At 52.3% G+C, this 70,323-nt stretch overlaps 1 protein-coding gene and 1 long non-coding RNA gene across 3 annotated transcripts; one reads left to right on the top strand and one right to left on the bottom strand.

Moving 5' to 3' along the window:
• Positions 1-33,727: 33,727 nt before the first annotated feature.
• LOC123349008 lies at positions 33,728-46,303 on the bottom strand. Of its 2 annotated transcripts, XR_006573304.1 has the most exons (5): positions 46,204-46,303; positions 41,355-41,626; positions 39,909-40,030; positions 39,329-39,446; positions 33,728-33,912 (listed from the first exon to the last, which is right to left on the bottom strand). It is a non-coding gene; the product is annotated as an uncharacterized LOC123349008 (long non-coding RNA). The 2 variants fall into 2 exon arrangements; XR_006573305.1 differs by lacking the exon at positions 39,909-40,030.
• A 4,200-nt stretch (positions 46,304-50,503) lies between these two features.
• LOC123349599 (C-factor-like) lies at positions 50,504-61,245 on the top strand. The gene is made up of 6 exons (XM_044987793.1): positions 50,504-50,755; positions 52,112-52,163; positions 52,848-53,035; positions 58,961-59,119; positions 59,847-59,966; positions 61,028-61,245. The coding sequence occupies exons 1-6, from the start codon at positions 50,609-50,611 to the stop codon at positions 61,139-61,141; spliced, it is 780 nt and encodes a 259-aa protein (XP_044843728.1). The 5' UTR covers positions 50,504-50,608; the 3' UTR covers positions 61,142-61,245.
• Positions 61,246-70,323: the final 9,078 nt, after the last annotated feature.

The raw sequence follows: 70,323 nt of genomic DNA, 5'->3' as shown, positions 1-70,323 counted from the left end.
TCGCTTTTACTGAGAAAGAAAAGGGGGAGGGGGGATGCTCTCCAGGTTTACAGGTTAGACTCTGTGTATTGTTCCATCTTGGTTACAGAGACAGTTACTTTCTTTTTATTCTTTAATAAATTCTTTTCTATTAAGGACTTGGTTGACCTTTCCTTGGGTGGATTCTCAGGGAAAGGGGAAGGGGAGGCATTCCTCTGTAGTTAGATCCCGGTAGCTCTCCTAGGAAAAGGGAGGGGGGAGGAAGCAGGGGGAATGGTTTATTTCTCCTGGGTGTAAGAACTCCATGGATTTGGAGCTCTTGGGATCCCCAAGGATTTTGGGGAAGGACTGTGTCCCAATCCACGTACCTGATTGGGTGGTGGCAGCTTTTACTAGATCTAAACTAGGATTTTAGTTTAGAAGAAGAATTCATGCAGGTCCCCATATTGGAACCCAACAGCTCTAAGTGGGGGTGAGACCTATGATAGGGCCCTCTTAGGGGCAGGGCCCGATTCAGGGGAATTGATTGAATTGGCCTAAAGCCGGCCCTGCCTGCTGATGAGCCAGGTAAGGGCCCCGACCGAGGGCAGGTCGCCGACTGCACTGGGGTTTGAGACAATCCCCTTCCCTTTGGTTCTGGTTATGGGATCAATGAGCCAATCCGGGCAGGGCCCCGGGGTGGGGGCAGGGCCCATCCCAGCTGAGAAATGGGCCCGGAGTCCCAGATCCACAAGCGGCCTAGGTGTTGTGACGCTCCCGAGAGAGCCAGGGGAAGAGCGATGCGATGCACAGACCCAGGCACGTTACCACAAGAACGGCCACAGTGGCCCCCCCTAGGAGCCTGTCTCACTCAGGGGCCCAGGGAACTTTTCCAGCAGAAATTCAGGCTCCCACGGGATGAGGTGGCAGCTGAGCAGTGGTTTGATGGGTTGCAGTCTTGGCAAAATCTGGAATTAGGGGGCCTAAAACCAGAGTTTGGAGACCTAAATCCCTTTGTGGATTTTCCTCCAGCCTGCCCCTGGCATGGCTACAAACCAGTAGAGTCCAGCTCCCATAGCAGATTCCGTCCCCTTAAAGCAAAGGGTGGTGATATGTGTATGTATCCTTTCTCTGTGACAAATAGTCCCCAATGGAATCGTTAGCGAGCATGATGGAAAGGGGGCTTTGCGGGGCAAGGGCCCTTCCTGTGCAAACTGCATCTATTGCTGGTTAGCTTCAGTCTCAGGTTCCTCGGCCTCTCTGGTCCCTTCTCCCTCTACCTTTTCCTTCCCAGCAGCAGCCCAGCCTTCCTTAGGTGTTATTCACAGGACAGGCTAACTTTGCTGTGAAGTGAGTGCAGTGTGTGCTGAGCTGCAGCTGTGCGAGGGCACCAGCTGCTTTCTCTATCGCTCCCCAGCAGTGGCGGCTGACTGGGCCTGGGGATGGCCAGGGCGAGCCGAGAACCTGTCTCAGCTGCAGGGGCAGCTCTCGGGACTCACTCTGAATCTCTGCTCCCGGCCCCTTGGGAGCTCGTCCTCATAGGCAGCAGGTTTGTATAATTTTTGGTGGTGCCCAAAATGGTGGTCCCCACCCCCTGCTCCCGCCCTCTAAGCTGATATAAAATGAAGCTACAAAGCATCGGCACCACAAGATTACAAGGGTCAATTAAAAGTGGAAAGTCAGAAGCAGCACTTGCCTACTTCAATATACAGTATTATATTTTGTTGCACCTGTTGTGACAAAGTGGGAATGTTCTTAATGTTTTCTCTGAATACTGTGTGGGTGCCTCAGTTTCCCCTGCAAGGTGCCAACTGAAGGTGTTGGGGACAAAGAGATCAGGTGGCCTCCTTGTCCGGAAGAGACACAAAGGCCAGATGAGGGAGTGTCAGTTTGGAGCTGGCTGGGGAAATGGGGAGAGGCCTAGAACTTGGGTCTAGGCTCCCCACCCTCCAAGATGGACCTGACTGAGGGGTTCTGTTTTCTGTACCTACAAGCTCTGTTTTAGACTGTGATCCTTTCGTCTAATAAACCTTCTGTTTTACTGTCTGGCTGAGAGTCACATCTGACTGCGAAGTTGGGGCGCAGGGACCTCTGGTTGCCCCAGGGCCTGCCTGGGCAGACTTGCTGCGGAAAGTGCACAGTGTGGAAGGGCAAGCTGAATGCTCCGAGGTCAGACCCAGGAAGGTGTAAGCTTCTTGCCCTGCAGACAGTCTGCTCAGAGAGAGGAGGCTCCCCCAGAGTCCTGACTGGCTTTGTATGGAGTTGTTCCAAAGCATCCCAGCATCCCCTTCCACACCATGCGCTTCCTGGAAGTCTGCACAGGCACTGACACTCCCTCCTCTGGCCTTTGTCTCTTTTCCAGGAATTAGGAGGCCACCTGATCTCTTTGTTCTCCAACACCTTCAGTTGGCAGCTTGCAGGAGAGTGGCCCAGGCCATCAGTTGCCCGGAGACAGGGTTTCGGCCATTCTCTGTGCAGATGGCATCACACTGGCCCTCTAGGGCTCTACAACAATTACACCCCCTTATCCCACCATCTAGATCCTTGAGAAATGCATAGGGGAAACTGAGGCACCCACACAGTATTCAGAGAAGAACATTCCCACTTTGTAACACCTGTATACGACTAGTTATATACTTTAAAGGGGTGTAAAATAATCAAGTATTGTGCTAAACACAATGATACTCCAAACTGACCACCAAATTTAAGTTGCACGTTTTTCCCCTCAGGTGAGGGCTCTGGGGTGGGGCTGGGGATGAGGGGTTCACAGTGCAGGAGGGTGCTCAGGGCTGGGGTGCTGGGGGCACAGGCTCTGGGGTGGGGCAGGGCTGGGGATAAGGAACTTGGGATGCAGACAGGCTGCCCCAGGGCTATGGCCAGACAGTACTCCCCCCCACACCCTGTTACCAGCAGCAACATGCTCCAGGGGAGGGACCCCTCCTCTCCCCCCCCAGCAGCACACTCACTCTGCACCACAGTCACTGCACATGCTCCTAGGCAGGGGTGAGCTGCAGACGGTTCGCAACGGTTCGCGCAAACCGTTTGCTAAAATTAGATGCCGGACAGCGAACCGCTTGCTAAAGTTCTCTGTCCGGCGTCTAATTTTAGCAAACAGTTCGCGCGAACAGTTGCAAATTCTGCCTCCACCTCCTGCCATGAAGCTCCTCCTTGCTTCTCCTCCCCCACGGCTTCCCACGAATCAGCTGTTCGCGCGGGAAGCCTGGGAGGGCTGAGAAGCAAGCAGGCTTCCCCAGCCCAGGAAGATGACCCTAAGGTAGGAAACGGGGGCGTGTGCCCCGGCCGGTCCCTGGCCGCGGCCCGTCCCCGCCTCCCCGGCCGCGACCCTGCCCGGCCCGTGTCCCCGACTCCCCCCAAACCCCTCCCCGGCCGCCTGGCTCCGGCCGCACCCCCCCCCCGCCCTGCCGTGCCCCCACTTACCGTCCCCGGGTCCCCGCCCGACCCTCCCTGGCCGCGTCCCCCCCCCCCCCACGTTCCCGGGCGCGACCCTGCCCGGCCCCCCCCCGCCCCGGGCCCCCGCCCGACCCTCCCTGGCCGCGTCCTCCCCCCCCCCCGCGTTCCCGGCCCCGCATTCGCAGCCCTGCCCGGCCCCCCCCCCCCGCCCCGGGTCCCCGCCCGACCCTCACCGGCCTCCCTGGCTGCGTTCCCCCCCGCGCGTTCCCGGCCGCGGCCCTGCCCGGCCCCCCCCGGCCCCGGGTCCCCGCCCGACCCTCCCTGGCCGCGTCCCCCCCCGCGTTCCCGGCCCCGCGTTCCCGGCCCTGGCCCCCCCCCCCCCGTCCCCAGGTTCCTGCCCGACCCTCACCGGCTGCGGCACGGCCCCGCGTCCCCGACCCCCCCCCCCACCCCTCCCCGGCCGCCCGGCTCCGGCCGCACCCCCCCCCGCCCTGCCGTGCCCCCACCTACCGGGATGCTCGGCTCTGGACACGGCCCCCCACCTCCAGCCCGGCCTGGCCCCGTGGCTCCAGCCGCCCCTGCTGTTTTGCCAGGGGGCCGGGCTCCGGCAGCGCGGGTCAGGGCGTGGCGGCGGCCCCGGCTGCCCGGCTCCAGCTCTGGCCGCAGCCCTCCCTGGCTCCACCCGGCCAGCCACCTGGCTCCGGCCGCTGGGCTCCCGCCGCATCCTCCGGCCGCGCGACTCCTGTCCTGGCCCAGCCACGTCCAGGCAGCGCGGTAAGGGGGCAGGGAGGGGGTGTTGGAGAGAGGGTAGGGGAGTTTGGGGGTGGGGGGGTCAGAGGGAAGAGAACAGGGGGATTGAATGGGGGCAAGGGTCCCGGGGAGCAGTCAGGAAAGAGCAGGGTTGGATGAGGTGGTGGGGGCACTCAGGGACAGAGAGAAGGGGTAGTTGTATGGGGTAGGGGTTCTGGGGGGCCATTGAGAATGAGAGGAGGGGTTGGGTGGGGCGGCAAGGGGCAGTCAGGGGACAGGGAAGGGGGGGATGGGTCAGGGGTGAGGGTGAGGGTGTCAAGGAACATGAGGGGTTGGATGGGGCACGACCCCCACCCCCTCGGAGGGGGGGGGGAAGGAGGGAACCCGTTGTTAAAATTTTGGAGGGAGGAGGGAACCCGTTGTTAAAAATTTGGCAGCTCATCACTGCTCCTAGGGACTCTCTCAGGTCCAGAAAGCCCACTCGCCTCCCCTGTGGTGGGTACCGGGTGTCACGGAGTCCCCGGGCGATGCTCTGGAACTGCTCCCCGCAAAGCCAGGCAGGACTCTGGGGAGCCTCCTCTCCCTTGGAGCAGACTGTCTGCAGGGCAGGCAGCTCACACGGCTTCACCTCCTGGGTCTCTCCCTGGAGCATTCAGCATCCTCTGCCCCTCTGTGCCCTTCCCACAGCGAGCCCGCCCCAGCGGGGTCCTGGGGAAGCCAGAGGGTCCTGCACCCCCACTTTGCAGTCAGACGTGACTCTCAGCCAGCCAGTAAAACAGAGGTTTATTTGATGACAGGAACATGGTCTAAAACAGAGCTTGTAAATTCTGGGGGCAGTGAGCCAGACCCCCCATGTCTGCACTTAACTCCTCGTCCCCAGCCAGCTCCAGACTCCCAAACCTGCTCCAGCCCCCCCCCGCTCAGTACCTTTCCCGGGCCAGGAGGTCACCTGATCCCTTTGTCTCCAACACCTTCAGTTGGCACCTTTGCAGAGGAGGGACCCAGGCCATCAGTTGCTAGGAGACAGTGTCAGGCATTTAGGTGCACTGGCCCTTTGCTCTGTAGCAATCACACACCCTGATCCACCCTGATCCGCCCCTGCTCGTCCTCTGTTCCTTGGGCGAGAGGCAGGGGAAGAAAGGAAGCCGTGTCCGGAGCACAGGGCAGTGTGAGGCAGGGACGCCTGGGCTGTCAGGCTGGAGAGGCCCAGCTGACGGGGCTGTTAGAGCCAGTGTAGCAGGCAGGGTTTGTGTAGCCGGAGTGGCAGCTGGCCTAGCCGGCCCTTGGCTGGAACAGGGTGAGAGGAGACTCGGCAATGGCGCTCCCCTGGCACTGACTCTCCTTGGCTGTCATAAGGGGCAGGGACGGCTTAAGGCCTATTCCACCAATTCCCCTGAATCGGGCCCCGCGCCCAGTGAGAATCCCTTCCCTGGCTAGAGGCGCCTTTTTAATTTTTACTCACCCGGCAGTGCTTTGGGTCTTCAGCGGCACTTCAGCGGCAGGTCCTTCACTCGCTCTGGGTCTTCGGCAGCACTTCGGCAGTGGGTCCTTCAGTGCCGCTGAAGACCTGGAGCGAGTGAAGGACCCGTCGCTGAAGTGCCACCAAAGACTCAGAGCATCGCCCGGTGAGTACAAGCCCCATGTATTTTTTTACATGCATGGGGTTTTTTTTTTGGTCATCTGTGCCAGGGCCCCGACGAAACTGTTTAAATTGGGCCCTGCACTTCCTAAAGCCGGCCCTGATAAGGGGTGTAGAGTGGGGTTCTCAGACTTTTGTACTGGTGACCCCTTTCACATAGCAAGCCAATGAGTGCGACCCCCCTTATACATTGAAAACACTTTTTAATATATTTAATACCATTATGAATGCTGGAGGCAAAGCAGGGTTTGTTGTGGAGGGTGAGAGCTTGCGACCCCCCCCAGGTAATACCCTTGTGACCCCCTGAGGGGCCCCAACCCCCGTTTGAGATCCCCCGGTGTAGAGGTATGAGAGCTGGGGCGGGAGGGTGTCACATTTGGGTCCATGGGGCAGAATGGCCAAGACTGGCTGCTCTGAGGTCCTTGTGCTCCATTCCCTTCCCTTCCAAATCAAACCATTTAACACAAGTTCAGCTTCTCACTTATGGCCTTTTCCCCAGCCCAGGGTCTGCTGCAGGGACCTGGCTACCCTACAGGATTCCTGTCCACAGCTCATGTGCCTGGGCCTCCAGTTGACCCTCTGTGCTCTCTTCTCCTTCCCAGCCTGCTCCCAGCAGCACTGCACTGAGCCTGAGTCACACATGAACCGGTTGCTTTCCCCTGCCGGAGCCCTGCCTGGCCTGGCCTGACAGCCACAGGCTGCGCCGCGAATCATAGAATATGACCTCAGGAGGTCATCTAGTCCAACCCCCTGCTCAAATCAGGAGCAACCCCAACTAAATTATCCCAGCCAGGGCTTTGTCAAGCCTGACCTTAAACACCTCTAAGGAAGGAGATTCCACCACCTCCCTAGGTAACCCATTCCAGTGCTTCACCACCCTCCTAATGAAAAAGTTTTTCCTCATATCCAACCTAAACCTCCCCCACTGCAACTTGAGACCATTACTTCTTGTTCTGTCATCTTCTACCACTGAGAACAGTCTAGATCCATCCGCTTTGGAACCCCCTTTCAGGTAGTTGAAAGCAGCTATCAAATCCCACCTCACTCTTCTCTTCTGCAGACTAAACAATCCCAGTTCCCTCAGCCTCTCCTCATAAATCATGTGCTCCAGCCCCCTGATCATTTTCATTGCCCTCTGCTGGACTCTTTCCAATTTTTCCACATCCTTCTTGTAGTGTGGGGCCCAAAACTGGACACAGTACTCCAGATAAGGGATCTCTGCCCCACAGCTGCAGCTGATCAGCCAGCAATGGGGCTGGGCCCAGTTCCCCTTAGAAGGTTCCCTTCTCCTAAGCTGACCCCGTGGGTGCTCTTTTCTCCCCTCCTACCAGGGTCCTTCCCCTCACTCTCCTTTGTCCTGTGCAGGCCCCACTGACAGTGGATGTGAGTGTCTGAGGGACATGAGAACTGGTGAAGGCTTCCTCCGTGTCTTTGTCATTAATAACAGCAAATCATTTGCTGATATCAACCTATACAGAGAGCAGATCAAGAGAGTGAAAGATTCAGATGACGTGCCAATGGTGCTAGTGGGAAACAAGTGAGACTTGCCCACAAGGACAGTGGATACAAAACAGGCTCAAGAACTAGCCAAGAGCTATGGGATCCCCTTCATTGAGACGTCAGCCAAAACAAGACAGGGTGTCTCTGACAAATTGGTGAGAGAGATCCGCCAATACCGGATGACAAAGCTCAACAGCAGCGAAGACGGGAATCACGGCTGCATGGGATTGTCATGCACTGTGATGGGATAAGCCCCCAAGAACACCTGGTTCAGATGTAGCTGGAGGACAAGTCTTGGTGCCACTGTAAAGCATATCATGAGGATGCCCTGCCAGTACCTGGTGCCAGCCAAGCAGTATAAAGTCCTTTTCTGTGCTCCAGCTGAAGAGAACATCTCTGAACAGCTACCTCCTTGCTCGGCTACCTGAGCAGAGAAAGTCTCATCTGCTGATGCACTGGGATTTCTTTTTTCTTTTTTTTTCCTGGGTAGGTTCAAACAGAAAACCGGTCACAAGAAAAGCAAACTTTAAACACCAAATGCTGTGAAAAAGATGACAACATTTTTACCTTTAGAGTAGATGCTAGAAGTGATGTTTGTTTCGTTTGTATCAGATTAAGACCTGGGGAGGGATAGCTCAGTGGTTTGAGCATTGGCCTGCTAAACCCAGGATTGTGAGTTCAATCCTTGAGGGGGCCATATAGGGATCTGGGGCAAAAATCAGTACTTGGTCTTGCTAGTGAAGGCAGGGGGCTGGACTCAATGACCTTTCAAGGTCCCTTCCATTTCTATGAGATAGGGATCCTGAACGTGCTCCCCACGCTCTCCAGGAAGGAGAACAGGGCCTTTGTGAGCTGGGAAGGGAAAGTTCTTCCCTGGTGAGACGCCCCCTGGCCACGCGACAGGAGCCCTGGGTCAGGTCATTCCAGTGACCGCACCGTCAGCCGTGCCTGTGTTCTCAATAAACACTCTGTTCTCAGGCAGCAGTCCTGCCCAGGCTGGTTTTGTAGCATTTGCCCAGCCTGAAAGCTGGGCAAGCGCTAACCCCCATATGCCCAGCAGAGCGGAAAGGCTGGACTCCCAATGCCGGGGCTGTGCCGGTGCCAGGGCGGTGGCGAGTGAGATCAGGGCAGCTCAGCACCCAGAGGGCAGCACTGTCTCTTGTGTTGTCTCATCTGGAGGCAGGGCTGGATTTAGGGGCAGGTGACGCAGGCGACTGCCTGGGGTGCTGGACTTGGGGGGGCACCAGGCTCGGGGTGCTGCTTTTGTTCTTAGCAAATGTATAGTCTTATCTGACTGTGATAACTCATGCCTGCAAATCATGCAGCGAAGTCGTGAAATGGGCTCCCAATGCAATACAAATCTGGGTATTCAAATGTTTTACAAAGGGGGTGGGTAAGCCGAGGATGCTCCTTGCTTGAGCGCCACTGGGTCATGGGCCGGCCCTGCCTGGGGGATGCTGTATCCGTGTGCTGCCTGGACTGGGGGTAGGTGACTCTTTGGCTCAGTGCTCTCACCCCAGCGTCAGCTGAGCTCGACCCTCCTGCACCTAAAGGAGGCTGAATTCAAAGCAGTCGCTCGGACTGGGGTCTCTCGCTTGCCATTGGCCTTACAGGGCACGGCGCTGCATTGAGAATGGAAACAAGCCCCCGGGGCACTTCACTGCAGGGAGAACAGGTGACTGCTGGAGTGGGGGCTGCTCGTTCTGAAGCGAGCCATGAGGAATACACCTCCCAAGAGGCGCTGTCAGCATGCCAGCCTGGCACCTTGCTGGGCACTACCTTCTCTGTCCCCATGTCGGTTCTGTACCTCAGGGGGACACCTTAAAGCTCCATGTTCATCCATATAATATGATTGTGTTATATCCAATGCAAAGTTTGTCATGTTAGGGGGTCTTCAGAAGGCTCATGATGCACTGAGCATGGTTGTTATAGTGATGTTATAGGTTGTAATTTCATGTATATACTTATGAGGCTGAAAATATGTCCTCATGGATTAAAACAAGCCCAGGCAAAAACTCTCCAAGCGCAGAGAGGCAGTTCACACCTTGTCAGGACATGGATGGGACAAACCCAGCCCAGCCTCACAGGAACAATTGACTCTGGCTTCGGCAGTGTAACAGTCCAGTGCGGGGGCTCGGCCCTCTCAGGTGCGGCCGGGAGCCAGGCCGCCTCACTACATGGCCTAAGTTCGTTATCAGTCTCCGAAGGTCCAAGGGTTCCGCCCCTCAGGCGGGCTGAACAAAAGGCAAGCAGTCAATAAGGCCCATGCCCTCAGTCAGGGCGGGGCAGCAAATAACAGTTCTAAGCTCAGACCCTCAGTCCGGGGCTGAGCACACAGAGTCACTGAGATAAACCCAGGCCCTCCGTCAGGGCGGGGCAGCAAACAATAGTTCAAGGGGCTCAGGTCCTTACAGCAGGAGCTGAGCAATAACACAGTCAGAAAGCCCAGGCCCTCAGTCAGGGCGGGGCAACAAACAATAGTTCAAGGGGCTCAGGTCCTTACAGCAGGAGCTGAGCAATAACACAGTCAGAAAGCCCAGGCCCTCAGTCAGGGCGGGGCAACAAACAATAGTTCAAGGGGCTCAGGTCCTTGCAGCAGGAGCTTAGCAATAACAAAGTCAATAAGGTAAGCCCAGGCCCTCAGTCAGGGCGGGGCAACAAACAGCAGTTCTAGCCCAGATCCTTACAGCAGGAGCTGAGAAACCAGAGTCAGAGGTTTAAGCTCCAAGCCCTCAGTCAGGGCGGGGCAATAACCAGCAGTTCTAGCTCAGACCCTCAGGCAGGGGCTGAGCAGACAGCATTAGTCCAGGGCTCAGGTCCTTGGAGCAGGAGCTGAGCAAGCCACAGGTAAGTGTAGGCTTCTATGCCGGAGCGCTGGTTTGAGGGGGAGGCTGCCACCCGTGAGTGGGGTGGCAGGGGGGACACAGGCCCACCCACTCCACTGTGTCCCAGCCCGGGGCCCTAGCAGCGGCTATCACTGCCGCTGGTCAGTGGGGTCCTGACCGCAACACACTGACATGGGCACCTCGGTGCCTACAGCCTGACAGGGGTTGGCTACCCCCGGGCTACACTCCATCTCCCCCTCCTCGGGTACCTGCTCGTCTCTGGGGTCGGGCACTGGGTCCCACACCATGGGCTCCTCGCCGTGCTGAGAGCCGGCTAGCTCGGGCTGCTCCTCCGGACTCGGGTCGGGGGGATGCTCCAACAGCTCCTCGGGGTACCGAGCTCGGGGCAGGCTCGGCCAGTCCTCTTCCGGATACCTGGCTCGGGGAAGGCTCGGCCAGTCCTCCTCCGGGTATCTGGCTCGGTCCGTCCACCTCCGGATACCTGGCTCGGGGAAGGCTCGGTCTAGCAGGAGCTCGAGCAGGAGCGTCTGTCCTCTCCGGCCGCCGGGCTCCAACTGAGCGTTGGGGCCGAGCCTTTATACTTCCTGTCCCGCCCCTTGACTTCCGGGGGGCGGGGACAGGTGGTGGTGGCTCCGCCCACTGAGGTGGCTGTTCTGGTTCCTCTCTCTCAGGTGCGGCCGGGAGCCAGGCCGACTCACTACAGGCAGCAACAAAATAATCGGTTAGACCCTCGAGGGAGTCACCCCCTTCCTTTGGTCAGTTTGGAACTGTGATGATGCAATGCTTACCTGACTCTGAAGGGGGGGCGGGCAAAGCCAAGAGGAAAGAAAGGACATGATAAAAGGGAGAGACATTTGCCAGGCTGTCTCTCTCTCTCTTCCACCTACATCTACAGACACCACCACCACCAAGCGACTGAAGCGCTGATCAAAGGGGAGAGCCTGGCTGAAGGGCAGCCAGCCAGCCTGTGGTGAGAAGCAGCTAAGTTTGTAAGGGCACTGAAAGGGTTAAGATCACCTTAGAATGTGTTTTGCTTTTATTTCATTTCACTAAATCAGACTTGTTTTGCTTTGACTTATAATCACTTAAAATCTATCTTTATAGCTAATAAATCTGTTTGTTTATTCTACCTGAAGCAGTGCTTTTGGTTTGAGGTTTGTCAGAGGCTCCCCTTGGGATAACAAGCCTGGTGCATATCAATTTCTTTGTTAAACTGACAAACTTATATAAGTTTCCAGCATCCAGTGAGCATGACTGGACACTGCAAGACGGAGGTTCCTAGGGTTGTGTCTGGGACCCGAGATATTGGCTAGTGTCATTCAGTTGCAAATAGCTGGTAGCAGGTGTTGTGTATTTGGTTGTCATGGTTTTTGTTCCTATGGCAACTGAGTTAGCTTATTAGGGGATAGCCCAACCGGTTTCAGCCGGTTGGGTGAGCTCTGTGTCTGTAAATAAAATGGAGGTTTTGGTTAGCTGTCAGCTCTCTGGCCTCAAGTGATTTCTTCCTAATCCGGCTGCCCCCAAGGATATAACAAGTGGCGACGAGGGTGGGATTCCGGTGCTGCTCCAGTAACAGAAGGAAGTAGAAGTCAAGGTAAAGAACAAACAAACAAAAAAGCTGCTTGTTTGCACTGACTGTGAAAGTGTAACTAAAAATCATGGCTACTCTGACCAGGCCCCTGGAGCCTTTTGATGAGAATACAGAGCAGTGGCATGTGTATACTGAGCGTTTTGAGCTTTTTGGTATTGCAAATGACATTACAGAAACAAAGAAGGTGCCAATATTCTTAAGTGTTGTAGGGGCTAAAACCTACTCCCTGTTACGCAGCTTACTACACCCTGTTAAGCCAGCGACTAAATCTTACAGTGACATTGTGGAAATCCTGGGGTCCCATTTCTCCCCAAAACCACTGGTAATTGCTGAAAGATATAGGTTCCACAAAAGAGACCAAAAGGAAGATGAAACAGTTGTACAATTTGTAGCAATTTTAAAAAAGCTAGCAGAACACTGTGAATTTAAAGAGATGTTAAATGATGCCCTGTGTGACAGGTTAGTGTGTGGCCTGGACAGTGAAGCTATACGGAAGCGCCTACTGACAGAGGCTCAGCTTACCTTACAGAAGGCTCTTGATATTGCTGTCTCCATGGAACTGGCTACAAGGAAGGCGCAATACATCGGTGAATCCCCTAGGGTGCAAAAAGTGTCACAAGAACCAACCCACAAAACGGTGCAGAGACAAGAGTGTTACAACTGTGGTAAGCCGGGTCACCAGGCATCAGAATGCTGGTGTAAGGACCTGGTGTGTCGACACTGTGACAAAAAGGGACACATTGAGTGTGCCTGTAAACAAAAGAAAAAGAGGCCTGTGGTCCGGCCGACAAAAAGAGGAACCCTGCATACCCTAGAGCAGACCCAGGATGATCAAGGTGACACCTCATCGCAAGAGGAAGTGCCACTGCATGTTTTGTCTTTGGCTCACATGAATAGTGGGTAACCCCGTTGTTGGATGGCAAACCTATACGCATGGAACTGGACACCGGTGCAGCCGTCTCGCTGGTCTCCGAGACTGTGTATAAAGAAAAGCTACAGCATCTTCCGCTTAAGGCAACAAAAACTGTTCTGAAGACGTATACGGGAGAAGCTGTGCCCATGTTGGGCACTATTGATGTTAAGGTGGAGCTCAATGGACAGGCTGCTAAATTGCCACTGTTTGTGGTGAGAGGTAACTACCCAGCCTTAATGGGTAGGTCTTGGCTTGGGAAGATTCAACTGAACTGGGCAGAAGTGCACCGGATGACTAAAGAAGAAACCAGTCTAACCCCTATTCTAAGGAAACATGCTGCTGTTTTTGGAGATGATTTGGGAAGTATGAAGGGAATCACTGTGACATTGAACATTAAACCTGACAGTCCACCAAAATATCTGAAAGCCAGAACTGTGCCATATGCCATCAGGTCAAAAGTTGAAGCAGACCTGGAGCGCCTGGTCACCAATGGAGTCCTAATACCAGTTACCCATAGCTCATGGGCCACTCCTATCGTTCCAATAGTGAAGAAAGATGGCTCCCTCCGGATTTGCGGTGATTTTAAAGTCACTGTCAACCCAGTGTTGTGTGCAGAGCAATACCTGCTTCCCCGCATCGATGACCTCTTCGCAGACCTGGCTGGGGGACAAAAGTTCAGTAAGATTGATCTGAGTCAAGCATATTTACAGATGCACGTTGATGAAAAGTCCCAAGAGCTGTTGACTATTGTGACTCATAAGGGGCTTTATCGATACTGTCGCCTACCCTTCGGAATAACGTCTGCTCCCGCCCTGTTCGAGAGGGCTATGGACCAGATCTTGTGTGGCTTGTCAGGAGTTCAGTGCTATCTGGATGATATCCTGGTCACTCGAAGAAATGAAGAGGATCACTTAAAGAATTTAGAGGCTACCCTACAAAGACTGGAAGAGTATGGCCTACGAGTTTGCAAAGACAAGTGTGAATTCTTCAAACCCTCTGTTGAATAATTGGGACACATCATTGATTCTGCAGGTCTTCATAAGGCCCCTGCAAAAGTTAAAGCTATTGTGGAGGCTCCCCCACCTCGAAATGTAAGCCAGCTGCGCTCGTTTCTAGGACTCCTGAACTATTATGGAAAGTTCATCTCACAGTTAGCCACACTGCTAAAACCACTTCATGAGCTCCTTGGGCAGAACAAGGCCTGGAAGTGGACTGAAGCCTGTGAGGTTGCATTTAACAAAGCTAAGGATGCATTGCAAAATTCTGAAGTTCTAACGCACTTTGATCCATCCTTACCCCTGCAGTTGGCCTGTGATGCCTCCCCTTATGGAGTGGGAGCAGTCGTGTCACACATTATGCCTTCGGGAGAAGAGAGACCTATTGCTTTTGCTTCACGCACTCTAAGCAAAGCAGAAACTAACTACGCCCAAATCGAACGTGAGGCATTAGGAATTGTTTTTGGAATTTGGAAGTTTCATCAGTACCTGTTTGGGCGAAAGTTTACTCTTCTCACAGACCATTGACCTCTGACGTCAATTTTTGGACCCTACACAGGCATTCCCCCATTAGCTGCTAGTCGTATGCAACGCTGGGCATTGTTACTTTCAGCACACACATATGAAATCAAATATCGGAAATCCACTCTGCACGGCAATGCAGATGGCCTCTCAAGGTTGCCTGTGCCGGTCAAACATCAAGATAGTGCCCAAAAGGAAATCTTGTACTTTGAACAGGTAGAGAATACACCCATCACTGCTACTCAGATAAAGAAGGCAACTCGCGTTGACCCAGTATTGTCCCAAGTTATGGACCTGGTGATGCATGGAAAATCTCGACAAACCTCTCCGGTCTCACCCGACCTTGTTACCTACATGTCCAGGAGGATGGAGTTATCGGTCCAATCTGGTTGTTTGTTGTGGGGGAGACGTGTCATTATTCCACCACCATTGAGATCACAGATGTTAGAACAGCTACATTCCGGTCACTGTGGAATAGTGCGCATGAAGGAAATTGCACGAAGCTATTTTTGGTGGCCTGGATTGGACAGTGCTATTGAAGAGAAGGCAAAAGCTTGTATGTCATGTCAGGGTGTGAGGAATGCACCCCAGTGGGCACCCCTACACCCATGGGACTGGCCTGAAAACCCGTGGCAACGTATTCACGTTGACTTCGCTGGCCCCCTTGAAGGAAGCATGTTTTTGGTGGCAGTAGATGCCCATTCTAAATGGCCAGAAGTCTCTCTAATGCAGTCCACTACTGCAGAGAGTACTATCCAAAAACTATGAGGACTCTTTAGTTGTTTTGGTCTGCCAGAACAACTTGTGAGCGACAACGGACCGCAGTTTGTCTCTCAGGAATTTCAAAATTTTATGAAGGCAAACGGGATACACCACATCACGTCAGCACCGTATCATCCATCCACCAACGGATTAGCTGAAAGATTTGTGCAGACAATGAAACACGCTTTGACATCAGCAAGGGGACAACACTCCATTCAAAAGCGTCTGGATACCTTCTTACTTTCCTACAGAAACACACCTCATGCTACGACCCAGGCATCCCCGGCCTTTCTAATGAGGGACGACAGCTGCACACTTACTTTGATCTGCTGAAACCTTCTGAACCCTGACAAATTGTGCAACGTCAGCAGCAATATCAAGTCATCAGACCAGAGCAAAAGACCGAACTTTTAGCTCGGAATTATACTTCCAGAGCTAAATGGGTCCCTGCCACAATCATCATTCAAACAGGACCTGTTTCCTACACAGTCCGGACTGCAGAGAATCTTACCTGGCGGCGACATGTAGATCAGCTGTTGCCAGGTCATGCCAGTCCTCAGGACACATCTGCAGTTGAGGGGTCTGACTTCACCTCTTCTGGTGAGACACCGAATCACGAACCACCTGTTCCTGACTGTTCTCCTCCATTACTGCCGGCGGCTGAGATACCCCTTTGCCCAGCACGAGCTGATACCACCTCCTCACCTGTTCGTGCTGCGGACCCTGAGCCCATGGTACTTTCGGGTGCAACAACACCAGAAGTTCGCCGTAATCATAGAAGCATAGAATCTCAGGGTTGGAAGGGACCTCAGGAGGTCATCTAGTCCAACCCCCTGCTCAAATCAGGAGCAACCCCAACTAAATTATCCCAGCCAGGGCTTTGTCAAGCCTGACCTTAAACACCTCTAAGGAAGGAGATTCCACCACCTCCCTAGGTAACCCATTCCAGTGCTTCACCACCCTCCTAATGAAAAAGTTTTTCCTCATATCCAACCTAAACCTCCCCCACTGCAACTTGAGACCATTACTTCTTGTTCTGTCATCTTCTACCACTGAGAACAGTCTAGATCCATCCGCTTTGGAACCCCCTTTCAGGTAGTTGAAAGCAGCTATCAAATCCCACCTCACTCTTCTCTTCTGCAGGCTAAACAATCCCAGTTCCCTTATCCTCTCCTCATAAATCATGTGCTCCAGCCCCCTGATCATTTTCATTGCCCTCTGCTGGACTCTTTCCAATTTTTCCACATCCTTCTTGTAGTGTGGGGCCCAAAACTGGACACAGTACTCCAAATGAGGCCTCACCAGTGCTGAGTAGAGGGGAATGATCACATCCCTCAATCTGCTGGAAATGCCCCTACTTATACAACCCAAAATGCCATTAGCCTTCTTGGCAACAAGGGCACACTGTTGACTCATATTCAGCTTTTCATCCACTGTAACCCCTAGGTCCTTTTCTGCAGAACTGCTGCCCAGCCATTCGGTCCCTAGTCTGTAGCAGTGCATGGGATTCTTCCGTCCTAAGTGCAGGACTCTGCACTTGTCCTTGTTGAACCTCATCATATTTCTTTTGGCCCAATCCTCTAATTTGTCTAGGTCCCTCTGTATCCTATCCCTACCCTCCAGCGTATCAACCACTCCTCCCAGATCCACCTAGAGACAGAAGGCCTCCTCAACGGCTGGATCTTTAGCTAGGGCGAACCCATGGTTATGGGGCAAAATAATCCCCAGAGTTTAGCCAGGAATGGAGGCAGTCTACCCTCCTTCTCTAGTCTAGTGTGTGTTTTATTTAGGGGATGTTCTTATTAAGGGGGGGAGGAATATGTTGTGTAATTGGTTGTCATGGTTTTTGTTCCTATGGCAACTGAGTTAGCTTATTAGGGGATAGCCCAACCGGTTTCGGCCGGTTGGGTGAGCTCTGTGTCTGTAAATAAAATGGTAGTTTTGTTAGCTGTCTGTTCTCTGGCCTCAAGTGATTTCTTCCTAAACCGGCTGCCCCCAAGGATATAACAGCAGCTTACATGCCAGAGGCTGTGTGTGAACAGCCCAGGAGTGGGGGTTCTCACAGCAGAGCAGGGTCAGGCTGGCTCCCAGAGTCAAGCATTAGAGGGGCCTAGCAGATCACTGGTCCAGACAACACCAGAGGGGAACGTCACAGTGGGGGCTCAGGGAGAAGGCGTGGGGCCTTGGAGAGAAGGGGTGGGGACAGGGCCTCGGAGGAATGGGTGGTGTGAGGATGGGGGCTCGGTGAGAAGGGGCAGCAGGGCCATAGTTCGGGCACTGGTGGCCCCCCCACATTTAGGGAGCTTCCACCACTCCCGTCTGGTGTGCATTAGTTTAGGGTTAATCTCTGTGCAGTGCAGGGGACTTTAGTCCTTTCTGTTAGTCTATAAGGTGCCACAAGACTCTTTGATGCTTTTAGTCCTTTCTGGTCGCCCCGCTGTCCTTTGGCTTGTGCTGTTGGCTTGGTGAAGCATTCTGCCTTTGGGCTGGATTTCTAGCAGCGGAGGGAGTAGATTCCCATCTCTGACAGGTGTGATTCTGTGACTCGATGAGCGAGATCACTGGTGCAGCTCTCGCCTGGTGCCTCTGAAAGGGCTGCTGGGTTCATTTCAATGGAATAAAGGGGCCCAGAGAGTCACAGGGACCCTACCACTGTCCAGCATTAAGCAGGGTGGCCAACTTGTAAGCGGGGGAATGGTCCCGCTATTGTGGGGAACTTTTCTGGCTTCTGTGCTACCCCGGTGAAGTGGGCTAGCGAAAGGATCTGAGTCCTGGCTCCCACTTCCTTTACCCAGAGGCCTCCCTGCCCTTGAGGACTCTCCTGTCTGGCAGAGTTCTCGTAGCCCCAACAAGGCTGGGCCCAGGATTCCTGGGGGGCTCGACCCCCAACCCTGCTGTGGTCACCCAGGACAGGGGCTAGGGTGTCCCCACTCCGGGGTACCCTCTCTGCACTGGGCACCTCCCTGACCCACTGATTATTCCAGACAATTTAAAGCAAATACAAGTTGTTTACTTAACAATTAATTTAAAGAAAAGAATAAGAAGAAATGGGAACGGTTACAGGGAAACACATCACCCTGCTCTGTGGCAGGGAACATCACAAACAGTGTCTCTGGACATCAAGGCACTTTGCAGTCTGTTCCTTGTAGGCCCCAGGCCTCCTTCTCAGGCCCTGGCTGTGCTGCAGGGATGCTGTGGGTGGAACACGTGCAATGGTGGTGACCACACACCTCCGGGCTTTGGGTGGTGGGACCCTTCTTCCCAGTGCCAGCCCCCCGGCAGGTTAAGGTCCCCCTCCCAGCCTGGCCTGCATGGACCCTTGGCTGGGGGTGTCTTTCTGTGCTGGGCCCTTTGCCCTGGGTCCCCCCTTGGCTGGCCCCAGTTGCTCACCACACCTGGCACTGGGGCTGCAGCTCTGTTCCCAGCACAGGATCTGCTCCCCCTGGGCTGTGCCTCTGGCTCTCTGGCTGCAGCTCTGTTCCCAGCACAGGATCTGCTCCCCCTGGGCCGTGTCTCTGGCTCTCTGGCTGCAGCTCTGTTCCCAGCACAGGATCTGCTCCCCCTGGGCTGTGCCTCTGGCTCTCTGGCTGCAGCTCTGTTCCCAGCACAGGATCTGCTCCCCCTGGGCTGTGCCTCTGGCTCTGTGGCTGCAGCTCTGTTCCCAGCACAGGATCTGCTCCCCCTGGGCCGTGTCTCTGGCTCTGTGGCTGCAGCTCTGCTCCCAGCACAGGATCTGCTCCCCCTGGGCTGTGCCTCTGGCTCTCTGGCTGCAGCTCTGTTCCCAGCACAGGATCTGCTCCCCCTGGGCCGTGCCTCTGGCTCTGTGGCTGCAGCTCTGTTCCCAGCACAGGATCTGCTCCCCCTGGGCCGTGCCTCTGGCTCTGTGGCTGCAGCTCTGGCCCCTCTGGATCTGGCCCGGCTCTGCTCCCCAGCTCAGCTTAGGCCCCTGCTTTCTCCTTAGCTCGGTCCCACTCCGTCTGACTCAGGCACATTCCTGCTCCCACGGAGGACGGGACCCACCCTGGCCTTCTGTCTCCTTGATTAGCCGGCCTGCCCTGTCAATCAGGCTGACCAGGAGCATTGGCCTCTTGCCATTGTTCCTGGGGAGTGTCAGTCTCAGCGTCCTGATTTGCCATCGATCCCTCCCCTTTTAGTGCTGGGAGCTAGCAACCAAACACCCCCACTGAATGTTAGTAAGGGGGCAACAGTCCCCTTACATACTCACACAAAACCAAACACGCTTGCCCCGCCCCCTGCCCTGCCCTTCTCTGAGGCCCCGCCCTCTTCACTCCATCCCCTGCTTCCTCTGTTGCTCACTCTTCCCATCCTCACTCACTCATTTTCACCGGGCTGAGGCAGTGGGTTGGGATTTGAGAGGGGGTGAGGGGTCTGGCTGAGGGTGTGGGCTCTCTGGTGGGGCCAGGGATGAGGAGTTTGGGGTGCAGGGGGGGCTCAGGGCTGGGGGTGGAGCCAAGGGGTTCAGAGTATGGGAGGGGGCTCTGGGCTGAGGCAGGGGGTTGCGGTGTTGGAGAGGGTATGGGCTCTGGGCTAGGGCGTGTGGGTTCCAGTGTGGGGCCAGAAACTAGGGGTTCAGGGTGCAGAAGGGGGCTCTGGGCTGGGGCCGGGGTGCAGGGCTCTGGCTGGGAGTGCAGGCTCCGGTGTGCGGCTGGGGATGAGGGATTAGTGGTGCAGGAGGGTGCTTCAGGCTGGGATCGAGGGGTTCAGAGGATGGGAGGGGGATCAGGGCTGGGGCAGGGGTTTGGGGTTTTGGGGGTGTGAGGGCTCCAGCTGCGGGTGCAGCCTCTGAGGTGGGCCTGGGGATGAGGAGTTTGGGGTGCAGGAGGGGGCTCTGGGTTTGAGGGGGCTCAGGGCTAAGGCAGGGGGTTTGGGGCTTGGGGTTGGGGCATGGGCTTACCTCGGGCAGCTCCTGACTAGAAATGCCGCATGGCTAAGGCAGGCTGCCTGCCTGTCCTGGATCTGCGATGTGCCCCAGCAGATCCGGTTCCTAGGTGGGGGACCAGGAGACTCTGTGTGCTGCTCTTGCCTACAAGCACCGCTCCCCCAGCTCCCATTGGCCACCAAGGAGCCAGATGTGCTGGCTGCTTCTGGGGTGCAGCATGGAGCCAGGACAGGTCGGGACTAGCCTGCCTTAGCCCTGCAAAACTGCTGACTGGACTTTTAACAGCTTGGTCGGCGGTGCTGACTGGAGCTGCCAGGGTCTCTTTTCGACTGGGTGTTCCAGTCAAAAACTAGACACCTGGTGACCCTAACATTAAGCCAGGTTCAGGGCGTGGCACACAGAGAGCCCGGCCTGCTTAGTTTTATGACCAACACAACCCAAACCATTCTGAAAGGAAAATGGAGTGGTTACGGAAACCAGACCGAACTGAGACCCTGCCCCGTGGCAGCTGCTCTTTCTGAGGAGCTAGCGCTCAGAGTGCCACTCCTGACCCTCAGCTCCTATTCCTGGGCTCTGGCGTCTGTCTACGCTGTAAAGAAAAACCTGCAGCACCAAGCCTCAGACTTGGACTTGCAGGGCTAAAAATAGCAGTGTAGATGTTCCTGAGCGGGTCGGAGCCTGGAGGGCGGGGGGGTTGGCAGCGAACAGCAGAGAGGCAAACAGAAGGAGTTTGCCTGGGATCTGTCTGAGCAGAAGTACGCTAAGGCCATGGCTACACTTGCAAATTTGCAGCGCTGCAGCAGGGTGTGAAAACACACCCTCTCCAGCGCTGCAAATTGCGGCGCTGCAAAGCGCCAGTGTGGTCAAAGCCCCAGCGCTGGGAGCGCGGTTCCCAGCGCTGTACGTTATTCCCCACAGGGAGGTGGAGTACGGACAGCGCTGGGAGAGCTCTCAGCGCTTTGACTACACTTAGCGCTTCAAAGCGCTGCCGTGGCAGCGCTTTGAAGTGCAAGTGTAGCCATAGCCTAAGTGCTGCATTAGGGGGACTGCGCTGGTGAGTATCTGAGTGTCTGTTGAGGGGACAGTTTGGCAGTTTGACCATCTGCTTGATTGTTTGAATGCTTGTTTGAACAGTGTGAATTGGGAGTGCTTTGTTCCAGCTGGGCCTGACTGTTATAAAAAGGCAGTCAGCTGCGAACCAGCTGAGCAGCGAACAGCAGAGAGGCAAACAGAAGGAGTTTGCCTGGGATTTCGCCTGGAGAGAGCCTACTGAGGTCCCCCTCTCGCAGGTTTCTCTGAGTAGCTTCTGCCACAAGTAAGGAAGCTCTTAGAAGGAAGAGACTATGGATGCTGAGAGAGCCGCTGTTGTGACCTGCACAGGATGCGCCATGTTTGTCTTCCTTCCACAGGATAGAAGCGACTTTGTCTGTACAAAGTGCAAGCTGATCTCCATATTGGAAGAGAAGATTCAAGGTCTGGAGAAACGAATATCAACCCTGCGTTCCATAAAAGAAAATGAGGATTTCCTGGATAGACGTCAGGATCAGCTTCAGCGGGCACAATGTTCTGAAGATTCAGAGCAGGCTACGCAGCGGGGACAGAAGGCCAGTGAGGATAATTGGTGGCATGTGACTTCCAGAAGAGGAAAGAGTACCACAAACGTCCATGTACTAGTAACACAGATGCAGGTGAGCAACCGTTCTCATGTTCTCTCCGCAGGTACTAGTGCAGAGAGTGGAGTGGATGATGCACCTGAGGGAACAGAGCAGAAGGAGACTCCACTGATTGGAAGGCATGAGATGCACCATCCTAGGGATGGGGGTTCCACGACCACCACTCCCAAGAGGAGGAGGAGGAGGGTGGTGGTGGTCGGGGACTCTCTCCTCAGGGGGACTGAGTCATCTATCTGCCGCCCTGACCGGGAGAACCGAGAGGTGTGCTGCTTGCCAGGGGCTAGGATTCATGATGTGACGGAGAGACTGCCGAGACTCATCAAGCCCTCGGATCGCTACCCCTTCCTGCTTCTCCACGTGGGCACCAATGATACTGCCAAGAATGACCTTGAGCGTATCACTGCAGACTACGTGGCTCTGGGAAGAAGGATAAAGGAGTTTAAGGCACAAGTGGTGTTCTCGTCTATCCTCCCTGTGGCAGGAAAAGGCCAGGGTAGAGATCATCGAATCGTGGAAATCAACGAATGGCTACGCAGGTGGTGTCGGAGAGAAGGGTTTGGATTCTTTGACCATGGGATGGTCTTCCAAGAAGAAGGATTGCTAGGCAGAGACGGGCTCCACCTCACGAAGAGAGGGAAGAGCATCTTTGCAAGCAGGCTGGCTAACCTAGTGAGGAGGGCTTTAAACTAGGTTCACCGGGGGAAGGAGACCAAAGCCCCGAGGTAAGTGGGGAAGTGGGATATCGGGAGAAAGCACAAGTAGGTGAGTGCAAGAGGGGAGGGCTCCTGCCCCATACTGGGACAGCAGGACGATCAGTGAGTTATCTTACATGCCTATAAACAAATGCAAGAAGCCTGGGGAACAAGCAGAACTAGAAGTCCTGGCACAGTCAAGGAATTATGATGTAATTGGAATAACAGAGACTTGGTGCGATAACTCACATGATTGGAGTACTGTCATGGATGGATATAAACTGTTCAGGAAGGATAGGCAGGGCAGAAAAGGTGGGGGAGTTGCGTTGTATGCAGTGATGAGCTGCCAAATTTTTAACAACGGGTTCCCTCCTCCCTCCAAAATTTTAACAACGGGTTCCCTCCTTCCCCCCCCTCCGTGGGAGGGGGTCGTGCCCCATCCAACCCCTCATGTTCCTTAACACACACACTCCGAGACCCCTGACCCATCCCCCCCTTCCCTGTCCCCTGACTGCCCCTTGCCGCCCCACCCAACCCCTCCTCTCATTCTCAATGGCCCCCCAGAACCCCTACCCCATACAACTACCCCTTCTCTCTGTCCCTGAGTGCCCCCACCACCTCATCCAACCCTGCTCTTTCCTGACTGCTCCCCAGGACCCTTGCCCCCATTCAATCCCCCTGTTCCCTGCCCTCTGACTGCCCTGACCCCTATCCACCCCCCCACAACCCACCCCCTCCCTGCCCCCTTACCACACTGCCTGGGGACCGGGTCCACTCTGCCAGGACCACGACCGGCGCCGCGGGGCCCGACTCGCCGGGCCGGGCCGGCACCGGGGCCCGACTCGCCGCACCGGGGCCCGACTCGCCGGGCCGGGCCGGCACCGGGGCCCGACACGCCGGGCCGGGCCGGCACCGGGGCCCGACTCGCCGGGCCGGGCCGGCACCGGGGCCCGACTCGCCGGGCCGGGCCGGCACCGGGGCCCGACTCGCCGGGCCGGCACCGGGGCCCGACTCGCCGGGCCGGCCCGACTCGCCGGGCCGGGCCGGCCCGACTCGCCGGGCCGGGCCGGCACCGGGGCCCGACTCGCCGGGCCGGGCCGGCCCGACTCGCCGGGCCGGGCCGGCACCGGGGCCCGACTCGCCGGGCCGGGCCGGCACCGGGGCCCGCCTCGCCGGGCCGGGCCGGCACCGGGGCCCGACTCGCCGGGCCGGGCCGGCACCGGGGCCCGACTCCCCAGGCCGGGCCGGCACCGGGGCCCGGCCGCTCGGCCCGACTCCCCGGGCCAGCGCTGGGCTGGAGGGAGCCGCGGTCTGGGACCGGGAGCTGCTGAGCCAGCCGCACCTCCTCCCCCTCTGCGCCCCAGCTTACGTGCTGGCTGCCTCCATGCTGCTTGTTCAGGCTTCCCGCGAACATCTGATTCGCGGGAAGCAGGGGAGGGGGAGGAGAAGGGGCGGAGCAGGAGAGGAGTGGGTGGGAACTTTTGTTAAATTTAGCAGCCCTTAACAAGCGGTTCTAAAATGGCTGCTAAATTTAACAACGGGTTCCCACGAACCCGTGCGAACCCGCTGCAGCTCACCCCTGGTTGTATGTAAGAGAGCAGTATGACTGCTCAGAGCTACAGTATGAAACTGCAGAAAAACCTGAGAGTCTCTGGATTAAATTTAGAAGTATGAACAACAAGGATAATGTCGTGGTGGGAGTCTGCTACAGACCACCAGACCAGGGGGATGAGGCGGATGAGGCTTTCTTCCAGCAACTAACAGAAGTTGCTAGATCACAGGCCCTGGTTCTCATGGGTGACTTTAATCACCCCGATATCTGCTGGGAGAGCAATACAGCAGTGCACAGACAATCCAGGAAGTTTCTGGAAAGTGTAGGGGACAATTTCCTGGTGCAAGTGCTGGAGGAACCAACTAGGGGAAAAGCTCTTCTTGACCTGCTGCTCACAAACAGGGAAGAAATAGTAGAGGAAGCAATAGTGGATGGAAACCTGGGAGGCAGTGACCATGAGATGGTCGAGTTCAGGATCCTGACACAAGGAAGAAAGGAGAGCAGTAGAACAGAGACCCTGGACTTCAGAAAAGCAGACTTCGACTCCCTCAGGGAACTGATGGGCAAGGTCCCCTGGGAGAATAACATGACGGGGAAAGGAGTCGAGGAAAGCTGGCTGTATTTTAAAGAATCCTTATTGAGGTTGCAGGAACAAACCATCCCGATGTGTAGGAAGAAAAGTAAATATGGCAGGCGACCAGCTTGGCCTAACAGTGAAATCCTTGCTCGTCTTAAACACAAAAAAACAGCTTACAAGAAGTGGAAGATTGGACAAATAACCAGGGAGGAGTATAAATGTATTGCTCAGGCATGCAGGAGTGAAATCAGGAAGGCCAAATCACACTTGGAGTTGCAGCTAGCCAGAGATGTTAGGAGTAACAAGAAGAGTTTCTTCAGGTATGTTAGCAACAGGAAGAAAGTCAAGGAAAGTGTGGGCCCCTTGCTGAATGGGGGAGGGAACCTAGTGACAGAGGATGTGGAGAAAGCTAGTGTACTCAATGCTTTTTTTGCCTCTGTCTTCACAGACAAGGTCAGCTCCCAGACAGCTGCACTCTGCAGCACGGTATGGGGAGGAGGTGACCAGCTCTCTGGGGAGAAAGAAGTAGTTCGGGACTATTTAGAAAAGCTGGACGAGCACAAGTCCATGGGGCCGGATGCGCTGCATCCGAGGGTGCTAAAGGAGTTGGCCGATGAGATTGCAGAGCCATTGGCCATTATCTTTGAAAAATCATGGCGATCGGGGGAGGTCCCGGATGACTGGGAAAAAGCTAATGTAGTGCCCATCTTTAAAAAAGGGAAGAAGGAAGATCCAGGGAACTACAGGCCAGTCAGTCTCACCTCAGTCCCTGGAAAAATCATGGAACAGGTCCCCAAGGAATCAATTCTGAACCACTTAAAGGAGAGGAAAGTGATCAGGAACAGTCAGCATGGATTCACCAAGGGCAAGTCATGCCTGACTAACCTAATTGCCTTCTATGAGGAGATAACCGGCTATGTGGATGAGGGGAAAGCAGTGGATGTGCTATTTCTGGCCCTTAGCAAAGCTTTTGATATGATCTCCCACAGTATTCTTGCCAGCAAGTTAAAGTAGAATGGGCTGGATGAATGGACGGTAAGGTGGATAGAAAACTGGCTAGATGGTCGGGCTCAACGGGTAGTGATCAATGGTTCCATGTCTAGTTGGCAGCCAGTATCAAGTGGAGTGCCCCAAGGGTCGGTGCTGGGGCCGGTTTTATTCAATATCTTCATTAACGATCTGGAGGATGGTGTGGACTGCACACTCAGCAAGTTTGCAGATGACACTCAACTGGGAGGAGTGGTTGATACGCTGGAGGGTAGGGCTAGGATACAGAGGGACCTAGACAAATTAGAGGATTGGGCCAAAAGAAATATGATGAGGTTCAACAAGGACAAGTGCAGAGTCCTGCACTTAGGACGGAAGAATCCCATGCACTGCTACAGACTAGGGACCGTATGGCTAGGAAGCAGTTCTGCAGAAAAGGACCTAGGGGTTACGGTGGACGAAAAGCTGAATATGAGTCAACAGTGTGCCCTTGTTGCCAAGAAGGCTAATGGCATTTTGGGTTGTATAAGTAGGGGCATTTCCAGCAGATCGAGGGACGTGATCATTCCCCTCTATTCAGCACTGGTGAGGCCTCATTTGGAGTACTGTGTCCAGTTTTGGGCCCCACACTACAAGAAGGATATGGATAAATTGGAGAGAGTCCAGCGGAGGGCAACAAAAATGATTAGGGGGCTGGAGCACATGACTTATGAGGAGAGGCTGAGGGAACTGAGATTGTTTAGCCTGCAGAAGAGAAGAATGAGGGGGGATTTGATAGCTGCTTTCAACTACCTGAAAGGGGGTTCCAAAGAGGATGGATCTAGACTGTTCTCAGTGGTAGAAGATGACAGAACAAGGAGTAATGGTCTCAAGTTGCAGAGGGGGAGGTTTAGGTTGGATATTAGGAAAAACTTTTTCACTAGTAGGGTGGTGAAGCACTGGAATGGGTTACCTAGGGAGGTGGTGGAATCTCCTTCCTTAGAGGTTTTTAAGGTCAGGCTTGACAAAGCCCTGGCTGGGATGATTTAGTTGGGTTTGGTCCTGCTTTGAGCAGGGGGTTGGACTAGATGACCTCCTGAGGTTCCTTCCAACCCTGAGATTCTATTAGGGGGGGAGGGCGTCAGAGCCCAGGGGCTGACACACAGCAAGGGGGAAGGGCGTTGGAGCCTGGGGGCGGGGGGGCTGGCCTGGCCCGGCCCGGCCCCCAGTGAGGAGGGAGGGCGTCAGAGCCCAGCTCTGGACCCAGCGGAAACACCTGCACTCACGGGGCCTGACTTTTGTTTTTGCCAGTGGCTGCTTTTGAAGAAGTGTGTGTGTGTTTTGGGGGGGCTCTGCCAGTTTTTTGGGGGAGGCTATTTTCAGCATAATTATACACTTCTTTCATATTCTAGTCATTGAACATGTGTCTATCATTCAGGGCCGGCTCCAGGGGTTTTGCTGCCCCAGGCAGACCCCCAAAAAAAGCCACGATCGCAACCTGCGGCAATTCAGCAGGAGGTCCCTCTCTCTGAGCGGGAGTGAAGGACCCTCTGCCGAATTGCCGCCGAATAGCTGGACGTGCCGCCCCTCTCCGGAGTGGCCGCCCCAAGCACCTGCTTGGTGAGCTGGTGCCTGGAGCTGGCCCTCCTATCATTGTTCTTAATGGGCAGGGGGACTTTGGTGGAAAAGGCGGAGGGGGGGGGCCTCGCGGGACGGGGGAGAGGAGCAGGCAGCGGGGCCTCAGGGGAGGGGCCGGAGAGGCCCATGAAGAGGCGGAGCAGAGGTGGGGCCTTGGGGGAAGAGGCAGAGCGGGGGTGGGGCTGCAGGGCAGAGCGAGGCTGGAGCACGGGAGGGGCGTCGGAGGCCAAGCAGGGGCAAGGCCGCAGGGCAGAGTGGGGGCAGGGCTATGGTCTGGGCACCAGTGGCCCCGCTCCCCCCACTGCTAGTGAGCTTCTGGCACTCCCGCCCGGCCTCCCCAAACGCAGGAGTCACGCGCCGCCTCTGCCTGCGGCTTGTGGGGGCTGAGCACCCCCTGGCTTTTTCAGCGTGTGCTTGAGCCCCGGAGCACCCCGGAGTGGGCGCCTGGGGCTACACTGCTATTTTTAGCCCCATTTCCTAAGTCCTGCAGGCCTGAGTCATATGACCTGGTCTCTCAGACTCGGCACCATGTGTGTTTCTTTGCAGCGTAGGCACACCTTCACTCCGGCTCTGACGCTGGGCTCGGATCCCTGGCTACTGACTCCTGCTCCAACCACTAGGCAGGACTGCCCGCATCCCGGTCCCTGACAGCAGGTGTCTTTGCTTTCAAAACCCACATTTTTGTGTGGTTTAACCCATTTGAGTAGTGCTATGTTTACTTATTTGTTAGTTATTATGGTGGAGACAAGAGATTAGCTTTGTTTATTTTATTGCCTTGTTTGGTTAGTTGTATTTTTTTATATATAACTTTTTAGTTTGTTTTAGGGTTACTTGTTTAAACAAGACTTGGTATTTGAGGACTTGGGCCCTGCATAAAAAGCACCTTAAAAACATGCCTCTTATACCGAGGGTTTGGTTTTTTTGTTTTTTTGGCCTGCAAAGTAAGCGTGCCTTCGTTTTTATAGTTCACCTGATTAGTACAGGGAGTGTTTGCCAGCCTGTTAGAAAATGTTTAAAGTTCCCATACTTTTTGTTTCTTAAAGTAAACACCATTCTTGTAAAGTTTTGCTAATGGATGTTTGTTTTTATACTCTTTTTTTATATACGGGCTTTAACAGCTGTATTTTATTTAAGTTTGTGAGAATTAATCCCTTTTGGTTTGAAAGTTGTAGCTGATTGTTTTTTGTTGCAGTTAGGTAAGAATTAACATTAGCATTTGGTGGAGTCAACTTAATTATTTGACTTAAATGCCAAATTTTGGGGCTAACCATTGTAGGCTTGCTTACTATTTGTGTTCGTAGCACAGGAGTATTTGTGTTACATTTTTTTTTAACTGGTTGCCTTTATTTAAAAATTTTGTGTTTTTGGAGGGGGCACTTTAAGAGGTTGGGAAACCCCCAGATTCTTACTGTTTTTAAGCAATTATTTTTTCAAGATCATGATTTTTGAATTAACTTTTAAGTGGTAAACATACCACTTACGCATTTAAAGATTTTTGCACTTTTTAAAAGCTATTTTCTTTCTCCTAACTAAATTGTTTTGGGCAACCTTGTTTTTCACTTACAGTAGTTGCAACAATACCAGTTAATTTTTTATTGTATTTTGATACTATTCTTTAAGTTTTAAGGCGGAGTTTTGTTTTTTAAACCCATTTATTGATAATTTACCTTAATATTTACAATTTTCTGGTTTATTTTTTGGTACTTGTTGTGACAAACTGGGGCTGTTCTTAATGTTCCCTCTGAATACTGTGTGGGGGCCTCAGTTTCTGGCTGACCCTCTGTTGCCTGGCCGCTCATCATAGAATCATAGAATCTCAGGGTTGGAAGGGACCTCAGGAGGTCATCTAGTCCAACCCCTTGCTCAAAGCAGGACCAAACCCAACTAAATCATCCCAGCCAGGGCTTTGTCAAGCCTGACCTTAAAAACCTCTAAGGAAGGAGATTCCACTACCTCCCTAGGTAACCCATTCCACTTCTTCACCACCCTACTAGTGAAAAAGTTTTTCCTAATATCCAGCTTAAACCTCCCCCTCTGCAACTTGAGACCATTACTCCTTGTTCTGTCATCTTCTACCACTGAGAACAGTCTAGATCCAAATGGCTAGGCCCTTCCCCCCCTGCAAGGGGATGCTAAAGGTGTTGGAGAAAAAAGAGGGCAGGTGGCCTCCTGGCCCGGGAAAGAGACAAAGCCCAGAGAGGAGGGGCTGGAGGGGTTTTGGAGTCTGGAGCTGGCTGGGGACAAGGAGTGAAGTGCAGACATGGGGGTCTGCCTCACTGCCCCCCAGAATGGACCCAGCAGAAGGGTCCCATTCTCTGTACCTACAAGCTCTGTTTTAGATCGTGTCCTGTCATCAAATAAACGTCTGTGTTACTGGCTGGCTAAGAGTCACGTCTGACTGCAAAGTGGAGGTGCAGGACCCTGTGGCTTCCCCAGGACCCCGCTGGGGCGGACTCGCTGTGGGAAGTGCACGGAGGGGCAGAGGATGCTGAATGCTCCAAGGAGAGACCCAGGAGGTGAAGACGTGTGAGCTTCTTGCCCTGAACAAGTCTGCTCCGAGGGAGAGGAGGCTCCCCAGAGTCCTGACTGACTTTGTGGGGAGCAGTTCCAGAGCATCGCCCGGGGACTCCGTGACACTTGTTAAACAGCTATTGCTGCTAACACTATACAATCAGCAATTAGTTTTTTTCCCCCACCACTGGTACTCTTTGAAATTTGTGTAATTCCTTACAATTAATTTTTTTCCTTCTAGCTTTTGTTATGTCTGAACCATTTTTTAAAAAGATGTTGACCATTTTAGGCATTCTGTACCCCCAGGAAAAAATGCCAATTATTTTCCAATGCAACAAGTTTTATTTGGATCATTACATAAAGTAGATAATTTAGGAGAAGGAGCCTTAACACCCTGCTTGAACCACCTGACTTTAGTACCTGATACAGTTCAAGGGGTGAGGCCTGGGGACAGAGGAATTATGCTTTTTGGGTGGGATCCCTTTACTAACTGAGGCTGGGCACACAGAGTGTGCATGTTAGGGGTTTATTCCTTCACACACTCACTTCCCTGGTCCTTCTCGCATGACCAGAGAGCAACAATACCCCAAGTCCAAAGGCGCAAACAATTTGATGTTTATTGGGGTGAACTTACAGCAAGCACAATTCCAGTTTCCTTCCTTAGTGTCCCTCTTTCCAGCTCTGACACCACAGAGCCTTGCCTGTGTCTCTGTTCCCATTCCCCCCTTTACTTCCTGATTGACTGCAGACTATATAGTAAAACCTGAGTTCTGCTTAGTTATACTTAAACAAATTTCAGTAAAATGATTGAACTAACCAATCCGAACATATTGTAAATGATTATCTAACCAATTATATCCCACCACCTTAACCGGTTTACACCCAACAAAATTAATTATACAGCAGATAGAAACAATCACAGAACCAGACAGATTATACAGACAAACAATAGGGAAGTGGAGACTACAGTGATAGAACAATTCAGAAATGAGGGTTTCACATCCCAACTATTGATAAGTGAGTTCTTGCCAGACAGGCTGCTAGCAAACTAAGTTTCCTTTTACATCTTCTAGGCTTTCCCCTTTCTCTGGAGGTGACAGGAATATCAGGACAGGACTGTATTCCTAACAGCCCAATAGCACCTTATTTCCATGTGACTAGTGTAGTAAACCCAGGACAAAGTGGGGGGGGGTGGGGAGTAGTAGTTAGTCCCAGGGGGTTAAAAGGCATCTCCCAATCCACTGAGGAGAGAGAACCACAGGGAAATAAGATTCAGCTGGAAAAGAGGTAACTAGGAAACTAATTAGGTTCAGCTGGCTCCAACTGCTTGAGACTTTTTTAAATCCTCCCCTGTGTGGAAGCGGGGAGGGGAGGAGAGTGAGAGAAGCTGTGAGTAGGCTGGGCACAGCAAGACACTGAACCCTTCCAGGAAGGCAGGCAGTATTCCCTCCTCAGAAGGGAAGGAAAACAAGCTCAAGGGACTGACTGAGGAAAGGATTTGTGCTACCAGTAAGGATTTGCCTTGCCCAGGCCTGTGTCTCCAAGGCAAAAAAGGACAGAGCCTGCTGAGGGGAAGGTACTTTGCCACACTAGTGTGGAATATAAAGATGTGACCGTACACTTCCCAGCTTATGGCTGCCTCTGCTGCTTAGCCAAAGCCTAAGAACAGGGCCTCAGACTGTCACAGTGAGAAAAGGCCCTATAAACAGGCAGGCTGTGATCTTGATTCTTTCTTTTATACCTCTATAACTAGCTAAGTGACAAGAAGACACCTAAATACTTAAAGTACAGGCCTTTGCAGACAGGCCTGAATATCTATATCCTAACACTCCACCCTGTTGGGGGCTTATTCCTTCACCCTCTTACTTCCCGGGTCCTTCTCGCATGAACGGAGAGCAACAATACCCGAAGTCTGAAGGTGCAAACAATTAGATGTTTATTGGAGTGAACTTCCAGCAAGCAGGATTCCAGTTTCCTTCCTCAGTGTCCCCCTTCCCAGCTCTGACACCACAGAGCCTTGCCTGGGTCCCTGTTCCTGTTCCCATTCCCCCTTTAGCAAAACGTTGGGGACCTGACACCCCAAATGGCGAGGTTCGTTGTCTGACTGCGGAGAGACAGGCAACACCAGCAAGGTCTGATCAAAAGCTCTTTATTGAAGGGTGCACACAACAATAGAGAGCAGCCCGTCTCCAGACAGAACCAGCTTACTCTTTACAACTAAGTATGGGTTATATAGACAGTTCTGTCGCGTCATAGATTATTCATTTCACACAACCCATATCCCACCCCCCTTTGGTTAGTAACAAAAAAACCCTAGTGACAAAGCATATCTATCTTTCTTTATAATGTAAGCAAGTCGTGATGCCTCAGCAACTTTCTTATCAGCATGGTTGCCAAGCACCAGAAACTGGAAGACAGGAGTTAAGAACAGACATAAAACAGAGACAGGGAGTGGGAGATAGCAAGTCTCCATAGCATAACAAACTGACATGTACCTTCTGGTGCAAGAATGCAGCCCCTCCCTTATCTCACTTTCTTCCAGCTCTTTGTAAGTATCCTGTTCGGTGTTTTTCCACTCAGGGACTCCCCAGAAACCCTTGTTAGCCTGACTTTGGTCAGGCTGGCACAACTGCTTTGTGCAACATTTTTTTTTCTTCAGGCCTAACAATCCCCCCTTTGTCCCTAGAGGACCTTGACGGGACTCTTGGGACAACAAGTCAATTACTGCTGGGCGGGACACAACCGGGTGCCCATCCAGCAGCCACATCGAACTACGACATATAAGTATCAGAGGGGGAGCCGTGTTAGTCTGGATCTGTAAAAGCAGCAAAGAGTCCTGTGGCACCTTATAGACTAACAGACGTTTTGGAGCATGAGCTTTGGTGGGTGAATACCCACTTCTTCGGATGCAAGTAGTGGAAATTTCCAGGGGCAGGTATATATATGCAAGCAAGAAGCAAGCTAGAGATAACGAGGTTAGTTCAATCAGGGAGGATGAGGCCCTGTTCTAACAGTTGAGGTGTGAAAACCAAGGGAGGAGAAACTGGTTTTGTAGTTGGCAAGTCATTTACAGTCTTTGTTTAATCCTGAGCTGATGGTGTCAAATTTGCAGATGAATTGAAGCTCAGCAGTTTCTCTCTGAAGTCTGGTCCTGAAATTTTTTTTGCTGCAGGATGGCCACCTTAAGATCTGCTATTGTGTGGCCAGGAAGGTTGAAGTGTTCTCCTACAGGTTTTTGTTTATTGCCATTCCTAATATCTGATTTGTGTCCATTTATCCTTTTCCGTAGAGACTGTCCAGTTTGGCCGATGTACATAGCAGAGGGGCATTGCTGGCATATGATGGCGTATATTACATTGGTGGATGTGCAGGTGAACGAACTGGTGATGGTGAGGCTGATCTGGTTAGGTCCTGTGATGGTGTCGCTGGTGTAGATATGTGGGCAGAGTTGGCATCGAGGTTTGTTGCATGGATTGGTTCCTGAGCTAGAGTTACTATGGTGCGGTGTGCAGTAACTGGTGAGAATATGCTTCAGGTTGGCAGGTTGTCTGTGGGCGAGGACTGGCCTGCCACCCAAGGCCTGTGAAAGTGTGGGATCATTGTCCAGGATGGGTTGTAGATCCCTGATGATGCGTTGGAGGGGTTTTAGCTGGGGACTATATGTGATGGCCAGTGGAGTCCTGTTGGTTTCTTTCTTGGGTTTGTCTTGCAGTAGGAGGCTTCTGGGTACACGTCTGGCTCTGTTGATCTGTTTCCTTATTTCCTCGAGCGGGTACTGTAGTTTTGAGAATGCTTGGTGGAGATTTTGTAGGTGTTGGTCTCTGTCTGAGGGGTTAGAGCAGATGCGGTTGTACATCAGTGCTTGGCTGTAGACAATGGATCGTGTGGTGTGCCCGGGATGGAAGCTAGAGGCATGAAGGTAGGCATAGCGGTCGGTAGGTTTTCGGTATAGGGTGGTGTTAACGTGACCATCACTTATTTGCACCGTGGTGTCTGGGAAGTGGACCTCCCGTGTAGATTGGTCCAGGCTGAGGTTGATGGTGGGGTGGAAGCTGTTGAAATCGTGGTGGAATTTTTCCAGAGTCTCCTTCCCATGGGTCCAGATGATGAAGATGTCATCAATGTAGCATAGGTAGAGAAGGGGCGTGAGTGGACGAGAGCTGAGGAAGCGTTGTTCCAGGTCAGCCATAAAAATGTTGGCATATTGTGGGGCCATGCGGGTGCCCATAGCGGTGCCACTGATCTGGAGGTATATATTGTCATCAAATTTGAAATAGTTGTGCGTGAGGATAAAGGCACAGAGCTCAGCAATCAGTTGTGCTGTGGCATCATCAGGGATACTGTTCCTGACAGCTTGTATTCCATCTGCGTGTGGGATGTTTGTGTAGAAAGCCTCTACATCCATGTTGGCTAGGATAGTGTTTTCTGGAAGGTCATCAATGCATTGTAGTTTTCTCAGGAAATCAGTGGTGTCACGGAGATAGCTGGGAGTGCTGGTGACATAGGGTCTGAGTCCCTACGGAAAAGGATAAATGGACACAAATCAGATATTAGGAATGGCAATATACAAAATCCTGTAGGAGAACACTTCAATCTCCCTGGACACACAATAGCAGATTTAAAGGTAGCCATCCTGCAGTAAAAAAAACTTCAGGACCAGACTTCAAAGAGAAACTGCTGAGCTTCAGTTCATCTGCAAATTTGACACCATCTGCTCAGGATTAAACAAAGACTGTGAATGGTTTGCCAACTACAAAAGCAGTTTCTCCTCCCTTGGTTTTCACACCTCAACTGCTAGAAGAGGGCCTCATCCTCCCTGATTGAACTAACCTTGTTATCTCTAGCCTGCTTCTTGCTTGCATATATATACCTGCCCCTGGAAATTTCCACTACATGCATCCGACGAAGTGGGTATTCACCCACGAAAGCTCATGCTCCAATACGTCTGTTAGGCTGTGGCTACACTTAGCACTTCAAAGCGCTGCCGCGGTAGCGCTGCCGCGGCAGCGCTTTGAAGCGCTAAGTGTAGTCAAAGCACCAGCGCTGGGAGAGAGCTCTCCCAGCGCTGTCCGTACTCCACCTCCCTGTGGGGAATAACGGACAGCGCTGGGAGCCGCGCTCCCAGCGCTGGGGCTTTGACCACACTGGCGCTTTGCAGCGCCGCAATTTGCAGCGCTGGAGAGGGTGTTTTCACACCCTGCTGCAGCGCTGCAAATTTGTAAGTGTAGCCAAGGCCTTAGTCTATAAGGTGCCACAGGACTCTTTGCTGCTTTTACAGATCCAGACTAACACGGCTCCCCCTCTGGTATTTGACACCCTCTATCCAGAGTTACAGGCCATACTTCAGAAACATGACCACAGGTGCATGGCTGTCACTATTGTTGTGAATGCGGGAGATGTGCCTGCCCGAAAACAATATGTCTATCCAGATCAGACCACACCTTATATAGCCAAGGTGATCAAATCATTACTGGCACGGGGAGTCCTGCGTAGATGCACTTCTACAGCCAACTCCCCGATTTGGCCCGTTAAGAAACCAGATGGTTCTTGGCGCCTCACCAATCGATTACAGATGGTTAAATCAGGTCACGCCTACTTAATCATAGAATAGAATCATAGAATCTCAGGGTTGGAAGGGACCTCAGGAGGTATCTAGTCCAACCCCTTGCTCAAAGCAGGACCAAACCCAACTAAATCATCCCAGCCAGGGCTTTGTCAAGCCTGACCTTAAAAACCTCTAAGGAAGGAGATTCCACTACCTCCCTAGGTAACCCATTCCAGTGCTTCACCACCCTACTAGTGAAAAAGTTTTTCCTAATATCCAGCCTAAACCTCCCCCTCTGCAACTTGAGACCATTACTCCTTGTTCTGTCATCTTCTACCACTGAGAACAGTCTAAATCCATCCTCTTTGGAACCCCCTTTCAGGTAGTTGAAAGCAGCTATCAAATCCCCCCTCATTCTTCTCTTCTGCAGACTAAACAATCCCAGTTCCCTCAGCCTCTTCTCATAAGTCATGTGCTCCAGCCCCCTAATCATTTTTGTTGCCCTCCGCTGGACTCTCTCCAATTTATCCACATCCTTCTTGTAGTGTGGGGCCCAAAACTGGACACAGTACTCCAAATGAGGCCTCACCAGTGCTGAGTAGAGGGGAATGATCACGTCCCTCGATCTGCTGGAAATGCCCCTACTTATACAACCCAAAATGCCATTAGCCTTCTTGGCAACAAGGGCACACTGTTGACTCATATTCAGCTTTTCGTCCACCGTAACCCCTAGGTCCTTTTCTGCAGAACTGCTGCCCAGCCATTCGGTCCCTTGTCTGTAGCAGTGCATGGGATTCTTCTGTCCTAAGTGCAGGACTCTGCACTTGTCCTTGTTGAACCTCATCATATTTCTTTTGGCCCAATCCTCTAATTTGTCTAGGTCCCTCTGTATCCTAGCCCTACCCTCCAGCGTATCAACCACTCCTCCCAGTTTAGTGTCATCTGCAAACTTGGTAAGGGTGCAGTCCACACCATCTTCCAGATCGTTAATGAAGATATTGAACAAAACCGGCCCCAGCACCGACCCTTGGGGCACTCCACTTGATACCAGCTGCCAACTAGACATGGAACCATTGATCACTACCCGTTGAGCCCGACCATCTAGCCAGTTTTCTATCCACCTTACCGTCCATTCATCCAGCCCATACTTCTTTAACTTGCTGGCAAGAATACTGTGGGAGACTGTATCAAAAGCTTTGCTAAAGTCCAGAAATAGCACATCCACTGCTTTCCCCTCATCCACAGAGCCGGTTATCTCATCATAGAAGGCAATTAGGTTAGTCAGGCATGACTTGCCCTTGGTGAATCCATGCTGACCCTGATCACTTTCCCTTCCTTTAAGTGGTTCAGAATTGATTCCTTGAGGACCTGTTCCATGATTTTTCCAGGGACTGAGGTGAGACTGACTGGCCTGTAGTTCCCTGGATCTTCCTTCTTCCCTTTTTTAAAGATGGGCACTACATTAGCTTTTTCCCAGTCATCCGGGACCTCCCCCGATCGCCATGATTTTTCAAAGATAATGGCCAATGGCTCTGCAATCTGATTGGCCAACTCCTTTAGCACCCTCGGATGCAGCGCATCCGGCCCCATGGACTTGTGCTCGTCCAGCTTTTCTAAATAGTCCCGAACTACTTCTTTCTCCACAGAGAGCTGGTCACCTCCTCCCCATACCGTGCTGCAGAGTGCAGCTGTCTGGGAGCTGACCTTGTCTGTGAAGACAGAGGCAAAAAAGCATTGAGTACACTAGCTTTCTCCACATCCTCTGTCACTAGGTTCCCTCCCTCATTCAGCAAGGGGCCCACACTTTCCTTGACTTTCTTCTTGTTGCTAACATACCTAAAGAAACCCTTCTTGTTACTCCTAACATCTCCGGCTAGCTGCAACTCCAAGTGTGATTTGGCCTTCCTAATTTCACTCCTGCATGCCTGAGCAATACTTTTATACTCCTCCCTGGTTATTTGTCCAATCTTCCACTTCTTGTAAGCTGTTTTTTTGTGTTTAAGACGAGCAAGGATTTCACTGTTAGGCCAAGCTGGTCGCCTGCCATATTTACTTTTCTTCCTACACATCGGGATGGTTTGTTCCTGCAACCTCAATAAGGATTCTTTAAAATACAGCCAGCTTTCCTCGACTCCTTTCCCCGTCATGTTATTCTCCCAGGGGACCTTGCCCATCAGTTCCCTGAGGGAGTCGAAGTCTGCTTTTCTGAAGTCCAGGGTCTCTGTTCTTGTGCCCCTACATGGCAAAGATGTTAGACCTCAAAGTCCTTTGACCCAAAGGCTAAGTGGTTCTCTGTGTTAGATATCAGTAACAGCTTTTGGACTTTACCAGTGACCCAGGAGTTGCAATACAGGTTTGCATTCAGCTTCCAGGGGGTCCAATATTCCTGGACCCGATTACCACAGGGATATAAAAATAGACTGGCATTGTTCCATGATCAAATGTGGCGGGTCCTCACATGATTTTCTAAACCGTCTGTTTTATTCCAGTATGTAGGTGACCTTTGCTTATCAACTCTCACCAAGGAGGAGCATTTGGCAAAGCTGGATGAAGTCCTGCAAATTCTTAAGGAAGTGGGATTAAAGTGCAACCCTGCCAAGGCATGACAAATGAAAACCATTGTCTCTTTCTTAGGTCTTACTCTGACAAAATGGGGTCAACGTCCCTCATAGTAAAAGGTGGAGGTAGTCCAAAAGTTGCTGACACCAGAGACCCTAACAGCATTAAGATCCTTTTGGGGCTTAATTGGGTTCCACAAGGATTTCATTCCTAATTTTGCTTCCATTGCAGGTCCCTTGTACCAATTGTTTAAGAAAGATGTTCAATGGGAATGGACTGAACAACACATGGAAGCAGTGTCCCAGCTGAAACAGGCCCTTGTCAAGGCTCCAGTGTTGATCATTCCAAATCCTGAGATACTTTATCACCTGGAGTGTTAATGCATTAGTGACTGTTGCTTCCCAAGAGAGGCATGGAAAATTCATACACGTGGCCTATGCCTCACGTTTAATGTCTCCAGTAGAACTTAAATATGACAACTGTGAAAAGTACTTACTGGCCACTTTTGCTTTCCTAATTGGCCTCAGCCCAATCATATTACACTCAGCGCGGACACCTCTTCAGTTTCTGCTATCTAATCGGGTTAAAGATGGGCAGGTTTCCAACGCCCGTCTAGCCCATTGGACATTGTTATTACAGGGGAAGAATACTGCAGTAAAACCTGTTAGGGTGCCATCTTTGCTGCCCACAGCCTTACTGTATCAAGGAGAGCCCCATGACTGTCCGACACGAATGAACAGAGTCCAAAGGGAATGGTAGAAAGAGTCTTCTTACTACCTCTAATCCAAGAGAAAGATTACTTTAAAAGCCACCACTTCTTTGTAGACAGATCAAGCTATCATGATCCTCAAGGGAATTCATGCTCTGGCTTTGGGATTTATGTCATTTCTCCTAAAGGAGAGCCTTGGGGAAAAAGCATACTCACGTACCCCCCCTTCGGCCCAATATGCTAAGTTGCAGCGGTAGCTTGTGTACTGGAGTACTGTGTACAGGCCTCCCTTAAAACCTCATACCAGTGTATTGGTCTGTTTTCAGACTCTGCTTGGGTGTGCAATTCTCTCACTGAGTTCCTGCCCTGTTGGGAAACAAATGGGTTCACATTCTCTGATGGGTCCCCAATCAAGTATGCATCACTGCTGAGGTACATCTATGACCTGGCATTAAAAATCACTATCTCAGGAGGGCCAGTCATGGTGAAAAAGGTCAAGGCCCATTCCAGATCAGAATCCTATGTGATGGAGAATGGAAAGGCTGATACACTAGCCAGAGAGGGAGCTCAATCAGGGGAACCTTGGAAAGAAAAGGACTTAGGACATTCCTTCATAATCCTTGGTTCTAAGTGTTCAATTGCTGTTGCCAAGGTGGTAGAGACTGACATTCGCGACTTAAAGGAGATGCAAGCATTAGACAAAGATATAGTGGAGATAATTCGAGAACTCTCCAGGACAGAAGGAGAATGGTCATCTATATTGAACCGTGTATATGGGAGGTACAGACATTATCTACAGGTGGTGAATAAAATCCTCATGTACATAGGAGGCCTTTTTCCAGTGTGGGTGTTTCCAACCTCCCTAAGAAGGGAAATGATATACATGGTCTGTGATACTCCAACAGGGGGACATCAAAATTTCCAATGTCTCTTAACCGTGGGATGGTGGCCTCTTCTTAGATTAGATGTACAACAGTATTGTAACAACTATTTGACTTGTGCCCAAGTCAATCCAACTCCTTCCAAACATAATGCACCATTACAATCTCAGGTGTATGAAGGTCCATGGATGGCTTTGCAGATTGATTTCATAGGCCCTCTATCGTGAACAGCCAATACCTGTTAGTGGTTGTCGATCCTTTCTCAAAATGGGTGGAGACCTTTCCTTTGAAGACCAATACTGCAAAGGCCACAGCCAAAGTCCTGGTAGAAAAAGTCTTCTCTTGTTGGGGGATCCCTGCAAAAGTGGAATCAGACCAGGGATCACATTTCACAGGGGAGTTCTTCAAAGACTGTCTTAAACTAATAGGGATCTCACAGAGATTACACATCCCATACAGACCACAGTCATCTGGGATGGTGGAATGTACAAATCTGACCATAAAGGTAATGTTGAGGAAACTGGTAGATCCCCAATCTAATCAAAGATGAGCAATTATTAAACTGATATTCCCCTAAATGTTTTCAAAGGCCTGAAGGGCAGAGATCTATATGTTTGAATGCATGTCTGCATGTATCTATTGGAATTATGAGACAAACGGGGTCTGTGACACCTCATCCCAACCAAGACAGTTGTTTATTTTCTTAAAATTGTGTTGTAGCACGATCCTTGTATGTTTCATTCACAGTCTCTTTACCTGTGTTTGATTCAGACAAGGCTGTGTATAAGGGGTTGGCTGCAGTACAGTCCATAGGTTACCTTGAAGACGGCATCTTCAAGGAATGTGTCCATGTGCCTCCCTTGGTAGTCTATCACACTGTAACCCAAACATGGAAAGCTCCGCAGATGGCCTGTTGCTCTAAAAAGGAGCCTCAGTATATCTGCAGATGTAAAAACAATGAGTCGTCCTTGTGGCACCTCACAGACTAACAAAATTATTTGGGCATAAGCTTTTGTGGGCTAAAATCCACTTCATCAGATGCAAATGTAATGTGTTTGAGGCAAATACTATCAGAGAGAGCTCCAGAATCAATCAGTGTTAGGGTGTATGGTCCAATGGACCAGATGGAAGACCCCTACAGAGAGGGTGACCTATGCTGGAAATAGCCAATTTTGCATAGTAACCAAGCAGGAAAGGTTCCTATATGGCTCCGTGGAGTGCTTTAATGTTGCTACCCCTTCCCCCCTTCCTACCAGCAGGGCCACCGACAGGGGAGGCAAAAGGGGCAGGGACATTAACGTGCTGCTGTGGCAGCGCTTTAATGTGGGCTGGGTATGGGCTGGTTCGGGTTTCATCCCTGGGTGAGTTGTGCGCCTCTGTTTTAGGGAGCAGGCTGCTTTGCTTCTCTCTGTTTTGGGAGGTCTGTGTGTTCTGAATTTTAAGAAATAAAGAAGTGCTACACAGCAGCCTTCCAGCAAGATTAGTGATGATGTTTATCTAATTTCTCTGTTTGTATGTCATGAAACATATTGACTTAACTGGAGACTCACTGAACCGCCAGCGGAGGCTATGGCTCAGGGCCGCCCAGAGGATTCAGAGGGCCTGGGGCAAAGCAATTTCAGGGGCCCTTCCATAAAAAAAAGTTGCACTACTCTAGAATCCTGTATTCTCGTGGGGGCCCCTGTGGGGCCTGGAGCAAATTGCCCCACTTCCCCCCCCACCCCCGAGCAGCCCTCAGTTGAAAGCAGTAATTGTATGTATCAACTAAAGCTAAGGGAAAACAATAAGTGAATGGTAAGAGTGGGATTGTCGCTTTTCTGTGTTTGCACCAGCATCCAGTACCATAGGGCACCAGGCCTTTGGATGCTATTGTAATACAAATATTTATCACTACCAATGTTTAGCAACACCTATGCCCTATTTGCACTAGCAGATCTGCCATTGCTACCATGGTGGAGCTGCTTGGGTGGGGATTTCTCAAATTGTGTCTGCATGTAAACCTGGGCAGAGCTTTGGAGCACCATAGGAATGACCAATCAGGTGCTTTCTTGTGCCTAAGCATTTCCTCCAGGTGTGCAGAAGACAATGGTTAAAATAAACTACATGGGAGCTTCATTCTATCTGCCTCACTCCTGGCTTGAGAAATGCAACCTTCACTCCTAATTCCCTGGCTTTCTAATGTTTTTAAATTTCACTCCAATTTTTTTTAAAGGGACCCCCCATTGTGCCAGGCATTGGCCAGATGCAGAGAAGGACACACTTACAGTCTCGGTGTTTTAGTCTTCGTTTCAGGGGAACTGGTGCTTTAAAGAGGGAAAGGTGTGCTCCCCTCACTCTGGCTGCAGGGAAGGTGGGATTGGATGGGCTTCCATCCATCCTGAAATCTTGTTTCCGGCTTTGCACTGTCACTGTGTGATGACGTTGCAGTGATAGATGGTAAAGCAGTGCCCCGTGCATTGAAGCCATAGCGTGATGTGAAGATTGTAATGCAATCCAAGGGGCCAGACTTGCTTCGCTAAGAGCTCCTAAAACCAGCCTGTAAAAAATACCAGGGAATCATCAATAAGTGCAAGAGGGCATTTTGTCTGAGAGACAGTTTGCCACCCCTGCCTGCATGCTCGTGCCCTGGATCAGCAGAACTGGAACTGGGGCGCACGAGCACCTCATGAATAAGGCGATGTTTTAGTCATGGGCATTTTAGTAAAAGTCATGGACAGCTCATGGGCAGTAAACAAAAATTCTCAGCCTGTTACCTGTCCATGGCTTTTACTATATACCCCCGACTAAAACTTGGGAGCGGGGCAGCTCAGAGCGGTTTGGCCTGGGGGCACCAGGGGTGCTCAGGGGGGCACAGCCTGGCAGTGCCACGGGTGCTTGGGGGCGGGTCGTGGCCCAGGGGGACACCGCAGGTGCTCAGGTGGGGGCAGGTTGGTGGGGCTGAGGCAGGTTCCCTACCCGGCTCCTGGGAAGCGGTGACCTCCTGCTCCCACTCCACATGCTGCCTCTGCCCCGCTCTGCCCTGCGCCCCAATTCTGCGGTCAATGAGAGCTGCGGGGGCGGTGCCTGAGGGCAGAGGCAGCACCTGGAGCTAGGAGCTGAGGGAGGGGAGTTCCTGTCGCCCTTCTGGGGAACCTCCCCCACATAAGCACTGCCCTGCACCCCAACCCTCAGCCCTGAGCCCCCCCAAACTCCTGCTGCTGGGGGTGGGGGAGCCCGAAATAGTCCCAGCAGCAGACAGTGTGACTGGCCCAGGGGCTGCCTGAGCTGCTCAGGCGGCTCCTGGGCCAGCCGCAGGGGCTACTGCAGAAGCCATGGAAAGTCACGGAATCCGTGATTCCATAACCTCCGTGACAAACGTGGTGCCTTACTCATGAATAACTGATGCAACTTTTCACAACTTCTGTGTTTTCCCTAGAGGCCGAGATTCCACTGGGCATGTGTGACGTTATTGATATAAATTGGGGCCATATAGAACATGGGTTGCAACCAAGGTCCTGTAGTGGCACCAAATCTTACGTAAAGGGGGTCATATAAGGTGTCTAAGACCAGGTTATGGGTTGCTGGTTATAATTATGCTGTCTGTATGTCTGTATCATTTTTAGTTGAAATTATGAATGTTGGCTCTATGCTGTCTGTATTTCAAGTTGGTGCTGTGCTTCTGGGGGAAGCATCCCAGACAAGCTGGTGTTAGCTCTTCTTAGCCTGCTTGATGGCCCATTAAGGACCATCAGCTACACAATTGACCCATGGAGAGAAGGCAGACACGCCTTGTGACTCAGCAAGGTATGCAGAGACTTGTCCATGTGACTGCAGACTCCATTTTGCTGGGATTTTCCACAGTAAGAACAAAGAGATTCTTACACCTGGAAAAGCCTATATAAGGCTGATGCATCATCTCCATCTTGTCTTCAATCCTGCTTCTGACCTCTGGAGGGACTTTGCTACAAACTGAAGCTCTGCACAAAGGACTGAATGACCCATCCCAGCGGGGGATGTTCCAGAGACTTGATTTGAACCTGCAGTTTACTCCAGCACTGCTGCAAGCCTGAACTAAGAACTTTGACATTACTGTATGTAATTGATTCCATTTAACCAATTCTACCTCTCATTTCTACCTTTTTCCCTTTGTAAATAAACCTTTAGATTTTAGATTCTAAAGGATTGGCAACAGCATGATTTGTGGGTAAGATCTGATGTGTATATTGACCTGGGTCTGGAGCTTGGTCCTTTGGGATCGAGAGAACCTTTTTCTTTTATTGGGGTGTTGGTTTTCATAACCATTCATCCCCAGGACGAGTGCACTGGTGGTGATACTGGGAAACTGGAGTGTCTAAGGAAATTGCTTGTGTGACTTGTGGTTAGCCAGTGGGGTGAGACCGAAGTCCTCTTTGTCTGGCTGGTTTGGTTTGCCTTAGAGGTGGAAAACCCCAGCCTAGGGCTGTGACTGCCCTGTTTAAGCAATTGGTCCTGATTTGGCACTCTCAGTTGGGTCCCGCCAGAACCGCTCTGTCACAGCATGCTCACAACAACCTGACAAGCCAGCATTTTTTCCTGGTGGCTGCATCCAGAATCTTATCTCCTATGTCCTGAGTAACAAAAAAGGAGATTACCACCCCATCTGACTCCTGGCCAGAGGTTTCCCATTGCATTCCAGCAGTGCCTGGCCTCAGAAATCCAAGGAGATCTCATCACAAGCTCACAGGCCATAAAGAATCTGATAGCCGCGCTATCATCCATTCCTGAGTCTCAAATGAGTAGTGAGGGATCCTTTGTAGCCAAGATAATTTCCGTGGAATTGGCCTACTTATTCCACTCCGCCCTTGGGAGTCCTTAAGGTCTCTGCAAATAGTCAATAGCCCAGCTCCTACCCAGCCTCCTCCTCTCCTCCCTGAGAAATCCTAACACGTGCTCTGCAGGTGCTTTTCTAAGTGAAATTCCTTTGTAAGGTTTGTGTTTTTATGACACTCGGGCACTGACTCAGAGACAAAACAGGTTACACCATTTCACTGGAACAAAAACCATTCTGCAACACTGACCCTTCTAGAGAGGACAATAGGCTGGGAAGGGAGGGTTTTGCTGGGTGGAGCAGCACAGACGTGGAGCCAGAGCTTCTGGGTTCCCTTGCCAGCTGGCACCGGTTCACTGTTGCTGTGCAGAAAAGCACTCCCTGCCCCCACAGTCCTACCCTCCTCTTTGGCACGGCTCTCACAGATAGCGTGCAACAGCTGTGAGCCAGAAAAGTATCCTGGAGCTTATTAAAAAAGCACAGCCAGGAACCCACTTTATTGGGTCCTTACGCAAGAGGACTCACAGGGAGAGGGTCCCCTGCTGGGGAGAGACGGGGACTTGGAGAACGCCAGCATTTGCCTCTCTCTTGGCAGGGTCGGGGAGGATAACGCAGGGGTGCTAGCTACTCTTGGTAGCTAATCTGTGTATGATTTGCTGGCTCTTTATTTTCACCCAGTGCTCTTTTGAGCAGAGATTTATCCTTTGTTCATATCAGGTTTGTCTCACCACGTGATCCCGCCTGAGTTTTTGGAAGACAGACGTCAGTCTCACCCCCTCCATCCTTGGGCATGGCCAGACCCAGATCTTGTGTCCTTTCCCCAGAGGTTACCAGCTCTTTGTTCTTGCTGCTCTCTTCCAGACCAACATGGACACAGTGTGTAGCGCACAGTGTCTGCTTAGCTAAACATACTCTAACAAAACCTTTCCAGACAACACATTTCCTGAGCTTTCCTTTCCTCCCCATCTAATACATCCCAGCTTCTAGTCACTGCTGTACACTGGGCTCACATTTCCAAGGGTCCACTTCCCATTAATCCCAACACCTCCTGGTGATTTCTATTCTGCTAACCAAGCTGATTAGCTGACACTGCCCCTTCTTGACCACAAACGTCAACCTTGTCCAGTTTGTAATTCATGAGCCACAGGACTCTGATTTCCCTCCGGTGTCTCTATGGGTGGTTAATCCAAAGGACTGTGGGGGTGGGGAAGTTTCAAAAGCACCTGTGAAATTCAGGAACACAAGTCCCAAGGAAAATCATTAAACAATTCCCCAAGCTGTAAATCAATCTGCTCAGCCACCCTGTTTTATATAATCTATTCCAGGGGTAGGCAACCTACGGCACACGTGCCAAAGGCGGCACGCAAGCTGAATTTCAGCGGCACTCACACTGCCCGGGTCCTGGCCACCGGTCAGGGAGGCTCTGCATTTTAATTTTAAAAGAAACTTTTTAAACATTTTTTTAAAAAACTTATTTACTTTACATCCAATAATAGTTTAGTTATATATTATAGACTTATAGAAAGAGACCTTCTAAAAATGTTAAAATGTATTACTGACACATGAAACCTTAAATCAGAGTGAATAAATGAAGACTCGGCACAGCACTTCTGAAAGGTTGCTGACCCCTGATCTATTCAGTGGTGTCAGTTCCCCTCAGAAAGGAATTGTGTATTCTGGCTCTAAAAGAGAGACCGAGGATTCCCAATATTTGGTATTTCACCCAGGGGTGAAAGTAACTGAAGACACTTACCAATATGGGGGGGAGGCTGGGGGGGAGCTTGGGCAGAAGGGGTGGGGCTGGGGGTCAGCATCCCCCAGCCAGTCCTTCCATGCCACCTGGCCTGCGCCACCTGGGGCCCCGTGTTGATTTAAAGGGCCTGGAGTAGTAGCGGCAGTGGTGTCTGGAGCCCCGGGCCCTTTTAAATTGCGGGCCCCAGGGCAGCTGCTCCCATTGCCCCCACCCATCAGCAGCTGGGGGGGAGCAAAAGGGGCAGGGAGGTTAAAGTGCTGCAGGGTCTTTTGCCGTGGCAGCGCTTTAATGTTGCTGCGCCCCCTCTCGCCAACAGCGGGGTGGTGCGCAGCAACATTACAGTGCTGCCGTGGCAAAGGGCTGGGTATGGGCCGGTGCGGGTTCTTACCGGTACACAGTCCCAGCTCACTTTCACCCCTGTTTTTAGTACATATTCCCCCTCTGGGACTACAATTAAAACAATTGGTATCCCGAAAGGAAACCCACCTTATCCAAATTACAAATGACGTGGATACGGCAGAACAAGCAAATGTCCAGTTATTAGATGGGGAAGTGTAAATGGGCAGAGACTCACCCGGTGGCACCGTCTGCTAGTCATCCGTGGGAATTAGCTCATCCGGCCTCCAGAGAACGCTCTGCTGGTCGGTGTCCTGCTGCCGCTTGGCCCCCGTGTCCCTCCCAGGACCCCAGTGCCCCTTTAACTGGGTGCTGCCCGCTGGCAGTGCCCCCACAGTTCTGGGTCTCCCCTCCCCAGGGGAACCCCCACCTACTATCCCCACTTCACCTCAGTCTTGGCTACTGCCCAGTCTCCATCTGGCCCCCGTTCACGGAGGCAGACTGCAGTACAAGCCGCTCATCACAGGCAAAGGGTTCGGACCTGCTGCCTCTGGCTACCCGGGAGCTGCCCCTACAACCCAGTACCTAATAGGCCTTACCAGGCCTGCAGCCTGGGGCTTTCCTAGGCCGGAGCTCCCCATTCCCCAGCCCTGCTCCGCTCCAGATACTTGGTTATCCTCCCTGCAGCCAGGCCCTTCTGTCTCTGAACACAGAGACAGACTGCTGCGCTCCTGGCTCCCAGCCTCTTATATAAGGCCAGCTGAGGCCTAACTGGGGTGTGGCCCAGCCACCGCTGCTTCCCCAATCAGCCTAGTAGCTGCTTTCCCTGCCCCAGCCCTCTCTCAGGGCTGTTTTAAGCCCTTCAGGGCAGGAGCGGGGTAAGCACCCCGCTACAGGAAGGCCAAGAAGTAGATTCTTCCTAGGAGGAAATTGGATTGAAGGGATGGATTATTATAGATGATATTGCAACCGGAATTGTTTTAATCACTTTAGGATGTATGCAGTGTAAACTCAAAAATGACAAAGGCAAACACCTCTGATACAACCAACTGAATATGCCTCTATAATGCCCATGATAGAGATATATCAAGAAATAGTGTCTATTCCCGCACATGAACTATCTGTCCCTTCGTCAGTGTGATGGGGTTCTTTAGTAATCACCCCATCAAAGAAGGGATTTGTAACCCACAGGATTACTTTGCTAGCTATTACATATTACTAATCCAGCCAGACGTATCAAATAATGTTTCTCTTTCTGAATTAATCCATTTCATATATGATTCTTATATTTTATCAGTATTAATTCCTATGAAATTAGGATATGTTGAGGCATATGATATGTGTTTCCTAATAATTATATATAAAATAAGTTTTGCTAAAATGCAAGAAGCCTACCGGCCTGTATCCAGCAAGATCAGCTATATAGCTAAAAGTATGATCAGTTAAGAGTAAGTCAGCACAAAAGCTAGCAACCTTTAGTAAAGATAGAAATGGTCCCTGAATTTTGGGGAACCGAAGGCAGGAACTACACACAACACTGAATAGGTTTATCTGGCATCTGCAACCGGTTGGTAACCACAGGGTACACCACAAACCTGCAAGTCACCAAGAGAGCCTAGGTTGGCAGTTTTTGGAGTGAGATAATCCTTATTAATATGTAGAGAGTAAGAGTCATAATCCACTAACCTATAGGAGAAGAGTAACCATACATTTCTTAGGGTACGGAAATAAGATTTGGGTCTAGTAGGTTGGGCCTGAATTGCATGATATTTTATAGGATCCTGACACTATGTAAGGATATCTTAGGGAGCTTTTTTTTTCTTTTCTTTGTTCTTCTATATTCTATAGACTATCTTTTATCTACCTATCATTCCACCTTCCATCACGCTATCAGCTGAGCTTGTGCAGTACAGTAGAACTACTCAACATTCCTAACCATTGGGGAAGCCAGAACCATTGTGTTATCGGGCATGCCAGGAGTGAGACTGGTCCTTCACCTCCTATTACCGGGTCCTCAAGGAAGGGTGTGAGTATGTTAGGTTAAGGTACTTATAATAGGAATGTTACCACCAGGAGTTCTGGAATTCCTTTACTGTTTTGCAGTCATAAGTTTCATAGCATTTATTATTCTTGTGTGACTTTCAGTAAAGCTTTTATAAATTTGGTATTGTCCTCAGTGTAAGTGTTTTTGCCGAGCACCCTGAGAGTCCTCTCCCGATATAGAACTCAGAGTTCTTGGACCCTGTATTCTGAATTGGACAAGAACCTATAGATCTTCTGGTTGGAGGTGATCAGTGGTGAGCCATAACAACTAACCCATAAAATTCAGGTCAACATCTGTTGGGACTGGGAGAAACCTGATGTGGTGTGATTGTGACAAAAGGTTATTTAAACCTAAAATGTTCAGTTTGTCTGGGTGGCAAGGTAGGCTGGAGTCTAAGGGGACTGTCGGTGACTCCATGGTAAGACTGGTAGAGTGATCCTGGAGTGCACATTTGTTACTGGCTTGGTGAAATCACCAATTTGGGGTGTCGGCCTTTGTTTTCTGACAGCGTGACCTGAGATTGGCACTCACAACTGTGAGCCATTCCAGGCAGTGTGACACCATCTATACAACTGTCAAATATGGGGGGAAGGGGTTCTTTCTACAAACTCTCTCCTGCAAAAGGGAAAGGGAACAAGGGATGTTGTTAAAATAAAAGCTGATCTTAATATTTTACAATTCAAATGCTAGAACTGTTTTTTCCTCCTTTTCTGTCTCTGATAAGGGTTTTAAAGGATTTTTAATGGTGTTTGTCATGGCATTACACTGGCTAAGGTCTCTGGGTACCAAACACTGAACCTTATTTACAACTGTTTAATGTTGAACATAACAGGGTCATGTTAACACCTTTGATTCTTTGGGCCTACATATTCCATCAGAATTAATACAACAGTGCTCTTACAGGCAATACTCACCTTCTTGCAGGCACCGAGTCTGGACATAAGACAAAGGAACAGAGCATTCAGTTGGGAAAACATGACAACAATAAATCAACCGTGTCCTTAGATGAATTGTAAGTAAAATACCGACCTCCCCAGTATCTTGGTCAGTAGACTTTTGTCTCAATTTCTTTACCAGCTTGTGTTAATGGCCAGTGGACAAATATCCCCTTCGTCCCATCTATACCCCACTCATGGTTTGTTATTAGTAGTTAGTGAAATTCCCAAGCATGGGCGCGCACTCAGGCAGGTCTGTCTCCAGTCCCTCAGGGGAGGTGCTACCTTGGATTGTGGAAGAGATGCCTTGCCAATAACGCTACCTTGCCTCTTCACATAGTGTTCGATGTGCTACAGTTCTAGCAGGGCTGGGTACAGGCACCTGGCCACTTGTCATTGCCTCTACAACTGCAGATCTACGTCCTTACCAGAGTTCACTCTTCCCAGTTCACACAGTCTTATCGTCACTTTGTAGAGAAAATTAAACATCACATAGATTTCTAGAGCAAAATCCTTATTTCCAAGCACATGCCCTTCCCCCACCCAGTTTCTCCCTGTTTTGTTTCCAACACCACTGCCCAGCTGTGGAAAACAGATCATGGTTGTGGTGACTCCTTACTCAGAGCGTGCTGAGTACAGTTGTTCTGCCCTTTCACACAATAAGGAGACCAACACTTCAAAGGCCCTGCACCCAAATCTTTAATAACTAGTAACCAAAACAACAAAACGGTTCACCCTGAGACCCTTACTGAATGAGGGAGGCAACCTAGTGACAGAGGATGTGGAAAAAGCTAATGTACTCAATGCTTTTTTTGCCTCTGTCCTCACAAACAAGGGCAGCTCCCAGACTGCTGCACTGGGCAGCACAGCATGGGGAGGAGGTGAGCAGTCCTCAGTGGTGAAAGAACAGGTTAAGAACTATTTAGAAAAGTTGGATGTGCACAAGTCCATGGGTCCAGATATAATGCATCCAAGGGTGATGAGAGAGTTGGCTGATGTGATTGCAGAGCCATTGGGCACTATCTTTGAAAATTTGTGGCGATTGGGGGAGGTCTTGGATGATTGGAAAAAGGTGTGACCTTGTTGCCAAGAAGGCCAACAGCATATTGGGGTGTATTAGTAGGAGCATTGCCTGCAGATAGAGGGAAGTGATTATTCCCCTCTATTCGGCACTGGTGAGGCCACACCTGGAGTATTGTGTCCAGTTTTGGTCCCCTCAATACAGAAGGGATGTGGACAAATTGGCGAGAGTCCAGCGGAGGGCAAGGAAAATGATTAGGGGGCTGAGGCATATGACTTATGAGGAGAGGCTGAGGGAACTGGGCTTATTTAGTCTGCAGAAGAGACAAGTGAGGGGGGATTTGATATCAACCTTCAACTACCTGAAGGGGGGTTCCAGAGAGGATGGAGCTTGGCTGTTCTCAGTGGTGGCAGGGGGTTGGACTAGATACCTCCTGAGGTCCCTTCCAACCCTGATATTCTATGATTCTATGATGGGTAACAAATATACAAATAAGGTCTGTCTCATTCCAGTAGATGGCAGCAGAGAGCTCATTCCCTAGCGCTAGCTTATATAACCCAGATGAAGGGGAAGTGGGGCCAGAACTAGCCCAGCGCTCGCTGAGCACAGGCCCTGCCAGCTGGGGCACAGGCAGGCGAGGACCATGGCTGGCTTTAATGTCCGCAGCGTTCTGGTGACTGGGGCCAATCGGGGAATCGGCCTGGAGCTCGTCAAGCAGTTTCTGGGGAAATCCAACCCACCTGAGTGGGTCTTTGCGACCTGCCGGGACCCGGAGGGAGAGCGAGCGCAGGTGAGAACGGGGCGAGGTGAGACGGCGTTAGCTGTACATGGTGGTGGGGAGGGAGGGGAATCTGAAGAAGCCTTCAGCTCCGAGAGCAACGTGCCGGAGGAGGAGGCGACTGCAGACACCGCTCCAGGCTGAGGGTTGTAGCTACACCCGAGCTAGCGTTAACAGAGGTAGCTCGAGTCCCGGAGCAGTGAGGATGCGGCAGCACAGGCTAGCCCTTGAGTAATTCCCCAGGGGTTCCGGGCCGGCTTGTACAGCTTCTACACGTTGTGATTGCGGTGGAAACATACCCAGTACTGCCAGCCTCAGGAGAGACACAATCATGCGTCCGACCCCCAAAATCACGATACTTTTAACAAAATCAGTTTTTTAGCCTGTCTTGTGACTTTGTAACTGCCCTCTATTCCTCTGTCAATGTGTGCGTGGATCATTTCAGGTGGAAAAGTCAATCTTTAATGCGCACAGAATGCACGGCACTCCCTGGCTGCTCCGATGGCAACTCCACTCCCTGTCTTCAGCCTCCTTCCCCCTCACACAGGGGAACTGCCATCCATTTCCTATGGCTGTGCTGTCCCAGCAGCAGCACTTCTCTGCTCAGCCTCCACGGCACCACTTCCCTGACTCCCCGTCCCTTGTCTGCCACTGCCCCAGACCCTCTGTCTGCTCTAGGGCCATGCTTACATAGAGGCAGGGCTGCTCTGTGTCCTCAGCCCCGAGGCTCTTGCACTGAGCTCTGCCCACGCGCCCACCCTGGGAAACTGCAGAACCAGAGTTCCTTCTCGTGTCATCGCCAAAACCCTCACTCACAACCAGTTCACGAGAGCTGGCAACACTGCCACACTCCCTTCCCCTGGCTCCTGAGCGAGGACTCCCCTGCCCCACAACTGCCCCATCTTAGGGGAGCTGCCCCCAACCCCATCCCTGTCTTCTGCACCACTCAGCCTCACTCCTGCCCCCCATCCCCATATAATTCCTAAACCTGCTCCTCTCCAGGGTCCTCATTCACAATGTCCCAGCTGCTCCTTGCACTCGCTGTGCCCTGACCAGCCCCCGGCGTCACAGACTCCCAGAGCGCATGCAGGGAGAGGGCAGAGAGCACAGGTGTGGTACTGACAGGGAAGTGGTTTGTGTCCCTGACTCGATCGCACTGAGTTAGATGATGGTGTTTTAAACGCTCAGGAGACAGACAGACGCCTCCTACAGACCCGGAAAACCAGAGCTGGGTGCTGCATGTGGGGGCTTCGCAGAGTCAACGCAATAAGATATTGACTTGGCCCCAGGTAGCAGCAGGGAGCTGGACTCTGCCCAGCCTGGCCATCCCCGGGGCTGGCAATAATCATTGACTTTATTCTTTTCCAGCAATTGAAGAATTTGGTGTCCAGGCATCCAAACCTGGTGATCGTTGCGCTAGGTGGGTGCCCTGCCCTGGACCCAGAGTTGAGGTTCCCTTCCCTGGATTATGTTGTTCCCCGTTCCCTGCCCTCCAGATCTCAGTGGGGAGAACAGGACCAGAGTCAATAATCACTCGGAGCCCACTGACTCCTTACCCAGCCCCAGAGAAGGCGGGTGTGAGTGGGGAGCCCTGCAGGGGTCGGAGAGCCCTGGGTGGGCTGGGAAAGCCCCAGGGCCACTGTGTGCCAGGTCCCTCGTGTGACAATCACACCTGGGCAGCTCTGTCATGCAGTCCCACCTCTGGGATGGAGCCTCAGGCATCCAGCTGATCAGTTCTCTCACCTACAATGCATTCAAAAATAGTTTTAGATCATTCCAGTTCTTTGTCTAATGTAGATCAATGACACACATCTGAAGTATTCACTAATTACAATAAATTGAGGTTTTTTAAAATCTCCTACTAAGATTGTCCAAATAACTAATTATTATTATTGATTATCATTATTCTTTCCTATTGCTGCCCCAGTACAACTCCACTTCTCTGGGCCCAGCAGCAACTTCCCCCCCCCACCAACTTCCACCCCCTCTCCTACCTCTCATTCCGGCTGGAAGAAGCCCCTTGGTGCCTGGGAGAGGGGTGTGCCCTGGAGTGACATGAGGGAGGAGGAATCGTGCACCTGAACCCCCTGCTCTGTCTCTATAGAAGCTACTGACCCAGCCAGCATCAAGGCGGCAGCAGCCAGAGTTGAGGAGCATCTGAAAGGCTCAGGACTGAATCTGTTGCTAAACAACGCTGGGGTGCTAAAGCTGAGCACACTAGAGTCTGAGACACCGGAGAACATGTCCCTGGTGTACACGACCAACGTGACAGGGCCCCTGCTGGTGAGCCAGGTAAGGGCCCCGACAGAGGGCAGGTCGCCAGCTGCACTGGGGTTACGGGATCAATGAGCCAATCCGGGCAGGGCCCCGGGGTGGGGCAGGGCCCATCCCAGCTGAGAAATGGGCCCGGAGTCCCAGATCCACAAGCGGCCTAGGTGTTGTGACGCTCCCGAGAGAGCCAGGGGAAGAGCGATGCGATGCACAGACCCAGGCACGTTATAAGAACGGCCACACTGGGCCCCTCCAAGAGCCTGTCTCACTTAGGGGCCAGGGAACTTTTCCAGCAGAAATTCAGGCTCGCGCGGGAGGAGGTGGTGATAGTTTCCAGTGTGTCCTTTCTCTGTGACAAATAGTCCCCAATGGAATCGTTAGCGAGCATGATGGAAAGGGGGCTTTGCGGGGCAAGGGCCCTTCCTGTGCAAACTGCATCTATTGCTGGTTAGCTTCAGTCTCATGCATAGGCAGCGAGTTCCAGACCCATGTGGTGCCCGGGCCCCAGCAATATTCAAAGCCAGGGGCCCAGCTCCAGCAATATGTGGGGCTGGGTGTCTCCCCCCCACCTGTGCCCCCCCCCATGTCTCCCCCGAGTGTCCCACGGCCCCGACTTGCTGCCCCTGACACCCTTTCCGGCCCAGAGCAGAGTGTCACTGACTGTCTCTTCCCTGTGCGGCTGCATGTTGCCTCCCTGCAGCAACTGCTGCCGCAGGGTCCTAGCACCCCCCACTCCACTGACTCTGAGCCTGCCCTTCCCCCTCAGACCCTTCCCTTTTCCGGCAGGACCCTCCACCAGCACAGCCCCCTCCTGCGCCTGCAGTCGCCGCTCCTGCCCCATGCAAGGAGGCAGCGCCATCCCTCACCCCAGTGAGGCTACAGTGACTGTGTGCTGCTGGGTGGGGGCAGGAAAGGGGGGCTCCTCCCCCAGAGCTCGCTGCTGCTGGCAGGGAAAGGGCTGGGGGAGTCCTCCTCTCTGGCCCCTGTCCCGGAGCAGCCTGCCTGCACCCCAAACTCATCCCCAGCCCTGCCCCACCCCCGACCCCACACCCCCAGCCAGAGCTTTCACCCCCCACCGCACCCTCAACCCTCTGTCCAAACCCTGAGCCCCTCCAGCACCCCAAACACATTATCCCCAGTCCCAGCCAGAGCCCTCACCCCCCACACTCCTCCTCTTGCCCTGAGCCCCTCCCACACCCCAAACCCCTCATCTGCAGCCACAGCCTTCACACCTGCACCCCATCCCTCTGCACCCCTCCCATCCCCAAACTCCCTCCCAGAGCCTGCACCCCAATCAGGGGCCTGCACCCTGCACCCCAGACCTCCTCCCTCACCCAAACTCCCTCCCAGAGCCTTGGGCAGGTGGGGAGGGAGTTTGGGGGGACTGAGTTTGGGCAGGCGCAGGTTCTGGGCACCCTCAAAATTTCTACAGACATGCCACGCCTGGTCTCATGTTCCTCAGCATCTCTGGTCCCTTCTCCCTCTCCCTTTTCCTTCCCAGCAGCAGCCCAGCCTTCCTTAGGTGTGATTCACAGGACAGGCTAACTTTGCTGTGAAGTGAGTGCAGTGTGTGCTGAGCTGCAGCTGTGCGAGGGCACCAGCTGCTTTCTCTATCGCTCCCCAGCAATGGCAGCTGACTGGGCCTGGGGATGGCCAGGGCGAGCCGAGAACCTGTCTCAGCTGCAGGGGCAGCTCTCCGGACTCACTCTGAATCTCTGCTCCCGGCCCCTTGGGAGCTCGTCCTCAGTTCCTTGGGCGAGAGGCAGGGGAAGAAAGGAAGCCGTGTCCGGAGCACAGGGCAGTGTGAGGCAGGGACGCCCGGGCTGTAAGCCTGGAGAGGCCCAGCTGACGGGGCTGTTAGAGCCAGTGTAGCAGGCAGGGTTTGTGTAGCCGGAGTGGCAGCTGGTCTAGCCGGCCCTTGGCTGGAACGGGGTGAGAGGAGACTTGGCAATGGCGCTCCCCCGGCACTGACTCTCCTTGGCTGTCATAAGGGGTGTAGAGTGGGGTTCTCAGACTTTTGTACTGGTGACCCCTTTCACACAGCAAGCCAATGAGTGCGACCCCCCTTATACATTGAAAACACTTCTTAATATATTTAATACCATTATGAATGCTGGAGGCAAAGCAGGGTTTGTTGTGGAGGGTGAGAGCTTGCGACCCCCCCATGTAATACCCTTGTGACCCCCTGAGGGGCCCCGACCCCCGTTTGAGATCCCCCGGTGTAGAGGTATGAGAGCGGGGTGGGGGTGTGTGTCACATTTGGGTCCATGGGGCAGAATGGCCAAGACTGGCTGCTCTGAGGTCCTTGTGCTCCATTCCCTTCCCTTCCAAATCAAACCATTTAACACAAGTTCAGCTTCTCACTTATGGCCTTTTCCCCAGCCCAGGGTCTGCTGCAGGGACCTGGCTACCCTACAGGATTCCTGTCCACAGCTCATGTGCCTGGGCCTCCAGTCGACCCTCTGTGCTCTCTTCTCCTTCCCAGCCTGCTCCCTGCAGCACTGCACTGAGCCTGAGTCTCACATGAACCGGCTGCTTTCCCCTGCCGGAGCCCTGCCTCCTCCCGGTGCTCTGACGCTCACTAAGGCTCCTGTGAGGACCATAGAATCATAGAATATTAGAGTTGAAAGAGATCTCAGGAAGTCATCTAGTCCCATCCCCTGCTCAAAGCAGGACCAACCCCAACTAAATCATCCCAGCCAGGGCTTTGTCAAGCCAGGCCTTAAAAACCTCTAAGGAAGGAGATTCCACCACCTCCCTAGGTAACCCATTCCAGTGCTTCACCACCCTCATTATGTAATAGTTTTTCCTAATATCCAACCAAAACCTCCCCCACTGCAACTTCAGACCATTGCTCCTTGTTCTGTCATCTGCCACCACTGAGAACAGCTGAGCTCCATCCTCTTTGGAACCCCCCTTCAAGTAGTTGAAGGCTGCTATCAAATCCCCCCTCACTCTTCTCTTCTGCAGACTAAATAACCCCAGTTCCCTCAGCCGCTCCTCGTAAGTCATGTGCCCCAGCCATCCCATCATCCAGATCATTAATGAAGATATTTAACAAAACCAGGCCCGGGACCAACCCCTGGGGCACTCTGCTTGATACCGGCTGCCAACTAGACATGGAGCCATTGATCACTACCCATTGAGCCCAACGATCTAGCCAGCTTTCTATCCACCTTATAGTCCATTCATCCAAATTTGTACTTTTTTAACTTGCTGGCAATAATACTGTGGGAGACTGTATCAAAAGCTTTGCTAAAGCCAAGGTATGTCACGTCCACCACTTTCTCTATATCCTCAGAGCCAGTTATCTCCTCATAGAAAGCAATCAGGTAGGTTAGGCATGACTTGCCCTTGGTGAATCCATGTTGACTGTTCCTTATCACCTTCCTCTCCTCCAAAAGCTTCAAAATGGGTTCCTTGAGGACCTGCTCCTTGATTTTTCCAGGGACTGAGGACAGACTGTAGTTCCCCAAATTCTCCTTCTTCCCTTTTTTAAAGATGGACACTATATTTGCCGTTTTCCAATTGTGCAGGACCTCCCCCAATTGCCACAAATTTTCAAAGATAATGGCCAATGGCTCTGCAATCACAACAGCCAACTCCCTTAGCACCCTCGGATGCATTAGATCCGTCCCCATGGACTTGCGCACATCCAGCTTTTCTAAATAGTCCTTTCTAAAAACCTGTTCTTTCAACGTTGAGGGCTGCTCACCTCCTCCCTATATTGTGCTGCCCAGTGCAGCAGTCTGGGAGCTGACCTTGTCTGTGAAGCATTGAGTACTTCAGCTTTTTCCACATCATCTGTCACTAGGTTGCCTCCCTCATTCATTAAGGGGCCCACACTTTCCCTGACCTTCTTCTTGTTGCTAACATACCTGTAGAACCTTCTTGTTACCCTTCACATCCCTTGCTAGCTGCAACTGTAGTTGTGCTTTGGCCTTCCTGATTATACCCCTGCAGGGGATCTCCAAGCTGTCTGATCTCTGCCCCGCAGCTGCAGCTGATCAGCCAGAGATGGGGCTGGGCCCAGTTCCCCTTAGAGGACCAGTCACCCTCTGACAGGTTCCCTTCTCCTAAGCTGACCCCGTGGGTGCTCTTTTCTCCCCTCCCACCACGCTCCTTCCCCTCACTCTCCTTTGCCCTGTGGAGGCCCCACTGACGGTGGATGTGAGTGTCTGAGGGATCCCCACACTCTCCAAGAAGGAGAACGGGGCCTTTGTGAGCTGGGAAGGGAAAGTTCTTCCCTGATGAGACGCCCCCTGGCCATGAGGCAAGAGCCCTGGGCCAGGCCGTTCCAGTGACTGCGCCGTCAGCCGTGCCTGTGTCCTCAATAAACCCACTGTTCTAATGCAACAGCCCTGCCATTGGCTGGGTTTGTACCATTTAGCCAGCCTGAAAGCTGGGTAAGCGCTAAGCCCCTATGCCCAGCAGAGCGGAAAGGCTGGACTCCCAACGCCAGGGCTGTGCCGGTGCCAGGGCCGTGGCGAGTGAGATCAGGGCAGCTCAGCACCCGGAGGGCAGCAGGAGCCAGGTGGTCAGGAAGCTGGTTTCAAACTTCCTGCTGAAAGAGTCTGCGAGACAAAGCGGGCTGCAGGGAGCCAGCAAATGGCAGGGGCCGGGGGCGCTGGGGATGCCGCTAGAGAGCAAACTGAGATGGCAGCTGCTGCAGGGGAACCGGGGCAGCCCTAAGCGTATGGAGACCAGAGCCCGGGCTCAGCACTACGGCAGAGCCAGGGGGTGGAGCGAGAGTGGGAGCTACGGGCAAGGCTGCTCTGGCTCTCTGGAGACCTGCCCACGAAGGAGGGGCTGACAAGGCTGGGGAGAACCATTCTCTGTCCAGGGCAGCTCGGCTCCTGCCCGGCAGCCTGTGGGGTTAGAGCCGCTCTCTGCCTGGCTACAGCTGGCTGCCAAGGACATCGGGCCAATAATCTCGCACCTCTCCCCTGTAACGTCTCTGCCCAGCGCCTCGCCCCTGACACCAGGCGGAGCGTCCATGCCAGGCAGCTCCTCGACCTCCCCACCATGGTGCAGCCCTCTGGCTTCTGGGCTGGGAACTAGACACTGGCACTGGCAGGTCTCCAGTAACCTGTGTTATTTGTCATGGTTTGAATGATACCTTGGAGCCTCCTTTTCCCAGTAAAGCTTGGTGCCCCCAGGCATCAACCCCGCAGCTCCCATTGGTCATGGTTCCCGCCCAATGGGAGCTGTGCAGTTAGCACTTGGGCGGGGGCAGTTCATGGAGTCTCCTTGGCTGCCCAGGTGCCTAGGGGTTGCAGGAACCTGGTAGCCACTTCTGGCAGCTGTGCAGAAGCAGGGCAAGTAGGGAGCCCTCCGGGCCCCCACTGGGCTGCCGACTGGACTTTTCCGGTCATCCAGTCTTCATCCCAGTTTGAGCTGGGCACAGCCCTACCTCCCTGAGGGACTGTCTTTCTGCTTCCCAGCACCTCCTCGCATCCCAGTGGGCCTTATTCTCCTCCCCTCCCCTCCAGCAGCCCCATTCCCAGCACTCACAGGCGGGGATACATACCTCGAACTCCTGGGTGCCAGCGATGGGGTGACAGACCGCGGGATCGCTGCAGGAGCACACGCCGCAGCTGGGCCCAGCCACAGGAGGTGCATGAGGAGCTGCAGGGTATGGACAGAGACCTATGGCAGTTCTTGCCTCTCCCTGCTACAGGCAGGTGGAGGGTCCATCATCCCCGGTCCACTCTTACCCGGCCAGGCTCCAGCTTCCAGCCGGGCCAGAGGGCAGGACCTGAGGGAGAAGAGGAAGAGCAGGGGATTGGGTCCGTGGCAAAAAGTGGATGAGCCAGACCCGTCCACTTTCAAAAGTGAGAGGGCCACGGCCCCTTGGCCCTCTCTGTTCCGGTGCCACTGCCTCACAACCCAGGGTCCTTTCTCCTAAGCTGACCCTGGGGGTGCTCTTTTCTCCCCATTGCCCAGGCGTTCCTGCCCTTGCTGAAGAAGGCTGCCCAGGGAAGCAACCAGAAAGGGCTGAGCTGTAGCAAGGCGGCCATTGTCAACATGTCCAGCGAGGCTGGCTCCATCACGAATCTCTTTGTCTGGCATGTGGGCCAAGCTATCGCCTATCGCTGCAGCAAGGTACAGGACGTGCTCAGTGTCACTCAGTGCTTTCCCCATGTTCCCCGCCCTCCTGCCCAACCGTTCCAGCTTCCACTGCTGTGCCAGGTGGGACCAGCTGTTGTTCAGCTGCCTGGAATTCAAATCAGCTCCCGGAGTTCCCCTCAGTGAGGAACCTTCGATCGTGTGTATCCCATCAGGGAAATCCCCACACTGGGAGGCACGTGGGGCTCCTCAGCACTACACTAGCCAGTCTCAGCACAGACAGGGGAGGGCCACTACGGAGCTATTAATTATAGCCCTTCCTAGGGGCGAATATACCCAGTTGAGAGACCATCACGAGGTTTAAATGGAGGGGACCAGATCCTCTTCTGCCCCTGGTGAACCCTTGGGGGAAAACAAAGGAGAATCGATGCCACATTTACACGTCCTTCTGCCACCCCCTGATCATGCAAAACCTAGAGCAGCCTCAGCACTGCTCTAACTTGTACTCAGCTGTCACAGCCCCCCTGAAGCTACGCAGTAGCTGTGGCTGATCGAAGTGCAGCTACATCCCCTTCCCCATGGCCATGCCCCTGAGAGCACCTTGTTGTCCCCATCGAGCATCAGAGACTGCAGCTCACACCAAGGTCCTCACCCGCTTGTCTGTCTCTCCCTTCCCTGCCCTCAGGATCTGGGATCATTTCCTGTAGGGCTCATTCCCCTTCCCCACACGCTGCTGTCTCTGCTCATGGTGTCTTGCCCACAGGCTGCTCTGAACATGCTCACCAAGTGCCAATCCTTGGGGTATGAAGGAGACGGGATCCTGAGCATCGCTGTCCATCCTGGCTGGGTGCAGACTGACATGGGGATCTCACTCTCCCCCGAGGTAGGTGCCTCACTGGGAGAGGCCGGTTGTAGCCTCATGTCATGGGCAGATGTTCATTGTAGGGGGAATGGTTACGCCGTAACCTGTTGCCCCCTCCACTTTCGACCTGTGTGGAGGAAAACTGTCGCAATGAGCCTGTCATCAGATCCCACCTACCGGGGATTCAGCACTGTGTCCTGGGCACTGATCCCCCTGCTGCTACTTCCTTGGTTCCTCCGGCTCCTGGCATCGCAAAGCAAACGTTAGCAGAGCTGTTGCCATGGGGAACTGGTCATCATGGGCACCTGTATGCAGGTATCTGCATGGGGATCCTGCCCCAGCTCCCCACCCAGCATCAGGGGACAGTGACCTGGGTTGGCCTCTCATGGGTTTGGCTGGCCCCAGGGAGATCCTGGCCTCAGCCATGGGCACCTAGCGGCCTGGACCAGCACCAGGCCAGATCTGATAGTTTGGGCCAGATTTTAAGCCCAACTAGACCCGAACCAATCCAAGAATGTCAGGTTGTTTTGAAACCAGATCCGATCTGAACCTGACACTGCCCCTGAACTTGTGTCTATGTCACTTCTGCCACCTTGTCCTTGAGGCTCGGCCTGGTGGCGGCTTCCCCTTCGCACGCCCCATGCCAGCCCCCCATCTCCAGCTGCCTCACGCCTGTGGGGTCAGCATGGCAGCGGCTGCATGCCCTGCTCATGCCAGCCACCACCGCCTCGCTGTGCAGTGCGTGCTGCTGGGGGAGAGGGGCTGCCAGTAATCAGCACAATCGCTCCACAGCATGCACAGCGTGGTGAGGTGGTGGTGGCCAGCAGGAGCACAGAAATGCAGCCACCACCTCACCAATCCCATGGCAGGAGAAGGTAATGAGAGACCCCAGACCCCAGTCAGAGTGTGTCAGGTTGTTTTCAGACTCCACCTGACCCAAATCCAACACCTGTAGTTGTGTCCCATCAGGTTCCAGTTTGGTTGCAAGGCTCTAGGTCCCTTCCCCTGGGCCAGCCCTGGAGCCGATCCTGGTCTTTCCCCTGAGCAAGTTCCTCCCCCACACTCTCCTTTGCCCCGTGCAGGCCCCACTGACGGTGGATGCAAGTGTCCGAGGGATCCTGAACGTGCTCCCGACGCTCTCTGAGAAGGACAACGGGGCCTTCGTGAGCTGGGAAGGTAAAGTTCTTCCCTGGTGAGACGCCCCCTGGCCACAGGACAGGAGCCCCGGGTCAGGCCGTTCCAGTGACCGCGCTGTCAGCCGCGCTTGTGTCCTCAATAAACCCACTGTTCTAATGCCACAGCCCTGCCTGGCCTGGCGTGACAGCCACAGGCTGCGCCACGGGTGGAGCTGCCATGGGGTGGGAGGGCGGCTCCATGTGATGGTTCTCACTGGGGAGAGCCTCACTGATTCCTCCCACCACAGCCAAAGCCCAGAGCTGGCCTGTGTGGGAGGAGCTGAGCAGCTGCTGGATGGAGAAGGGTGAGCAGGCCACTGGCCGGGAGGGCAGGCTGGGGGTGGATTTTGTGGCAGCCAGGTGTGGGAAGAACACCAGGTTGTTCAGGTCCCCAGGGAACATCCTGCGGGAGGGTTTCTCTCAGGCCAACTGCAGCTGGGTTTCAAGAGTGTCTGGAAGGGACCCAGGAGTTGTTACGGGGTCTCCTTGTCCCATGTTCTGAACCTCTGACTAAGTCACAACCCCCATCTGGGGAGAGCCTGGCTCACCCAGGAACAGACACCACACTGAGCAGTCACTGCCGCAGGGAAGAGATCCCAGGGAGACCCCACGGGACGTTACACACCCCCCTTCCCCCACACTAGTGCAATGTATTAACTTAGCCAGGCTGAGATATACAGGCCGACGCTCTGTAACCTGATCCGAGATGCCCCTACCCCCAAAACAGCACAGAGGGCACCGGGAAGGGGGCAGCCAGGAGCCGCTGGGTATATCAGCTCTTTTAATTCATGGGGCGAGGGACCCTTGGGGATGGGGGAGTCCTCCCTGCCTGCTCCTATTGGTTGGGGGAGGGCAGTGCCCTGGGAGGTGGGGGTTGGGGGGGTGTGGGAAGGGGAGCCTGGAGGAGCTACACACCCCCCCCCATGTGGCACAGAGGGGTTGGTTTGCTCATGGAGGCTGAGTGGGCTTTAAGCACAGGGTGAGACCAGCCAGGAGAGGGAGAGGTACAGGGGTGCTGGAACAAGGGGGGCCAAGGTGCCAGGCCCTCCCATTTTTGGAAGTCCACTTTTTGCTGTGGGCCCTGCCCTCTGTCCCTCTTCTTCCCACCGAGGCCCTGACCCCTGGCCAGGCCAGAAGCTGGAGCCCGAGCAGCTGTGGGGAGCTGCAGACCCTCCTACTGCCTGGGGTAGAAGGTCCATGGCTACCCACAGCTTCCCAGGCAGCTCTGATCACGTCCGGTTGAGGCTCTTTGGCCCCGGGCCCCCACCCCCATGCCAGGCTGGAACCGGAGCTGGGTCCAGGTAAGAGTGCCACAGGCATCTGAGGGGAGCCGCGGACCCATCACCTGCCCTGACCCTCCCACCCCAGGCAGGTGGAGGGGCCTGGTCTCCTCGGCGTGGCTCCAGCTTGGTCAGGGGACGGGGCCTTGGGAGAAAGAGGAGGAGTAGGGGTGGGGCCGTGAGGGGGGCAGCGCCTGTGACCCCACTTTTAGGAAGAATCCATCTCCCCTGGAGAGGCACCAACACAAAAGAGAGGGGCTCCTCCACAGGCCAAAGGGGGGAAGACGAGGGGACCCTGCTCTGCACTCGGTGGGAAGGAGCCAAACCAGAGGCAGGAGGGGAGAGGCAATTCTTGCTTTAGTCCCATGTGGAGCACAGGATCTGGTCCAAGAGGTGCATAGAGCTGAACTGCTCAGTAAGAGCAACCATAATATAATTAAATTTAACATCCTTCGTGGGGCGGGGGGGCAGAAATACCAAAGAAGCCCCCCACAGTAGCACTTCGGTTCAGAAAGGGGAGCTACACAAAATGAGGAAGCTTGTTAAACAGAAATTAAAAGGCACAGGCACGAAAGGGAAAAAGCCTGTAAGCTGCATGGAAACTTTTTAAAAACACCATAATTAAGGGTCAGATTAAAAAACATAGTAAGAGGACCAAATATGTGCCACCCGTGGTACACAGCAAGGTAAAAGAAGTGGTTAGAGGTGAAAGGCATCTGTTCAAAATTTAAGGAGAAATCCTACTGAGGCAAATAGAAAGGAGCATAAACCCTGGCAAGCAAAGTGTAAATGTAGACATAGCAGGCCAGAACGACTTTGAAGTGCAACTAGCAAAAGACTCAGAAACTAACAGCAATTTTTTAAAAAAGTACATCAAAAGCAGGAAGCCTGCCAAACAATCAGTGGCCCCCTGGAAGATGAAGATGCTAAAGGAGCGCTCAGAGAAGATAAGGCCATTGCAGAGAAGCTAAATGAATTCTTTGCATTGGTTGTCACTGCAGAGGATGTGAGGGAGATTCCCACATCTGGTCTCATCTTTTTAAGAGACAAATCTGAGGAACTGCCCCAGATCGAGGTTTTGGAAGAAGTTGATAAATTATTCAGTAATAAGTCATCAGGAACACGGCTGCTACTCTAAAACTCATCAGGAAGAGGTGATATTCACCCAAGAGTTCGAAGGAACTCAGATATGAAATTGCAGAACTAGTAACTGTGGTATGTAACTGATCATTTAAATCAGCTTCTATACCAGGTGTCTGGGGAATAGCTAATTTGACAACAATTTTTTAAAAAGGCTCCAGAGGGAATCCTGGCAAATACAGGCTGATTAGCCTAACTTCAGTACCATGGAAATCGGTTGCAACTATAATACAGAACAGAATGATCAGACACAGAGATGAACACGATTTGCTGGGGAATAGTCAACATGGCTTTAGTAAAGGGAAATCATGCCTCACCAATTTTTTAGAATTTTTTGAGGGGATCAGCAAGCATGTGGACCAGGGTGATCCAGTGGCTGGAGCGTCCATGACAGGTAGGACCCACAGCTGTGCGTCTCCTCAACCTGTGTGGTTTCCAACTGTGCAACCTTAACACTGCGATCCGGAGGAGGGGGTCAGCGCTGCAGATCCCTGCCTGGAACGACTCCAGTGCCAAGGTGCCCCTCGGAGAGAGGAGAATGAGATCAGCCACTCTGAGCATCAGCCTGCCCACATTCTGACAGATTAACAGGAGCCTGAAAACCCTGCCCAGGCTGCAGGTCGCCCCGTGAACCCGCATGAACACAGCCAACTCCCATGGCTTCCTGGCCACCTCCTCATGTCCCCAGTTCACCTCCTTTTCTGTACTTCAAAGCTCCATCCCTTCTGCTCACCCTGCTCCTGAGAACGTAACCAGCGAGCACCTCCAACCCCTGCATGCAGGATTTGTTCAGCTCCTGCTTTCTCCCTGCAGGGCAATGTCAGCAGCTCTCTGGTGATGGGGGCCAGACGTTTCAAAGCACAACCATTGGCCTCATTCCACTGTAATAAAACGTAGGGCGGGGGAGGAGTACTGAGGAATCGCAGAGCAACCATATGGCGTAGGGGAGAGACCACTCAACTGGGGCTATTCCTGGCTCTCTCTCCCACTGACCTGCTGGGTGATCTTGGGCAGGTCACTTCGCCCCTCTGTGCCTCAGCTTCCCCATCGGTAAGACAGGGAGGATGATATCGAGTTTGTTGAGCTTGACCAGTAGAAAGTGCAGTGTAAAAGCTAGGTCTTTTGTAATAGCCTAGCCACAGTAGCGTATCAACTGTAACCCCACATGGGACCTACACCTGTGTAGCTGACCACTAACTCACACAACAAAACATTTCTTTCAGTGCAAAAGACAAAACTAAGACATTTGCTGACAAAAATTGTCATTAATGCATCATTAAATTTGCCCAGAAGTATCACTTGTCCTTCCAGAACATCTAGTTCAGAAAAACTGAAACCTCTGCAAAATGAAGGTTGAACAGCCACATAACCTTAACTCTGCCCTCTTTGAGTGATGAGCTGGTAGGCCCAGAGTGCACACACTCGACATCCACCTGTGCAGATAGTGCATGTCCCTTGGGGAATAGGGCACAGGATAAGTGGAGCACAGAATTGAATGCCGCCTTGTTGCGAAGGTAGAACTCATTCAGCACAACTCACCAATAACCAGGAGCTACCTACCCTTGTTCTGTACTCAAACACTGAGCCTGCTCCCCAGAAACAACCCACACTTGTTAAAAACTTTACAACCTCTTTTATAGTCATGGGTGTGACGTGTTGGGTCACAGAAACCCCCTTGGGACTGCCACCTGATGCGCTGGGACTACCTCTGAGTCCATTTTCCCTGTCAGCTTGGGACTTCAGAACCCTGCCTTGTTGTGCCAGACATGCTAGCCTGCTACAAACACAGACCCAGGGCTGAACCATGTCCCCCAAAAGCTTCAGGCTTAACTGAAAACATCTTAAGAAGTGCTCCTGTCTCTAGCACCCAGATACTCAGTTCCCAAATAAACCCCAAATAAATTCATTTTACTCTGTATAAAGCTTATACAGGGTAAACTCGGAAATTGTTCACCCTCTATAACACTGATGGAGAGATATGCACAGCTGTTTGCTCCCCCAGGATTTAATTACTTACTCTGGGCAGTTTGGCAGTTTGACTGTGTGCGTGATTGTTTGATTGCTTGTTTGACCAGTTTGATCTGGAAGTGCTTTGTTCCAGCTGGGCCTGACTGTTATAAAAAGGCAGTCAGCTGCGAACCAGCTGAGCAGCGAACAGCAGAGAGGCAAACAGAAGGAGTTCGCCTGGAGAGAGCTCTTAGAAGGAAGAGACCATGGATGCTGAGCAATCCGCCGTTGTGACCTGCACAGGATGCGCCATGTTCGTCTTCCTTCCACAGGATAGGAGCGACTTTGTTTGTACCAAGTGCAAGCTGATCTCCATCTTGGAAGAGAAGATTCAAGGTCTGGAGAAACGAATAACAACCCTGCATTCCATAAAAGAAAATGAGGATTTCCTGGATAGACGTCAGGATCAGCTGCAGCGGGCACAACGTTCTGAAGATTCAGAGCAGGCTACGCAGCGGGGACAGAAGGCCAGCGAGGATAAGTGGCGGCATGTGACTTCCAGAAGGGGAAAGAGTACCAGAAACATCCATGTACCAGAAACACAGATACAGGTGAGCAACCGTTTTCATGTTCTCTCCACAGGTATTAGTGCAGAGAGTGGAGTGGATGATGCACCTGAGGGAACAGAGTAGAAGGAGACTCCACTGATTGGAAGGCATGAGATGCACCTTCCTAGGGATGGGGGTTCCACGACCACCACTCCCAAGAGTAGGAGGAGGGTGGTGGTGGTCGGGGACTCTCTCCTCAGGGGGACTGAGTCATCTATCTGCCGCCCTGACCGGGAGAACCGAGAGGTGTGCTGCTTGCCAGGGGCTAGGATTCACGATGTGACGGAGAGACTGCCGAGACTCATCCAGCCCTCGGATCGCTACCCCTTCCTGCTTCTCCACGTGGGCACAAATGATACTGCCAAGAATGACCTTGAGCGTATCACTGCAGACTACGTGGCTCTGGGAAGAAGTATAAAGGAGTTTGAGGCGCAAGTGGTGTTCTCATCTATCCTCCCTGTGGCAGGAAAAGGCCAGGGTAGAGACCGACGAATCGTGGAAATCAACGAATGGCTACGCAGATGGTGTCGGAGAGAAGGGTTTGGATTCTTTGACAATGGGATGGTCTTCCAAGAAGAAGGATTGCTAGGCAGAGACGGGCTCCACCTAACGAAGAGAGGGAAGAGCATCTTTGCAAGCAGGCTGGCTAACCTAGTGAGGAGGGCTTTAAACTAGGTTCACTGGGGGAAGGAGACCAAAGCCCCGAGGTAAGTGGGGATGTGGGATACCGGGAGGAAGCACAAGCAGGAGATTACAAGAGGGGAGGACTCCTGTCTCAGACCAAGAAAGCGGGACAATCAGCGGGTTATCTTAAATGCCTATACACTAATGCAAGAAGCCTGGGGAACAAGCAGGGAGAACTAGAAGTCCTGGCACAGTCAGGGAATTATGATGTAATTGGAATAACAGAGACTTGGTGGGATAACTCACATGATTGGAGTACTGTCATGGATGGATATAAACTGTTCAGGAAGGACAGGCAGGGCAGAAAAGGTGGGGGAGTTGCGTTGTACGTAAGAGAGCAGTATGACTGCTCAGAGCTCCAGTATGAAACTGCAGAAAAACCTGAGTGTCTCTGGATTAAATTTAGAAGTATGAACAACAAGGGTAATGTCGTGGTGGGAGTCTGCTACAGACCACCGGACCAGGGGGATGAGGTGGACGAGGCTTTCTTCCAGCAACTAACAGAAGTTGCTAGATCACAGGCCCTGGTTCTCATGGGTGACTTTAATCACCCCGATATCTGCTGGGAGAGCAATACAGCGGTGCACAGACAATCTAGGAAGTTTCTGGAAAGTGTAGGGGACAATTTCCTGGTGCAAGTGCTGGAGGAACCAACTAGGGGAAAAGCTCTTCTTGACCTGCTGCTCACAAACAGGGAAGAAATAGTAGAGGAAGCAATAGTGGATGGGAACCTGGGGGGCAGTGACCATGAGATGGTCGAGTTCAGGATCCTGACACAAGGAAAAAGGGAAAACAGTAGAACAGAGACCCTGGACTTCAGAAAAGCAGACTTTGACTCCCTCAGGGAACTGATGGGCAAGGTCCCTTGGGAGAATAACATGACGGGGAAAGGAGTCGAGGGAAGCTGGCTGTATTTCAAAGAAACCTTATTGAGTTTGCAGGAACAAACCATCCCGATGTGTAGGAAGAGAAGTAAATATGGCAGGTGACCAGCTTGGCTTAACAGTGAAATCCTTGCTCGTCTTAAACACAAAAGAACAGCTTACAAGAAGTGGAAGATTGGACAAATAACCAGGGAGGAGTATAAAAGTATTGTTCAGGCATGCAGGTGTGAAATCAGGAAGGCCAAATCACACTTGGAGTTGCAGCTAGCCGGAGATGTTAGGAGTAACAAGAAGGGTTTCTTTAGGTATGTTAGCAACAGGAAGAAAGTCAAGGAAAGTGTGGGCCCCTTGCTGAATGAGGGAGGGAACCTAGTGACAGAGGATGAGGAGAAAGCTAGTGTACTCAATGCTTTTTTTGCCTCTGTCTTCACAGACAAGGTCAGCTCCCAGACAGCTGCACTCTGCAGCACGGTATGGGGAGGAGGTGACCAGCTCTCTGTGGAGAAAGAAGTAGTTCGGGGCTATTTAGGAAAGCTAGACGAGCACAAGTCCATGGGGCCAGATGCGCTGCATCCGAGGGTGCTAAAGGAGTTGGCCGATGAGATTGCAGAGCCATTGGCCATTATCTTTGAAAAATCATGGCGATCGGGGGAGGTCCCGGATGACTGGAAAAAAGCTAATGTAGTGCCCATCTTTAAAAAAGGGAAGAAGGAAGATCCAGGGAACTACAGGCCAGTCAGTCTCACCTCAGTCCCTGGAAAAATCATGGAACAGGTCCTCAAGGAATCAATCCTGAACCACTTAAAGGAGGGGAAAGTGATCAGGAACAGTCAGCATGGATTCACCAAGGGCAAGTCATGCCTGACTAACCTAATTGCCTTCTATGACGAGATAACCGGCTCTGTGGATGAGGGGAAAGCAGTGGATGTACTATTTCTGGATTTTAGCAAAGCTTTTGATACAGTCTCCCACAGTATTCTTGCCAGCAAGTTAAAGAAATCTGGGCTGGATGAATGGACGGTAAGGTGGATAGAAAACTGGCTAGATGGTCGGGCTCAACGGGTAGTGATCAATGGTTCCATGTCTAGATGGCAGCCGGTATCAAGTGGAGTGCCCCAAGAGTCAGTGCTGGGGCCGGTTTTGTTCAATATCTTCATTAACGATCTGGAGGATGGTGTGGACTGCACCCTTAGCAAGTTTGCAGATGACACTAAACTGGGAGGAGTGGTTGATACGCTGGAGGGTAGGGATAGGATACAGAGGGACCTAGACAAATTAGAGGATTGGGCCAAAAGAAATATGATGAGGTTCAACAAGGACAAGTGCAGAGTCCTGCACTTAGGACGGAAGAATCCCATGCACTGCTACAGACTAGGGACCGAATGGCTGGGTAGCAGTTCTGCAGAAAAGGACCTAGGGGTTACGGTGGACGAAAAGCTGAATATGAGTCAACAGTGTGCCCTTGTTGCCAAGAAGGCTAATGGCATTTTGGGTTGTATAAGTAGGGGCATTTCCAGCAGATCAAGGGATGTGATCATCCCCCTCTACTCAGCACTGGTGAGGCCTCATTTGGAGTACTGTGTCCAGTTTTGGGCCCCACACTACAAGAAGGATGTGGATAAATTGGAGAGAGTCCAGCGGAGGGCAACAAAAATGATTAGGGGGCTGGAGCACATGACTTATGAGGAGAGGCTGAGGGAACTGGGATTGTTTAGTCTGCAGAAGAGAAGAATGAGGGGGGATTTGATAGCTGCTTTCAACTACCTGAAAGGGGGTTCCAAAGAGGATGGATCTAGACTGTTCTCAGTGGTAGAAGATGACAGAACAAGGAGTAATGGTCTCAAGTTGCAGAGGGGGAGGTTTAGGTTGGATATTAGGAAAAACTTTTTCACTAGTAGGGTGGTGAAGAACTGGAATGGGTTACCTAGGGAGGTAGTGGAATCTCCTTCCTTAGAGGTTTTTAAGGTCAGGCTTGACAAAGCCCTGGCTGGGATGATTTAGTTGGGTTTGGTCCTGCTTTGAGCAGGGGGTTGGACTAGATGACCTCCTGAGGTCCCTTCCAACCCTGAGATTCTATGATTCTATGATTCTATGAATAAGTAAAAAGTGATTTTATTAAACATAAAAAATAGGATTTAAGTGGTTCCAAGTAATAACAGACAGAACAAACTAAGTTACCAAGCAAAATAAAATAAAACACACAATTCTAAGCCTAATACAATAGGAAACTAAATGCAGGTAAATCTCACCCTCAGAGATGGTCCAATAAGCTTCTTTTATAGACTAGACTCCTTCCTAGTCTGGGTCCAGCAATCACTCACCCCCCGTAGTTACTGGCCTTTGTTCCAGTTTCTTTCAGGCATCTCTTTGGGTTGGAGAGGCTATCTTCTGAGTCAGCTGAAGACAAAATGGAGGGGCTTTCAGGGCCTTTTATATCCTCTCTCTTGTGCAACATCACAGCCACAAGATGGGGTCTCTGGTCACCTGGGCAAGTCACATATCTATGACTGATTCAGCTTTTTGCAGGCCGATGCCACTGTTTACTTATTAGTTTGAACATTCCCAGGAAAGCTCAGATGTGTTCATCAATTTAACAAAGAAATTAATATGCACCAGGCTTGTTATTCTGACATGCTTCAAACCAAACGCACTGCTTCAGG

Source organism: Mauremys mutica, chromosome 14, assembly GCF_020497125.1.
Source record: "Mauremys mutica isolate MM-2020 ecotype Southern chromosome 14, ASM2049712v1, whole genome shotgun sequence".
Lineage (NCBI taxonomy): Eukaryota > Metazoa > Chordata > Testudines > Geoemydidae > Mauremys > Mauremys mutica.
The sequence above is the reverse complement of the archived record's forward strand: the minus strand, read 5'-3'. Positions and strand labels throughout refer to the sequence as shown.

Coding starts and splice junctions, on each gene's coding strand:
- LOC123349599 (XM_044987793.1), top strand. CDS start 50,609: ATGGCTGGCTTTAATGTCCGCAGCGTTCTGGTGACTGGGGCCAATCGG. Junction 53,036..58,960: donor GGCCCCTGCTGGTGAGCCAG/GTAAGGGCCCCG, acceptor CCCATTGCCCAG/GCGTTCCTGCCCTTGCTGAA. Junction 59,967..61,027: donor GGATCTCACTCTCCCCCGAG/GTAGGTGCCTCA, acceptor TGCCCCGTGCAG/GCCCCACTGACGGTGGATGC.